Genomic DNA, 63576 nt, shown 5'->3' on the forward strand with positions numbered 1-63576 from the left:
GAGCCCAGATACTGTAGCCTATTCTGAAGGCACTAATATAGTAGATAGCTCTTATGCCGTATCACGGTTTACCTTTTCAGATGGCTACATCAGAATGGCAGACAGACCGATGAAACCTGAATTAACAGATGTAACTTAACCCTGATTTACCTTGATTCCTTTGGGATAAGTCTTCACCAGATTGGACAAAGTAATCCTGGCTTACAGGCTTGTGTCATCTAATCGCTACTTTTCCACACCCATGTAATGCCAATTATCCCAGTGTAAATGTTTTGTTGGTCTATGAATTAAATGCAAGAGAACAGCACACAGTCATGACTGCAAGATAAGAGGAATTATCAGGCTAAGTCTCCTACTCAACAGCCTGATCCAAAGCCCACAAAGGTCGAATCTTCCCAGTGACTTTATTGAGCTTCAGCTTGGGTCCTGGTCTGCTTATTAACAAGACGTGAAAAGCTTTGGTGAATGCGGAGGCAGAAAGCATCCGAATTTTACATTGCATTTTGTTAGTGACTTATTGCTTCAGTTGTGTTTTTCTCCCCACTCCCGCAGCCCACCCCTCTCCTTGCGCTCCAGCGCCCAGGCAGCGCCTGGCATTAACAAGACAGTGGATGACAGGCACAATGTGTCCACCATCCTCTCAGAGCTTCCCAGCTAAGCAATCATAAACGTTGCAAGTTTTCTACAAAGCAAGCAGCTGTCTTTCTGCCTCGGGACAAAGTTTAAGAGGAGACTGTCTCCTTGCAAATGAAGGCTCTGCAAGCTTCGCGGCTTAAGGACAATGACTTTGGTGCCTGTTTTCTTCCCTTCTTCTCTTTCTTTTTTTAATAGAAAAGATTGCAACATTGCAGGAGTACACGTCAGCTCCTTCAGCCGCCAATCAATACTGCCAAGTGCCTCGGTTTTAACTTCTTTTCTGCCTGACTCTGCTGAAATTGGCACCAGGGGATTGAATTACCTGGCCATCCTCCCATCAGAGGGGTTACTACAATCTAGCACATTTCTTATTGGTTTATTTGGGGGGGTTTCATAACATCCTATTGCCGACATAGCTGGAGAGCATCTGTCTTTCATGTGCTTTGGAGCAGTGGGTGTGAGGGTGAGGTTGGTAGAGCTCCAAGAAAAGAGATAACCTTGAGCTTCACTATTCCCTTCTAGAAAGAAGCAGCCTATAAACAGCCCTGAATGAGACACCCAACCCTAGACCAAGTGTACAGAAGGAGAGAGCAACCTTGCAATGGAAATTAAAGAGAAACTATTGCTTCATTTTGGGACCCAGCACTGTCACTAGGGCACTTGCCTGGTATATAGAAAACCTGGGTAACTCTGCTTCCTTTTCCCCCCCTCTTGTCTATTTGGATTATAAGATTTTGGGGTCCGAGAAAAGATTTTGGGGTACGCCGCCGCATGGCTCATATGCATGTTCAGTGTTCACACTGTCATGCATATTCACAACGTCCACGCTGAGCACATGTGCATGATACAAATGCAAGATCACTGTGCCAACAAGATATGCACCACATGAATATATATGATGTGCACGTGTGTAGCTTGCACACGTGACTGACAGCCCTCACCTGGGATGCATTATACCTATGAATGTGCATAGTGGTCAGAGAAACCTTGTCAGTGCTTCCCAGGAAAGGTGGCAGAGGCTGTCATCACAGAATGGTTTGGGCCTCAATCCCAGGCAGAAACACCAATGCTTTTTGGTCCTACACATTCCCAATCCTGCCCTGAGGGCATCCTGCATCCCCTCCACATCCCTGAGCCCACACAGCACTCAGGTTCCACTCCTGTCTTTCAGAAGATTTTACTCTCCCAAGTCTCTGGGGTCCCTGAAAAGTTCAGCTGCTTATTTCCCAAGGGGGCATCTTTTCTTCAACAAGTGACTCACATTCCTGGGAAATTCGGTCCAAACAGTAGCACCAAACATAATGCAGTGGCATGCTCTCAGGCCTGATGGAGCAAGAGGTTCTCATAATGCAAACCCCAGGCTGGTCCCTCTGCAGCAGGGAAGGGGAGGAGACCCCATCATGCAGCATCACCTTAGCTCTTTGAAGCAGGAGGTCTCACACAGTGGGTCTTGACACTTATTTTCTTTGTCATCCTACTGCAGAGAAGACTGCCTGAAGGGTGGTAAGTCTGGTCCTGTTGGAAAGTGCTTCCCAGCCCTACTCTTCCCAGCCCCACTGCTGTCACAGGGTGATGGCAAACAGAAAGCCACTCAGACCAGGGCAAAGTCAAATGCTGCTGCAAGGACAATGCACAGATGCACAGAAATTCTTGGAAACTACAAAGCCTTCCCCTCTGCCAGCACTTTCCATCTCAGTCTTAAAGTTGTCAGTGGATTTTGTGACCTCAGCTTTGGGAGGTGTTGCTGCCCATGCGTAGCTTTGCATAGTGGTTAAAGCACTAGCCTAGGAAGCTCAGGAAGCTTGTTTTCAAGCCCCAGCCCAGACTCTGCCACCCTCCAGCAGTGTGAAGGAGTTAGTGGATTAACAGTAGGAGGGGGCTGTTGGTTTATTTGCATGGCATTGGTGCCCTCCTGGGACGTATCTGGTGTTTATAAGAGACTGCATGTGCATCCATAGGCCTAGGAGTCCATGAGCAGGGTATTAGGCTGTCACTCCAAGCCCCTGCTTTGCTCCACGGCAAACAAGAGCAGCGTCCATCAGTCATTCTGCTTCCATTTCCACCTCTCCACAGGCCCAACAAAGCCTTCCGTGACCTAAATCTGCAGTTTAATGACAATGACATGTTTTTCGTGGGTGGCCTCCCCTCTCCCTGGCGTAGCTATGGGAACCTGCTTGTTTAAGCACTGACCTTGTCTGAGCGCCTCTTGCCTGAACAAACATCAGCCTCTGCTATTAGGCAAGCTGGCGTGGAAAGCGGGGGAAACATCTTTCCCTCTCAGGGCCCTCCAAAGGAGCTGGATAAGGATGGGAGAAGGTCTCTTGGCCCTCAGCTGGGAAGTCCAGCCCAACATCCAACTGCGCACGGACATTGGCAGCAATCACTTCTCCCATGTTACTGATGTGGTAAGCCAACTAAATCGGCCTGATCGATTATTCCTGGACTTACCCAGCTGTGCTTGACTTCCCTCCTTCAGGGCATGGCTGCCTCCCACTCCCTTTGCCCAGGGTGTCCTGATAGCACAGCATAGCAATGATCTGTCCGGTTGCTAGGCCATTGTTTTACTGTCACATGAAGGAAACAGGCCTTGGTGGGCTCTACCAATGATGCACCAAGTGTCCATTACTGCACCAAGCATGTTCTCTGCACAGTGCATTAGTCTACCCTGCTCATTCCCCCTGCCATGCAAAGAAGACAGGGGCCCGGATCTTCAGATCCTCTTGCTTATCCTCTCTGGCCTTTGCTTGCACCCCATAAGAGACATCCAAGTCAGCGGCCTGCATTCATGCTGCTCTATTACCCTTCCCACACTCTCTGCCCTTTCTCTTTATTATACCTGCTTCCTAGCTAAGCCATTCACCTGCAGTGTACCTCGCTCCATTGCACTGCAGCCATTTCTACCCTCTCCATTACTACTCTTTCTCTCTGCCAGCCCCCTTCTGTGATCAGTCTATCGGATGGCAGATGTTCAATGAAATATGTAAATTCTCTCTTGTTTATGAGTGAATATAATAAACTCTGGCTACTGCGCCTTCCAGGTGGCTGTTGGATGCACAGCGTTTAGTGCATAAATACCCAGTGATTGATCTCTGATCTTTAGAATAGGGCTGCGAGGACCGTGGTAAATCTGCATGCATCTGGAGTGTAAAGCCAAGAAGCAGCAGCTCTAAAACTCTTCTGACCCTGTTATTTATTTCCTTGTTTTAAGTTTCTTGCATTTTACTGCATGCCAGACAATGCAGGCCATATGATTTATGTATAACCAGAGCAGCCCCCAGTGGTTGATCCTGTGAACAATTCCAAGGCACCCTGATCTTAGTCTATCCAGCAGATTCCCAGTCTCAAATATTTCTGTTAATCCCCGTTCATCCCTGCATAGATATTGAGCCCCCCCACCCCACCCCACCCCCAAGTAGGAAGGAATAAGGGAAGTTTGCTCCTTACAATCCCATCTTATCACTGTCCGGGGATGCTGGGGGAATAGCTCAGCCCACAGAGCAGGTTAAAACAGACATAGTGTCTTGATTACAATAGTTCCTCTGGGCCCTGCAATATCTGAGAGCAGTTCAGACCTAAGGATGCCCTAGGCACTCCTCGTCCATCCCCGCCAGCAGCCCGTTCCCTGCAGGACAAGAGACATAAAGCATGCATGTCCCTTGGAAGCTTCCTCCCTCAAGTGATATCCTTCACAGCGTGTGGGCAGAGCCTGTCGGGCGTTTTAGGAGAAGCTGGGCTCACCCTCCCTGTGACACACCAGCTGCCCTACCAGCTGCTCCTTATCTGCTGGGGACCAGAAGGCCCACTTCATCTTTCAGCTTCAGCTAAGTCAGGGTGATGGGCTGGCAAAGGGCACGGGGATTAACTGAGAAAAAGGAAGTGCAGAAAGGCAGTGGTATTTGTGAATGAAGAGAGAATCCCCAAGCCCTGAGAGTCTGTTCTTGTAGGACAGTGGGAAAGGACCGAGACCTAAACCAGAAAAAAACACCTTTTTCTTTAATGTTTCTGTAATAGGGTTGCTGTGACACCCCTTTCATGGCCGCCTTAATACTGTCTGCCTGATCTCTCCCACCTTCATGTGGGTCGCTTTTGCATATGCCCCATGTGGGCTGGTTGGATTTTCCTCCCCCTTCCAGTCATACTTCAGCAGCCCCCACAACCTGGGTCCCAACAAGGGCATGTTCCCTAATCCTCCTCCTCCACTGTGCCTGAGGAACAAGGTCTGGGTCCCCTGTTACAGTTTCCTTTGGGGGTTATCACTTAAATTTGCTACATGTGTCTTGCCTGGTTAGCCCTGAGAAAGGCTGCTGTATTTCTGAGTTTATCTTGAAGCCTTGTGTAAAGAAGAATAAAGATTTCTGGGGAAACTGAAGCAAGATGAGCAGTGCCGGTAGAGCAGAAGGAGGCCAGCCTGGGCCAGAGGCATCCTCGGTACTGCTTTCCAGCCTTAACATCCTGGTAGATTTTGGGGCAGAGGGGACACAGACTCCCCTCATTCTCCTTGGTACTATTTAGTACTATTAAAATCTGAAACAATTTGAGAAAGCTCTTGTGATGCATCCAAGCAGGGCTCCTGAGCAAGACCTAAGTAGCACTGGACAGCTATGGAGTCCTTTCCTCTTTCCAGGAAGCATGTACGAGCATCGGCAGCAAGTCCCTCTTCATCCCTAGTGCAGCTCGTACTGACTGTGCTAAATTACATCAATCAAGCGGGAATGTAGTCCAGTGTGGCTGCGGTGTTGTGAAGACAACCTTCCAGCTGGTAGTGGATACTGGATTCTGTAGCACCCTCCTGCCTTTTCCCCCCAGCATCCATCAAAACACCAGGGAGAGGAATTTAGTATCCAAAGTGATTACTACTACTATTACTTTTTGCAGCCCAGGAGAAAATGGGGTAAGAATGGGGGTGCTGTGTCAAGCACCTGAAAGCAGCTGGATGGGGACCAGGGCCAGAAGGGGTGGGCCTTACCTGATAGCAACCGCTGCTGCTAGGGTTAGCTCCCTGCACACTGGGGCTGTTGCTGCCTGGTGGCAGCTACTGGTCCATTCTGGTGCCTCCTACAAACTGGTACCAGGGGCATCCCCTATCCCCACCCTAGTTGTGCTGCTTAGAGCTGTGGCAGGACCCATGCCTACACTAGGGTTATCTGATCCATCCTAAGCAGCACCCAGTGCTGCTGCAGCCCTTCCTGGTCCAGGGCTGCATGTGTCCCATGGAAACAGATAGGTGTGGGGTCAGCTCCATATCCTTCAGTGGTCAGCACGCAGGGCTGAACTGGGAAGGGGCACAGCAGGCACAGTGGGGAAGCACTGGAGGGGATAAGAAAATAAATAACCCACTGGGGAATAAGGGACCAAATCCTTTTCTGCTGCAGCTCAGGGATCAGTGAAGGGTATGGGGGTGGCGGGGCATGCAGATAGCTCTGTTTTCATATTTAAGTGACTTCCCTTAACTTCGTCAAGTGACAGCTTGTTGACATTTTCAGTCTCTGAGGCTGCCCAGGCATTTCAAAACGCCTGAAGATTTCATTATCCGAGAGGCAGTCGTTAGCTGTGCTGCAGACTTTTGGCTACTTTTCAAAGCGTCTCCATTATTATCACTGGTTTAAAAACATGCAGAATGAAAATCCTCCCATTTAAAATGACCAGGAAGTGCCCTGCAGGCAGCATTCAGCCAAAGCATTTATCCACCTAATTTTATTTCTGAGATTCCTTTTTCTTTGGGTTTACACTTGAGTGATGGGCAGTAGAGACATTTCTTTTTAAAACTGAACTGCATGCAACTGGAAATGTACTGCGTTGGTGGCCAAGGAGAGTGAAGGCCTCCCTTTATCCATACTAAAGAGACACCCCAGGGCAGCAAAAGTGCACGCTTCCCTTACAATGCTCAGCCAGTATTTCTCTGAGAGGTGAAGGAGCATCTCCAGGCATGAATGAGAATTTCCAACTCTACTGTGATATATGGCAGCACAGCCCTGACACAGAAAGACATGTCATTTCCATGAAACAGCTGTGAACAAACATCCTTCTACGTTGCTTGAGATCTGTCCTTGACTCCTTGGTGAGGCCGCAGCTGGAGTACTGCATCCAGTTTTGGCTCCACAATTTAAAAAGGATGTGGAAAAGCTTGAGAGAGTCCAGACGACAGCCACGCACATGATCAGAGGGCAGGAAAACAGGCCTTATGATGAGAGGCTGAGAGCCATGGGAGTCTTCAGCCTGGAAAAGTGCAGGCTCAGGGGGGACTTAGTGGCTGCCTATAGGTACATAGGGGTGTGCATCAGGATCTGGGGGAACACCTGTTCACCAGGGGACAACAAGGTCCAATGGTCACAAACTCCTGCAAGACCATTTTAGACTGGACATAAGGAAAAACTTCTTTACTGTCTGAGCCCCCAAGGCTTGGAATAGACTCCTCTGAGAGGTGGTGCAAGCACCTACTCTGGACTCTTTTAAGAAACATTTTGATGCCTATCTTGCTGGGATCTTTTGACCCCAGCTGACTTCCTGCTTCTGGGGAAGGAGGCTGGACTCGATGATCTTCTGAGGTCCCCTCCAGCCCTAATGTCTATGAAATAAAGGCTCATGTGATCCAAGGCCAGGAGGGAAGGCCATATGAGGAGAGGCTGAGGGACTTGGGACTCTTCAGTCTGGAGAAGAAAAGGCTCAGGGGGGACTTGGTGGCAGCCTACAATTACATAAGGGGGGTACATCAGGACCTGGAACAACAGCTGATCACCAGAGCTCCCCAAGGGATAACAAGGTCTAACAGCCATAAACTCCAGGAAGGCTGATTTAGACTAGACATAAGAAAAATATTCTTTATGGTGCATGTGTCCAGGGTCTGAAACAAACTCCCCCCGGAGGTGGTGCAAGCACCTACTCTGGACTCTTTCAAAAAATAGGTGGATATATTTCTTGCTGGGGTCACTCGATCCCAGCTGATTTCCTGCCTATGGTGCAGGGGCGGGCTGGACCCAATGATCTCATGAGGTCCCTTCCAGCCCCTAATGTCTATGAAATCTATAAAATCTATGAATTCAGCAGGGTCTTCAATGCATGTGGGCATCACATAGATGGGATTATATACTGCAAATCAATATTGCCACAGTATTCTGGTCTTCTATATTGAGATTACCATACTTCTAGCCCTCTTCCTGGCAGACACTTGTCTACTAGGAACAGACATGCATATACCTATAAGCTGTGTCCAGACGAGCAGGGGTATGCAGTTTGTGGTGCCACAAACCAATCTGTGGCACCACATATTACATGCGGGGAATGTTAAAACATGCAGTGCAGGGCCAAATTTGCTACTGGGAAATCCCGGTAGCAAAAAAAAAGCGCCAGAAAAAAATGTGGCATGGTGCATATGACAGGAGTGTGCACCGGCAGAGCTTGGTCCTCCAGGGAGACACTGTGGCTGCCGGCCAGACCATCTCCACTTCTTCAGTTGTGTCCTGGCTGGGAGCCGGAAGGAGCTGGGCAAGGTCAGTTTGCCCAAAGCGGGACAATTTGTCCCTCAACAAACGGCACATACTGGGGCGTGCGCTGCAGCAAAAAGTAGCAGAACAAATTTGTGCCACTACTATTTTTATCTCTCCAAGTGCACGTCCCCACACATCTGGACACAGCCATAGGGCCCCAATTGCTGCAGCATCTAAGCATTTCCCAAATATGGATGGATCTATCTTCCCAAATTAAATATTACTCTCCCTATTGTACAGATTGGAGACTGAGGCAGAGACGGACTGTGAGACATGCCCAATGTTATGCAGGAACTCAGTGTCAGAGTTAGAAACCAAACACAGCTCTCCTGAATCCAGTCCTGTGTCCCGCCCATAACCTTGCCTTGCCTCCATGAGCTGATTTCAGTAACATCCCAGAAGTCGAGCAGAGGGTTACTGTTGTCATGCATTAGAGTTGAACCCGTGCCTTAAATGATAAGAACTCTATTATCCATTAGCAACTGAGCTGGGAGAAAAAAAAAATCAAACAAATATATATATTTTTTTCCAGTTGAGGCAACTAACACTATTTATGAACATGGCAAAAGTGTCAGCCAAAAAAACCAAAAACCCAACAGGAGACAAGTTGTGATAAAGTTGAAATGTGTTATAGTCTCTCCAGTCAACAATGAAAGTAAGAGGATAGTTAACTGGCTCGGGAACCAGTCAGGCTATCAGCAGCAGGCTGTTGCAAGTACATTTCGGAGTCAGGATATTTCCATTTCAGATTGATTTGGTCACAAGTGTTAGTGATAGTGTCTGTAAGGATCCAGAAAGTCCTACCCAGACAAAAATGGCTGGGGTTTTTCCCCAAAAATATGGTTTAATTGAATCAAAACATTTCATGTCTCAAACTATCTCTTTGATCCACTTGGGCACCTTTTACCTTTTTTACACTTTAATTTCTATCACTTTTTAAACAGCAAAAAAAAAAAAAAAAAAAAATCTGTTTCCAAAGAAAAGTTTGAGAATTTCTGGTTTGAAAATGCCAGAATCAAATGTTTCAGATTCAAAATGGGACAGTGGGAGCCAGCTGAAAGGTTTTGACATTTTGTTACATTCTTCCCATTTTTTTGGAAGTGCCTATTCACTCAAGTTGATCCAAATTTGCAAATTGCTTCAGTCTCCCTGAAACTCCATTTTTGGGTGAATTAGCCCCTAGCTAGTTCTGCCAGATGAACTGAAAGGAAAAAAGCACTGAGCTGAACCGAAATGGTTGAAACTGTGCACACACAATCATTTCAATAAGCACCGCTGCCAGCCAGATGGGTGTCTTTCTTTCTGTGGCTTGTTGCACACAGGCGTGTGTGAGAGAGAGACAGCACGTCGGGGTTGGGGGGAATTTATGGGAGTGCATTTGGATCAGTGTTATTCTGGCTGTGTATGAGTATTTACATGCATGGGGAGGGGGGTGTGCATGTTTGTGTGTGGGGCTGTGTGTTGTGCCAGTCTCCCTCCTCTTCCTCTCTCCCCACCCACGCAGTGTGATCTAAACAAACCTGCCTCTGGACATGTCATCCCTTAAAATAGATGTTCATACATCAGCCTTTCCACGGCAGCAGCAGCAACAGCAGCAGCAACAGTATGAAGACATGGCCGACGGGATATGACTAGAATACTCGCCCTGAACTGAGAAATCACCGTCTGCGTAAAGGTAGGGTAATGAGGGTGGGCGTCTCCCTCCTGCGTGTCTGTCTGTCTGTCTCGGTGGGGCTGGGCAGCCTGCTTGAGTGTGATAATGTCTGTGCAGAGCCATGTGCGTAGGCAGGGCTGTCTGCCTCTCTGCTTCTCTGCTTCTCTCCTCCTCCCTCCCAGTGCAGCGTGAGACTGGCAGGGGCTGCAAAGACAGCCATGAACCTGTGAGGCATTGCAGGCTGCAGCCTGCTCCATGTTTTGCTGTGGGTGTGGGTCTCACACCACCTGGGAGGTTTCAGGAATAAGGATGTTTTGAGCGGGGATCTGCTCTGCTGTCTTGCATCTTTTGGGTAGCAACCAGTGACATTTTCCAGCTCAAGCCCCTTGTATCTGAGCATCGCGAGGGTAGGGAATTACATCCCAAACTGGATGTGGCTGGCAGCCTCTTACCCAGTCCCCGGTCTGTTTGTAGCCTTCTATTAAGAGCCGTGAGAAATATCGGACTCTTTCTCCTGAGCTCGCTCCTATGATCCACGGGACACGGACATGGGCTTGGATGTGTTGCAGTCAAGGTCAGGCAAGGCTGGCTGTGTCCTGAGCAGATGGACACTGGTGACATAGTAAGTGTGTTGCTTGTCTTGGCCTCCATGTCCTGGCCCAGGGGCTTGCCAGGTATTTGTTTATTCCTGGAACCAGCAAGTTAAATGTTCAGCACAGCACCAGAGCTGGTGCAGGGTCAAAAAAAGGATCATGGCACATGCTTGGGCGGTTCTTGTTACCTTCAGTGGCAGCTGCAGTGAGCCATGCCAGAGCTGGATTGAGCTTGCTCTTCCAGCACAGACCGGTCTGTAAACCACACAGTTATATTCAAGGCAGCATCTAACATCCTGCACCTGGAACAGGCCACTTTGGGGAGCGATAGTAGAAAGGAGCATATATATCTTAGGCGTCTCTGGACCCACTCTGAATCTACAGAATCCTTGAAATGTTTCCAACCCCTCTGTCCTGTTGGGTGGGCATCTGGGGAGTGTTTCCTCCTGGACTGCTGCCTTCTGGCCATTGCTGGAGACAGAATGTCACAGCAAGTGGATGGATGGTTTGAGCCAGCCCAGTGGTAAATCTAAGGTCACTGCATTTCCCCCTCCTAGCTCCGGTGCTGAGCTGCTGATGGGAAGAGGGGCTGGGATGTGACAGGCTGGACGTGCTCCCGAGCACTTGAAGCCGCTCCGGGTGACAGCTGAGGCAGTGCTGTTGGGGGGCAGGAGAGGGCAAAGTACATTAACGGTGGCGGTTAGTTGGCCGTGCTCAGGAGGACAACAGCAAGCAAGCAAAATGTTCCCACGGCTGAAGCTTAGCTTCTGGGTCTGGGTGAGATTATCTTGGGAGGCTCGCTGGTGGTGGGAGGAAGGAGGAGCATGGTCTGGAGCACAGCACGGCATGCTCTGGCTGGTCATCTTTAAAATAAGTCTCCTTGTGCTCAGCAGTTAAGAAGCCTCCCTCTCCCCAGTCACCTCCTGATCTTTCAGAGGGGTTAAAAGAGCTCCCAAAAGGGGTTAAAATTGCTTCTTGCTATGGGGCTGCTCTTATTGGTATGTGGCAAGACAAAGCTCAGCCAGACCCACGTAGCTCCATATGAAATCTTCCACCTGCTTTTTCTCCCAGCCCCAGCCCCTGGCAACTGGCCCAGAGCTCTCACTGCATGCCAGCTCCTCCGATCACAGGCTGGCACAGCCTGTTCCTGAACTGACCTCACTGTGCTGGCAGAAAAGCTTTGCGGTCTCTTCAGAGGGGGAAAGCAGCAGCTGAACAACTGCAACATCCCCTAAATACAAAACCACAGGTAGCCACTCCGGCCGGTGTGGCACTGCTTAGACATGGCAGAGCTGGAACATGGCAAATGGGGAGTGTGCCCAGGGGCAGAGGAGTTCTATGACCCTGCTCTCTCCTTTTCTTGCTTCTGGCATTATCAAGCTCTCCTAGGCAGGGAGGATGAAATATGATTCCCTTTCCTCATGTCAGGGACCCCTGGATGGAGAGTCCCTGCTCCCTACACCAAGCTCATGAGGTAGAGCTTGCTTGGTAGAGCCAACTGGCTGCTTTGCCATCTTGAAGGGTATTTTGATGAGGCAGCAGCTAACTCCAGTGTCAGTGGCCCCATGAATCTCAGCCTGGAGTTACTGGATCTGGCATCTCCTGGTGTTGCTGGCCCCAGGAAAAACATCTGGATCTGGGAGGGTTTCTAGGGCTGAAGCCCATGGGGGAGCATTTGATGATGTTTCCAAATGGAGCTGGTTTCCCTAATAGCTTCTGTTGCTTCCAGGACAAGACAGTGGGTGGCAACCGCAGCAAAAGCAGCACCCCGGCCACGGCCCGGCCTCGACCAGCCCACAGGGATGCATTGTGGGATACAGCCGCTCCAATGGCTTTCATGTCCAGGTTCTCCAGGAGCAGCTCCAGGTCAGCCAGCCGAGCGGCTCCAGAAGACCATGGCAGCCACCCCATCCTCAGTGTCTTCGAGTTGGAGAGGCTGCTGTACACGGGGAAGACAGCCTGTAACCATGCTGATGAGGTCTGGCCTGGACTGTACCTGGGAGATCAGTACGTACAACCCCAAGGAGACTCTTTCTTGTATCATATGGATGGATCCTGACAGGTCCTGGGGGTGTGGGAGCCCACAACTGAAATAGCAGGGGGCAGTAGGTTGGGGTCACCGGGCATTGGCTGAGTGGCATGGGGAGCCCAGCAATGGGAGAGTAGTGGGGGGCTGTGGATTAGGATTAAAAGAGTTACCTGAGGAACCCAGGCTAAAATCACATGGGGTTGCCAAGTGGAGACAGCTTAATTTACCTAATGTTAATTGTCCCCAAGGTAACTCCATCCCCTTCTGGACGCCCAGCCAAAAATATGCGGCAGGCCACTCTGACCTATACCCTCACTGCCTCTTCTAGCTGATGGTGCTTGCACAAGCCACTTCCAAACAAGCTTTGCTCCATGCCGAGTGTTGTGGAGCCTCCATGAACCCCCACCGCCAAGGACCCTGTTTTAACCCTTTGCCATCTCTTCTCTGCCTACAGGGATATAGCAGCCAATCGGCGTGAGCTGGCTCACCTGCGGATCACCCACATCCTCAATGCCTCGCACAGCAAGTGGAGGGGGGGTGCCGAGTACTATGAGGGCACCGGCATCCGCTACCTGGGCATTGAGGCCCACGACTCGCCCACCTTCGACATGAGCCCCCACTTCTACCCCGCTGCTGACTTCATCCACCAGGCATTGAGCGAGAGAGGTGAGGGGTGGAGATGAGCCAGGGAAGGACCTTGTCCAGGAGGGAGAGGAGGCAGTGTTCAAAGTCCTTATTACCTCTTTGATCCCGTTTCCTCAACCCCAGGGAGCTGGAACAGAGCAATGACTCCCCGGTTTCATATCTGGCCTCCTATAGACTCAACTCCATCAAGGTTAACTAGTGTGGTGGTGCATCCAGATCACTGTCCCCCACCTTGGGAGGGCACCCAGACCCCTGTTCTGGACTGTTATCTGACCCCTCCAAGGGGTGTGCAAGGTGGCAGGCACATATTAGCAAAAAGCCATGGTCTGCTCCAGCTGATAGTGGGACTTGACCCACTGTCAAGGTCCCGGGGTATGGAGAGTCAGGAACAGAGGTGTCTGTGGTTTCTTTCCCTGAGTAAGCAGAACTGAGTCTGGTTCACAGGAGCTGTGGAATAGGGCTAGGTGAAAAATGTTCATTAGCACTGCTTTTCAATGGAAAATTGGCTTTTCAACTAATTTTTCATTTCCCCTGGGAAATGTAGATTTTTCACTGAAAATTCAAGTGCCCTGAAAACAAAATATCCTGGCCATGTGTGTGTATGTATATATATATCACACACACACATACATATCCATGTGTGTGTGTTTGGATTGAGAAAGCTGCTGTAGGCTGCTGTGGGAACTGGGATGTCATTGTCCTAGGCCCCTTCTTCCTCTAGGGACTATGACCCCATGGTGGACTTTGAATCATAGAAACATGGAAAGTGAGGGTTGGAAGGGATCTCAGGAGGCCACATCTAGTCCAACCCCATGCTCAAAGCAGGCCCAGTCCCAACCAGATCATCCTGGTCAGGGCTTTGTCGTGCCGGGCCTTAAAAACCTCCAAGGATGGAGAATCCACCACCTTTCTGGGTAACCCACTGCAGCATGTTTTGCTTCAGAAGAGCCAGGGAAGGGATAGGAAGGAGACTTTCTCTTGCTGCACTTTGTCTCCTAACTGCTGAGTGCCTGCTCCGTGATGAAAGCCCTGCTCCTGCTACTCATGTGACAGCAGGTTTCTGCTGAGTGGAAGAGGAAAGAGACTCATGCAAGAGGAAGCAGGCTTCCTTTTCCATGATGCACTGACTCTTACCAAGTGGATGGACCCTCCTGGGTCACTGGAGATATTGTCTGAGCAGTGCATTCATCCCAAAGACGAGAAAGAAAGCACAAAGCCCCTGAACTATAGTTCCCACAAGGCATCATTTCTGAAGCAAAACATTTTGGTTGTCAATGTTGGGATGAACTTTCCCTGGATTCCCCTCCTGCTCCTCCATTTTCCACCTGGCTCTGCCACCTTGTCCCATGTCCTGTATCCTAACTAAGATTGGACTGTCTCATCAGTACTGCACTAGGGCACTTTCCTAGGTTCCCTTTAGAGACCCAAATCCTGCTATGATGTTGCCACTCTTCTCTCCGCAGGAAAGATCCTTGTGCACTGTGCCGTTGGGGTGAGCAGGTCGGCCACCTTGGTCCTCGCCTACCTCATGATCCGCCATCACATGACCCTGGTGGAAGCCATAAAGACTGTCAAGGACCACCGTGGCATCATCCCCAACCGGGGCTTCCTACGCCAGCTGGTCACCCTGGATAACTCTCTGAGGCTGAAGCGGAGGGTGTGAGGGGGTGCTGCACAGTGGATGACATTCAGCAGAAACTTGCTGTCACATGAGCAGCTGGTGCAGGACTTTCATCACAGTGCAGGCACTCAGGGGTTAAAGTGCAGCAAGGGACCCCCCCCCGCCCCCAAAGTCCATCCAGTTGCCTGGGGTCCTCCAGGAGCCTCAGCTATGGCAAGTGATCAAACAGATCTCTGCTCCCCTAGTTGCAGTTGCAATGGCCTAATATGCAGCCTCCCCCCCACAAGCCTTCTAACCTCAGAGGTGCAGCTGATGAGACTCAGTCCCATGTCTCAGGCTGCTCTCACTCCCTGATGGCTCAGGGAAGCCCTCAAGGGTTGGTCCTCCTAGCCGGCAGACCCATTCACCCAGCTGGCCTTGCCCTTTCTTTGTTCCTGGCAGACCCGAGCTGTGTGTCCATGTCTCTGTGACCTGGGTATGGCCTGGGGAACAGACCCTCTATTGTAGAGTTTGAAAGTCCTTGATGTCAAACATTTACCTGTAAGAATAAAAATACTGCAAGGGAAATGGAAAGTCTAGCTGTCCCTTCTTGGCTAGAGCATCTTGGTCCAGACTGAGAGATGGAGGTGGGTTCCCGATTGTGAGTATTTAGTGGTCACTTCTCTTAGGGCTGAAATGAGGGAACTCCGTGTCCCATGTCGCAGCAACAATGATGATGCAGGGCTCGGGAGGGTCTGGCCAGCAATTTATGATCCTCTCCCAGGCCCTTTGAGGTCAACTTAATGAAAAGGAAGCAAAATGCATCTGTATTAAAGCCACCACCCTACAGGGGTGGGTGAGAGGGGAGGAGGGCATTTGTTTCCGTTTATCTTGATGGTGGAGGCTTTGAATCATGCTACCAAATGGCCCAGCCAGCCTTTCTTCTCACTAAGGCATGGGCGCCATCATTCAGAAGCTGCTGGAGAGAAGGAGCCAGGGACTGTGGGACTAAACACAAAGCACTACAGGGCTAAACACAGACCTATACCTTGAGGAGCTAAGACATATCCATATCCATATCCATATCATTGCCTCCTTAACCCACCATAGAAACAAGCACACCCTTTACAATATATGCACCCGTGAAATGGCACCCCCATGCACCCGTCCACAAGGCATCATCTCCCTCACAAAACCCCTTGTCTCTTAGTCCTGTCCCTGAATACGGGGCTTAAAACTCAGTTCATTCACTTTTGCTTCCACTGGAAGACCTGCTGCTGCTGTTGCTGCTGCTGTCCTCATGCCTGTTTTCTGATCCTATTGTCTCGCCATCCTCTTCACTATCGCTGTCCGTTTCCCCACTGGGGGGTCTTGAAAGAGCCTGTGCCAAGTGTCCCTCTGCCAGGTGAATAAGCTTTTTTTTTTTTTTTTTTTTAACAGAAATTTTTCCTGTTCCAAGCCAAATCAGCCAAATCAAGTCCAAATCCATGAATCAGTCCAGAACCATAAGTGGCCCTACAACCAGCAAACATCCTCCACCCGCACCTGAAGCTTCAGATGTTTCCAAGGTCTTTGGCAGGCATCCTACCCGCAGGTGCAGATGCCCCCAAGTTTTGCTTGCCCTCAGCCATATGGCCACAGGAGTAAGCTAGGGAGGAGCCTCCCATTTCCATCAAATGGGCTTAAAGCCCCAAAAGCTTGGTGGGTACAAAACCACGTCAGAAGAGCAGTTATCCCCGGGCACGCTTAAGGAAAACTGCCTTCATGGGCCCTGATACGTGGTGTTTCCCCTGCCAGGATCTTGAGCTTTTTTTTTTTTTTCAATTTGTATCGAGGCCAAATCAAGCAAAACTAATTCCAAATTCACGAGTCCAGAACCATAAGTGGCCCTACTACCGGCAAACATCCTCCACCCGCACCAGGGGCTTCAGATGTTTTCAAAACCTTTGGCGGGCATCCTACTTGCAGGCTCTAGCCTCTGGGCTTGGGGTTTGGATGCCCCCGAGTTTTGCTTGCCCTTAGCCATAAGGCCCTCGGAGCCGGCAAGGGAGGAGACTCCCATTTCTACACATTGGACTTAAAGCCGCTGCACCTTGGTGTGTGCTGAACTACACCAGAAGAGCAGTTCTCCTGTGAGGTGGTTCAGGAAAACTGTCTTCTTGGACACAGATACATGGTATTTCCCTTGCCAGGGTAAGAGGCCACTACACTTGATCTGAGCTCTCAAGAGACCAGGATCTTGAGCATTTTTTTTTTTTGTAAAAATATATGTCTGTATATATATGAGGTCATATATATCTACACTCTGAGTATCACTCCACAAAAAAAACCTTAATCCATTACAAAAACCACATCCGCACAGCCCATGTACCTGTGCAAAGGCTCGCTGGCCACCTGGACCCGTTACAATATCCATGTCGTGCTCTACACGCACAAACAACTTCTGGTTTCTCAGACCAGGCCACCCTTTTTTTTCCTCCCCACCCTGCTTGCGAGGTCACATACTCAGTTCACTTGCTGTCCATGTTGCTGTCGCAAGGATCTACTGCTGCTGTCGCTGTCCTCAGTTCAACTTGTCTCTTCCTTGCTGTCACCACCCCCTTCTCTGCTAGCGAGAAGTTGGAAGATCCTATGCCACATGTCTCTGTGGGTGCCCACGCAGTGCCGATTCTCTGGTTAGCCAGTTGCCACTGGTCACTGCTTCGCAGAGCTGCTTCACCCTTTTGCATACCTCTTTGGCGCAGGTACAGAGCCAGAGGAGGTGGTCGATCGTCTTGGTGGCTCCGTGGCAGTTGAGCCATGGGCAGCTGGGTCTCCCCAGCTGACCCTCTCTGCGTCTCCGGGACCTCACTGGCAGGGCTCGGTGGGCTATGAGCCAGTTCAGGTCCTTGTGGTCTTTGCCCAAGTCCTTGTGGTTGATGGGCTCCCATATGGCCTGGCATGTGTCACCCGGGAGCAGGTCCACGAGCGATGTGGTGTCCCTCAGCCTCACCGTCTCCTGGATCTTCTTGTGGTTGCTCATGGTCATGGGACCTGCGCTCTGCAGGCTGTACAAGCTGCAGCACTGGTTCAGGATCTCATAAAACCACGGTGCACCCATGATCCACGGCCTGTGGTCGGTCAGGCCTACACTGAAATGGCCAGGGGAGGATAGGGCAGGAAGTCAATATTTATCCAAGCAGCCCTGGACCCTTCGCTAGAGTCTAGTCTCCAATTTGGGGTGAGCAAGGCAATTTGCAGGCGCCCCAGTGAGCAGTAGCAGGAAGCTCTCAAGGCAGGACTCTCATTTACACATCCCCATGGGGATCTATCAGAATCAGAAGAGTTTGGAGGAGTCCTGAGAAGAGCAGGGAGAGTCTTAGCTCCCACTCAGGCACAGACCTGTAGCAGAACATACATTGGATCATATGGAGAAGGGTAAGAAAGCAAGCTGGGAAGCCGCCAAGCTGCAGGGATTTCTCCACTTGGAACGAGTGGCTCCCAGTGCTCTCCCACGTAGGGATCCAGCCCAGCTTTGCTCCTGCCATGTTTCCAGAGGCCTTGCTACTAGCAGCATTCATTATTACAACCATTGCACAAGCAGGGCTCAGGGAGCCAGAGACACTGGCCACGAGAGGGCAGCACCGAACTGAAGAACATTCCTTGTGTTCTGCGCCAAGCACTTCATTAGGGCAGGACTTGCCATCCATGCGGGAACATGTCTGAGGGCCTCGTTACGTGGTAATTTGGGGCAGCAACTTGAGCTCTTAGCCTCTGGATTGTCTGCACTTTAATACCTTAAAGCGGTTTTAAGCACTCGTTATGTGGCTCAAAATTAAGCCACTGCAGGGCAGGATTATCTCTGATCCGCAGTACCCAGCTCCTGTTCCATTAGTATGTGGTCGCTTCCCACGGATGTGCTGCTCAAGTTGAAGTCCTCTAGTATCCCAGGACCTCTCACACCCCCACCAGTAGAGCAGGAGTAGAAGCCTGTCCTGGGTCACCAGCCCTGTAGGGGAAACTCAGAGGTACATCTCCTAGTCCTGCCACTGCTCACCAAGGTCTGGAACAGAAGTTTCATTAAACTGGTTTGACATAAATCAGGTAAGTCGGATGCTACATTCAACCAGGTTCATCTCAAACCAGTTTCAGCCATTTTGAAATGGGGTTATGTGCACTGAACTTCTGTTCTGTTACAGGTTGAAACCAGTTTCTGATCACTTAAACTGGTTTATGTGCAACTTCTGTCCCTAGCCCAGGCCTCCAGTGACAAGTCAGAGCTGTGCAGGTTGGGGACTGTCAGAGAAGGCTTTTACATCAGTGTTTCTCAACCCATGGGTCATGATTCAAAAGTGGGTCATGAGAACGCATGAAAGGGTTGTGAACAGACTTTAAATATGGATCAACAAACTTTTTTAAAAAATGGCTTTTCCTTTGAAAGGAGAAAAACATGGGAAACCGTGGGGTTTCCCTTGAAGGCTGGCAGAGCTCCGGCCTCCAAGGGGCTGCTTGGGACCCCCCCAGGCCCACACAAGGGGTCCATACACTGCTCCATACACTGGGGAGCTGGGAGCAGCAGGCCAGGATTGAGGGGCACTGGGCCAGGACTGGTCATCAATGTTTACAAATGAGTCCTGATACAAAAAAAAGTTGAATTGAGACCCGCTGTTCTAGACTAAGGGTGTGACAACTCCAAACTCTAAGCTAGCAGTAACATCAGTCAATGTTTGTGCCGCCTGCAGTGTAAGGTGCAACACGGCCCTGAGATTCATTCGGTTCCCACGAGAAATCCATGTTTGCCCCTAAGATAAAGGGCTAAGCCCGCTGTCTAAAGCGGAGCTACGTGGACGGAGAAGCCAGGGAGCAGCCAGCCCAGTACAGCCAGTACATAACATAAGTACGGTTGAAGTGAGAAAGGCTGAACCTGGTGTTATGTTTAGCATCTACCACCAGATGGAGAAGTTGCACTCTGCCAAAAGAAGTCGGGCCCCTGCCAGTGAAACCAGGGCCAGCAAAAATGAACTTCCCTGCTAGTGATGGGAAGTCCTTTCTGCACCAAGAGGCCTGCTCTAGCCCATTCGTTTCTGGTGCACACCCTCACAGCAGGCACAGAGATTCAGGAGTCTGTGAGGAGCAAAAGGCACATGCGCTGGGGGGAAAGTTTTCTGAATAAAGGGAGTCTGTGCTGCTCTTCAAAGCACCCACGCTAGGGAATCACTGGCTCTGTTGTGCTTGTCCTGCCTATGGGAAACCGATCCTTGCTCGGGCTAGGATAGCGAGTCGGCCTGTCAGAGAACCTCTTGCTTGGTTTGATGTGAAACCAGTGGCTGAGCCAGGCTACCTGAGTAAGCAAAGAGCTTACAGAGCCCTCATCTGTGAGCCTAAGATCTGGAGAAAAAGAGAAAAAACCCGACAGGCAAAAAGTAGCCCCTTCTTAGTCCTCCTCTTTTTTCCCCATAAGTTTCCCAGCCTGGTCCCTATAAGTGACCTCATCTCACTGTGTTCCTACTGACCACCAGAAGGTGCTCGAGGACCAGTTTTTAGGTGGCCAGGCAGCTTCAGTTTCCAGCTTTGTGGATCCTTTCTAACCACAGGGCACTCGGTCCAGAGATACGGGAAGCCAGAAGCTTGTTCATTCACCTCTGGGCCTCCTGAGTGCCAGGGGAAGGAGGTTACCATTTCAACTTGTAGCTAGAAATAGGATCAAGCTGCAAAATGTGGGTCTGGATTTAAGACACTGTTTAGCCCCCACCCCCACAAATCAGGATGCATGTGGATGGTTTCATGGGGTTTGCTGAGGTCTGACTCAGGCTGAGGTTGGGTTGGAAATAGCTTGTGGCTGAAAACCACTTGGTTTGCAGAGCTCCCACTGAGAGCCTGGAATATCCTTGGCCCGCTGAAGTCTAAGGGGAGCTCACATGCCGCATAACCCTGGGGGGCAGGAGGAGTAGGAAAGCTGGCAAGAAGGTCAGGAAGCAGGAAGAAGAAGGGTAGGAAGGGAGCATCCCAAGCTACAGCTTCAGTGGGCGATGTGGATGCTCTTGTAAAAGGCTGTAAGGCCCAGGACTGAAACACTGCTGGAAGAGCCTATAAATAGTGGCTACAATACCATCCCACCCACCCCAGAGTAAGTACGTGGAGAAAGTTCAGATCAAATTTAGCTGCACACAACTGGCACCACCGTGCTTCTGGGACTCATTGTCCAGCCGCTCTTAATATAACTCCATTCTTCTTCCACTTCCTGACACCAGTTGGCTGCTTGGGCAGCCCCGTATATCAAGAGCTCGCATCTAATAAACATGTGGCAATGAGGACTCACAGCGCTTTGAAGGGCGATCTGCTCTGCTTGGATGCTAGCCAGACTGTCTGGGATGCCGCGGTGCACCTGGCTTAGTGTCTCGGCAGGCCTGAGCACCAGGCAAGCAGCAGGCTGGCAAGGTGCCTATCCTGCTTCCAGGGAGACCAGGAGAAATGCTTCTGTCAGCCTTTGTCAACAAGAGACACTGTTGTGTGAGACAGTGGGAGAGTGGGCAGAAGGTCAGGATTGGGGCTAACCATTTTTAAAAGGCATTTAACAGGGAGGGAAATCTCCTGCCCCTAAGACTTATATTATAGGCACTAGACATTCAGCATAAAGGAACTGTCCAGAAAAGGACAATGGCACTGACTCCAAATAGCAAGCCCAGGGCTTCTGGGTAACAAAAAATATGGGGCTCGAGCTGGGCAGGGCACAGAGGGCTTCTCGGTAGTATTGAACGTGGCTCTGCAGCCGAACAGGGCCCTAGGAGGTCCTGGGAAACGGGAAAAGGAATGGGCTGGGCAGAGGCCCCTGCAGCCAGATCTTAGGTAACATCGTGGGCAGGCGGAAGGGATTGTCCTAAAATGTCCCCATCTGATTTTGTAGTTTTACCTCCCATGCTATGGGCCCTGCAGCTGCGCAGCTCCCATTGTGTGCCCGGGTGCTAATCAGGCCTTCAACTCAGGGCACAGCCATTGTTCGGTAAAGCCGGGATCAGGGAGGTTTGGAGCACGAGGGGAAACTTGTTTGAGTGAGGATCAGAAAATTAATCCAGAGGCTGAAATCACTGACAGAGCCCACGACTTGGCTTGCTGTGCTGTGGAAGGGCCTCGTCTGTGTGCGTAGAGCAGGGGAGACACGGTGTTGTTTGCCACAAGCCTGGCTCAGAGCAGCAACCCCGTGCCCCCCTGCACTAGGCTCTGTAACAGCATATAATGTAAAAAGAGTCTCTGCTCCAAAGAACTCCCCATCTGAGCAACTGCCATGCTAAACCAAAGCTGTAGACCATGTATTCCCACATCTTCTTTCTAATAAACCCATTGTTTGAGTGGGAAGGACGAGAAACCCCACACTAAACCATTAGTTTCCTCCTATCTACTACCACTCAGTTTCCTTTATTCTCTGAAGCACTGTAGCCCTCTCAAACTTTGTCTTCCTCACTTTTGCAACCGTGGTTATGTACACTAGATGCCCTGCAAGCGTACAGACCTATTGACCGGTCCTGACTTCAAACACTGCAAACGGCCTAGCAAGGGATGGCAAATACAAACTCTACAAAATACAAGAATCCTTTCTGGGTGTGTCTACATGTGCATTAATGCACCTTAGTTACTGTTCCTTGCTTAATAAAGCGCTAACTAAAAGTGTAGTAACTAGAGTTACTGTGTGGTAGCACCGGCACATGTTTTTTTGTGATGCTTGCTGCACGTTAGCCTAATAACACTGCACGGTAAGCTATTAGCATGGTTTTTATCCACCACGATACTGTGCCACATTATTAGGTTAATGTGCAGTAAGTGTCTCGTGTAGACACGCCCTCTGGGATGTGAGGGAGGGAATACATCATTTAGAGTTAAGCGTGCTGCTAAAACTATTCAGAGTGCATTTTTATAGACTCTGCTCAGGGGAAGGGGCCCTGGGTTCATGGGTTCTGCCTCTGGTTTGATTTACGTAGCCTTCAGTCACACCCAATGCCAGGATTTCCCATCCCTGCCTCCTGCTGGTGTCATAGGGACAGCTGGCATAGTGATCTGTTGGTCCAAAGCCCCGTATAAGAATCCACACTATTATATTGACAACCTGCACATAGACCGCTGAGAATAAGAGCCATCCAGCTTCTTCCATGATGCTATTTTAATATAGTCCCCCTGTGAAAAAATGCATGTGCAATCATTAACTCTTAGAGGCCTCCTTGGTGACCCTTACACCCATGGAAAGCAAACGGCACTGTGTTTGAGTTTGCTCCCAGGCTCTCAAAAAGTAATTTCAACTTGGGTTGTATTAGCTAAGTACATATGCAGCAAAGCAAACACTGCCTGTTGCCTGAGAAGCATAGGCTGGAGAGGCACTTCAAAACCAGCCTATCACACTCAATCTTTAAACAGAAAGCATAGTAATGAGGCAGGCAGCTCAGCCTGGGATTGGCTGTGTCTGTGGATAATAAGCCAGGAGGGGTGGGGTTTCATGGAGGAGGTTGCTTCTTGTCAGCCCCAGAGCCCTATACAATGTACTAGGGAGTAGGAAACAACCCCTGAGCAGCAGCTAGTGCCTTGCAATTGGAGCAACCAAGAGGCCCCAGTTGCCCAAGCCTTCCCCCCTCCAGCATCATCTGCTCTGGGATTTTTCTGTTGTCACCTCCAAGCCCATCCCTCCTGCTCCCTGGACGGCTGCTGGGAGGGAGCAAGCTCTTCTGGGTGCTGCTATGCTCCCCATCTCCTCGAGTGTCTGACGAGAGGAAGGATCCTCCTCCTCATTTCCCTTTTCCTAGCAAGAGGCATCCTTTGGGACTCATTGATGCACCCATTTCAGTGGTGTAACGGTTAGTATTTGGCATGGGCTGGGAGTGGAGGGGGTGTACGCGCGCGTGTCCGTGGGCATGCAGAAAGTCTCATTGTGCTGAGAGGCTGTGCCCCAGTGGATCCTGCTCCATGCTGAGATGGGCAAAGGCTCCTCTTTATACCGCCAGGCAAAGCCCAAAGATTTTTCTACAAGGTAAAACGTCTGTCATTCCCATCAAGACTGGGACTGGGGAATTCACGCTGCTGCCAAAACATGTGAAATACAAGCTGAGGCTTTGTTTCCACTTTCCTCTCTCTCCCTTTCTCTCTCCCTCTTGGAGTCAGGGAGAGAAAGAGAGCGAAACCGTTTTTCTAGTGCAGCGATGAAGTCAAAACGAAGTGAATCCACATCCGCCAGAGAATCATTTACTGGGTCTCGCTGTTACGGAGAAGAGGGTCATTGGGAGTTGATACTCAGATTTGGACTTCTGCAATCTTAAGGCAGAAACTTTTTTGCTTCTTGTTGAACGAGTTACCAAAATTAGCCAATTCAGTCGTGCTGCTTCTGTCTGAATGCTGTCTTTCTCTTGATGTGTTTCGTTTTGGTTTTGCTAATGGTGACAGAAAAATATTTTGGATCAAACCTTTTACCCCTGGTTTTGCTGCTTCTATTTTCCTTAAATATATGCTTAGCAAAACAAAGACAATTTAAAAAAAAAAGGCTATCTGATGTCTTTCAACAAATAAGTACCTCTACTACAATTCTAAATCATTGTGGAGAAATCTTTTCCAGTTTACTTTTGGGAACTTTTTATTCCTTGTCTACTGTATTCTCCTTCTCGTCCCTCCTCCCTCCCCCCCCACCACTTTTTTTTTTCCTTGCCAGACTTGTGTTTTTAATAGCTAACAGATGGTGAATGCTCCATGGCTCTGCCTACGTATCATGGTTAATTATAAGAAGAATCCCTTCTTGGATATACTCATACCAAGCTTGGATCAATTATTTCAAGAGGCTTTTGTTCGATGGCTAGTTTGCATTGCATTTCCCCCTCCCTTAACTGCACATAGTCCCATGAAATTTAACTAACCCACAGTCGATTGGCCATGTGCTGCAAAAGACAATGGAAGGGAAAAAGAAGAGGAGTGGGGAGGAGATTCAGTTTTATTTCAAGTGCAGTGAATCCTGCTCAGCTCCAATGAATAAAGCCATTTACTAAATTAATTTGCCATGCATTCATTTTGGCTGCTGCTCATATTGAAAATCCCTCTTTCATGTGTCCATGCAACTGGAATAAACCTATTAAAGAAGGACCCAAGACAAGGCCCTGCATCTCCGCTGTATCCTGTTAAACATACCAATAGTACATGAAGACGGTCACGCATGCATACATTAGTTTGTAAAATAATCAGGCATTTAGTTTGATGGTGAAGTTGTTCAGAAACCATGGTGGGAATTCTCTCATCAAAACTATTCCTGGGTAACAAGGCTGGTTTCTTTTAATTCCTGAAGGGCTGCAAAGTTTGAAGCTTATTATAATGCAACCAGTGGTTTCCTCTTCCGTAACACAGATTCAGATATGTGTTCTTGTGCAATTTCAGGGACAAGAAGCCAGTATTCTTGCCACATGTTAACAGCTAATGTGTTTAAAATGCCTGCATTGCCTTTAAAATCAGATGCATGGAAATATACCATGAGAAAATGAGTCCGGCTTGGATCCATCACGTTAGGCCCATAAAGCACAGTTGCTTTTGGTGGTTTTGAAGATTCACGGCATCTACTAGCTTCAGCAGCTGAGAACTGGGGACATCAGAAAACAAAGCCACTCTTATTCAAGAACTTACACGTGGATTTAGGAATATAAGTGTAGGCACTCAGGTTTGTAAAATCTGGCTTTAGGCCCTGTCTTGACAAGCATTCAAGCATATGAATCCATCTTCATGAAGTTAAGTACATGTGTAAGTGGTGCAGGAAAGGTGCCTTAGTGGGGGTATGCTTCCATCCCAGTTCCCAGTTACATATTTTCAGCATTCTTCCTCTTGTTGAAATATATCTCGAATACCGACCTATATATTTTGTGTAGTCCAGTGGGTACGTGCAAATCCAAGGGGCTACACATGCATAGCTTTGTTTGGAGGAGAGGATGTACTGATGCCCATTGTGGGCACAGAGGTCACTCTTTGGGGAATGTATATGCTCAGAAGACTGGTGTGGCACTGAGCAGATGTTGAGTTTAGTTTGCAAGCTCTGTCACCTTTCTGTGGAACTGGGGAACATAGCTTTTATATTTTGACCAGCTGCATTTCTTCTGTCATATTACAAAAAAAAGCTCTTGTGAGGTGACATGATTCATTTGGCTAGAGCCCAGTGAGTGTGAGCATAACCTTGCATTTCCCCTGAGTCTCTTGCTTTGATGAGGCTCAATGTTGCACCCACCAAAGTTGGCAGAGGTCCTGCCATGTAGCCCCTATTGTGGCATGAAGGCCAAGATTTTGCAAGTGGTCTGTCCATTGCTCCCCTATAGGACTGTACTGAAATCCTTCTCACTGTTGTTATGCATTGGTGAATATAGTCACTGTCCTTTCTATAGATATAGATAGATATATAGATACCTATATCTAGATATCTAGCTATCTATAGATATATTTGTATCTATATATATGGTAGCTGTGGAAATCTAGTCCTTGACTCACAACTTGGAAGAAACAAGGTCAAAGACAGGGTTTTTCCACACCCCCACCCCCCTTGTCTCCCTCTTAGACTCTAGGAAGGAAAACCTCCACCTGTGCTAACAAGTTTGTTTTCTTGAGCAAACAATATGTTTTAAATAGGATTATTTCTGGTTTCCTTTAGACATTGAAAATGCATGTCTCTCATCTCACCGCATCCTCGTTTGTGATCCAGGAATGGGCTGCACAGCTCTGGGACAATTATGTGATTGAGACTGTCTGCTAGGGGAGGAAGTATAGGGTGTTTTTTTCTGTGCTGATGGCCCTATCTTTCTCTGGGCTAACTGGAGCGGGGTCTTCTACATTACAACAGGAGTTTCCTTGTCAGAGAATAATCAGTTTTAAGTCCCAAGTACAAGCAAGGAGTAATTGAGGCTTTGGCATTGTCTATACAGCTTGGGTCTGTGTAGTTAAACTAAAGCAACCCTTACATAAATGCTCTTAATTCAGTTTAAGAGCGCTTACTTTAGCCTTTAACCTAACTCCTTCTGACAGCAGGAGCTAGGTTACTCTGGGGTGTGAAGAGGACAATTCATGACCAACCTCTTTGGCTACAAATAGATGTCACTTTTGTCCTGGGATAAACCATTTTATCCCAGGGCAAAGCATGGCTTAGGACAGAAGTTACACATAAACCAGTTTAAATGATCAGAAACTGGTTTAACTCTGTAACAGAATAGAAGTTTATTGCACATAAATAGCTGAAACTGGTTCAGCCAGTGCACATACGTGGCCGAAACTGGTTTAAGATAAACCTGGTTGAACATAGTATCAGACTTGACTGATTTAGGTCAAACCGGTTTATGAAACTTCTGTCCCAGACCCCTTCCTGGTTCAAGTTAAAACAGAGTCCCCAGCATCTCAGCATTTTGGGCTGGGCTGCTCTGTCGGCTCCAGAGAGGAGGGCTGTCCCCACCCCTCTTCTCCCTAGCTGAAGCAGTGAGGGCTGGCTCACTGCTCCTCCCCCCAACAAGCCCTGGCTGGTTTTAAAGAGGACAGCCTGGTTTTCTGCTACTCTGTCCTATTGGTGCCTACAAAACCAGGCACCTTTATTTTCCTCCACAGACTTCCACCTGTCTGACATAAAGGCATCTGGTTTCGTATCAATAGGACAGAGGACAGAATAGCAGAAAACTGGGCTTTCCTCTGTAAAACCAGATGAATGGCCACCCTAGTCTGGGACCAGGGAGGTGGGTTAAACTTCCCTTCCCCCAAGTACGGAGCTGCCCTACCCCACTTACTTAGTGCTGGTTGCAACTGTGGACTACAAATCCCAGAAGCACCTGGAAGCAGGAAGAGGGAGTGACAAGCAACCTGCAGAGTTCTGCTGCTGTGATTGTGGAATTCAAATCCCAGAAACCTCAAAGGCATCAAGAAGAGAAAGTGAACACACAGCCCATGCAGGCTACATGCCAGAGAGCCATGTCCTAGCACCCTTCTGGCTTGAGCCACTGCAGGCATATGGCTGAATTTCCTGAATGAAAAGTGAATGTCTGTTCATTTGCTTATTGGTTGAATCTCTGCAGCTTAGACTAATCTGCAAAAACTGAAGCAATTCAGCCTCGGGCTTTTTGATTGTCTGTACTTAGTCTACGGGGTGGTTTTGCTGTACAGACTACAGCTTCACCACTGTGGTTTCAACAACCTTTGCACATTGCCAACATACTAAGCTTTTATTATGCTGGGAAAATGCTTCTGATGTGGACAAAGCCATTGGTTCAGTTTAAACCAGTTAGAGAAAGGCTTATGCTGGGCCTAAGCAAGCTACTCTTGAAACTCAGCACGAGCATCTTCACATGTGCTCCTTGACTTGAACTGATGCACTCTCCATATAAAAAAGGTCTCCTAGCTACACTAGGAGTTCAAACAGTGTGATGAGAATTCAGGCAAGTCCAGACCCTTACTGGCTTCGTTTAGGGCCTGTTCAGGCCTGCGTCACCTCATTGAAACGACACTTTTAGAACATGTAAGCTTATGTTCCCTGACAACACACCCCTAAACCCCAAGCTACAGGCATCCTTGTGCTACTTGGAAAAGGGCACTCCCCAGAACCTGATCCAATCTCTGGCAATTCTAACAGGATCTCACAAGTCCCAAATGCCTATTTTTAAAGAATGATACTTGCAAAGTGGGAGTTTCTAAAATTAGTCCTGCCAGCTGTTTTATGGCTGGCGAGAGTAGGTTGATCACACTCTCCCTTCAGAAAAGGGTGCAGGTTATAGTCTTTATAAAGTTCTTTTCTAGCTTGTTTCTCCTTCAGAAAGGCCACCATTACTAGCACTGACTTAATGAAGTCTGCTGCTGCAGCAGCAGGGTTCTGCTATGGCCATATGCAAGGATGGGGCAATCTGGAGACAGAGAGATGCACTAACATGGGGGTGGACAATTATTTTGGGTGGAGGGCCACTTACTGAGTTTTAGCAACCCATCGAGGGCTGCTGACAGGCATCCAGGGGCAGATAAATATTAATTTTCTAAATTTTTTAAGGGCCCCGAGGGCTGGATAGAGTGACCTGGTGGGCCATATCCAGCCCCCGGGCCACATTTTGCCCACCCCTGCACTAACAGAAGCGCAAGTTCTTTTAAGGGGTGTTCCATCCAAAGGGAACAAAGGCAAGGTCCCATCTAGACTCCACTTTTTTTCTATGCAAGAATAATGTCCCTGGCTCAGAAGCTTGTTCTGAGACCATCAGAGATTAACAGTCTCCTATGGGCACTCTGGTCAACAAACAGCCTTCACATGAAACCAGTCAGGTTAAAGTCAGCTCTTTCCTCTCTCCTTAGGAGTACCAGATTCACAAGCACCAACTGAGGGGATTTTCCACTGCCTATAGATGAGTGGTCAGTTAAGAGCCCAAGAGGCTTGCTCTCAAGCCTAGGTCATTTTAGACAATCAGTGATCACCTGCCAAGCAGTTAGACTCCTTGCAACTACCCCCAGCTTGTAAGGAGATTTAGGTTGTCCAGGGACAAAACCCTCTTGAGAGTCCCTCCTTGCAACAATTCAGGGCAAGAGATGCCATGAATGGAGAGTTTTTGCTCTCAAACACCCAGCTAGGGTCAGGCTTTTTGGAAAAATGGCTGGATGTTGATGGCAAGAGCTGAGTGCCTTGAAAAACCAGGCCTGAGGTGCCTTGCATTGCCCAAGGTCATGCATCAAGTCAAAAACAGAGCTGGGAATTGAACCTACTACTCTCTATCCCACTGGTTTAACTGTAATACCACCCTTCCTCTCTGGTACTTACAGGCCTCAGCCTGCCCTACCACACAGATTAATGCTGCATCTGAAAGCATAACAGAACTGCACAGCAAGCCCCTAGCATGTTCCCAGAGAGCCACTTCACATTCCCTTTCTCTGTGTAATTGGGTGGCAATTTTGTACGTGTGTGTGAAAACCTTTCTGCTGAGCTCCTGCCTGGGTCTAATAGCTGGTGCTTCCCAGCAGGTTCTGAGAATCTTGCTCTGCTTCAAAATTGAACTGAGCTCAGCTGTGGACTTCTATTTTTCATCCTCTCTCTCATGTATTTATCGTCAATTATCATTATTAGTCACCACTCTTTTTTTGGCTGACTTCTAATGGGCCTTCCTGTATCCTATAACAGCTGCTTTCATGCCCGAGTTCCAAATGACATACCACTATTATGTCATTTAGGGTTGGGGTTTTTTAAGTGGCTGATTTAGTCAGGTTTTGATAATTTCTGAGTAGTTTCCATCACAACAGAGAAAAGAGCCCACTTCTCTCTATTGTCTTTTCCTGCCTCTGATGCTCTGGGGTATAGGACTGTGGGCATTTTGGCTGGTTCTTCTAAGGAAAGAGAAGGGACAAGGGTCTGCAGAGACCACAGCTCTGTTGGGCCCAAAAGAAAATAGGTGAAGATACTAGATAGACTGAAACACAAGAGGAGGCACGCACTGAATTAGATGGAGCTGCCCCATATCCTATTGTATGGGAACAGACCACCACTTTATATCAGCCTGTATTCTCTCTCTGCCACAAAAGGACAGAGCACATTGCATATAACTAAGTACCCTGTCTCCTGCCGTACCGGACAGTGCTCCATCAGGTCTGACAATTACTTAAAGCTTCAAAATAGCGCCCCCCAAAAATTGCCCTGTAAGGCACTCGGTTTGCAGTACAGTCCACAGTAGGGATGGTCTATGAAGTTTCAGTCTCAACCCCCAGATTTGCACCCTGAAGCATGAGATCTGACACTGCTTATTTTGGCTTGTAGAACTACAAATGTTAGTACTGGATGTATAATTATCCCTCCTGGTTTTAAACCCAGGTGCAGTCCTTGAGTCTGACCCTTGCGTAGTAGCAGTGTGAAAATGTAGCCTTTAGACCGCATGTTCTCTGGGACAGGAGCCATCTCTTCATGTGTTTATAAAGCTCTGGATATACCTGTAGTGCTCCAAAAATCTTAGATTTGCCTTATATAGGGAAACCTGGGGCTGCAGAATAGGAGGAGCTGAACATTGTAGACAGCATCTTTCATCTAAGGACCTTCCAAACAGTTAGAGATGCTGATTTCTTCATCCCAACAATGCCTTTCTGCCAGTACAGATGTCTCATTATCCCTGCTCAAAAACAGCTGAAACCAAAGCAAGAAGCAATGACCTCCTTAGGTTCCCACAGTGAGTCAGTGTAAAATCTTGGCACCACTGAAGTGAATTTTACCATTGGCTTCAAGGACACCAGGATCGTACACCATTCTCCTGGCTCCCAGTTCCCTTGTAGTTGCAGTCCCCTCCCTGCTTGCAGTTCCTATCTTACCCCAGGAAGATGCACTGCTGCTCTCTGCGAACAGCTATCACAGCTCCTCTGTGCCCCTCAGCTGCCCGCCTGGGATCAGAAATAAGATGCCATGGTCATTCCTAGCTCTGGCCCCAGTGGTAGAGAGGAAAAGTTGCCCTCTTGCCAGAGGTAGGAGGAAAAAAGGGACTGAACTGTCTGTAATTAAAACCTTAAGTGTTTCTCTAGGAGGGTTTTAATGAGATTCAGCAGAGCAGGGACTCCAGGCACTGGAGTGGGAAGGCAGGAGGAAGAGGCACTCCAGCACACAGATGGGGCCTCAGTTCAGAGACACAGAGATCTGGAAGGCAAGGTTCCCATTTTCATGGAGTCGGTGCTGTGTTCAGACATACAAAGACAGGGCTTTCCAATGTCAGGGTTTTGCTTTGCATCACCTTCCAGGTGAGCTTTGCCGTTTCCCTGCGTTCTCTCTTTTGTGACAGGTTTTTTCCTGTCTTTCCTTCACATCATTGGGTTTACATCCCTCCTGCACCATTACCCACCTCCCAGCATCTTCTACTCCCACTTAAGATTCCTGTGCTGTTGTCTCTGGAATAGGAGCTGTGTTGATGTTGGCCTGAGTTAGATGCATCTCTTGTGGATCCTGCAAGCATCCTCAGCAGAAGAGAATAAGCCTGTGAATATCATGTGGGTAGAGATGTAAAATTTCTATCATGTGGGATGAGCTAGAGGAGGGGAGCGGTGAGTTTACCTCTGTGCACTTGAGTGTATTAGGCCTGATCCAAAGTACCCTGCAGTCAGCTGAAAGGCTCTCATTGACTACCATGTGTTTCAAGTCAGGTACACTCAGCAGTCCAGGGCTAGAAGTGAGAATTCATCCATTCCCCAGGAGCTCTGAAGAAGCTCATCAGTCTCTGTTTCTGGTGCTGGTATGCTAGCACAGTGCTGTGATGACATACCAACTGTCCCTGTTTTTCAAGCATTACTCTGTTCTTCCATAAATCTTCCATCTCAGTATGCTACATTTCTATGGAGATAAGGAGCATGTGGCTGTTTTTGTTCCAAGTGCCTGGATTGCTGGAATGATTGGTTTAATAAAACCAGGCCCAGGGGCACTATGGTCGGCATGCCCTTGGGAGATCTGCACCTATAACCCCCCCCCAAAAAATCTGCTGTGCTGCAAGCATACCATGTAGTATCTACACTGTTGATGTGGCAGAGGTTTGCATCCATCCCAGCTATCCATGAAGCTGCATTAGTGTGAAGCCGTAGTGCAGTGGAGTGAAGAAGCTACTTACTGGGGCAGGTGTTTAGGGCATGGCTTATGGTTTTGTTCTGTGTTTAGGCAATATTAGGGCCAGGTCTGTGACTGGAGTCTCCAGGCACTGCCACAGTGCAAATCCTAGGTGCTATTTGTACTGATCGAGGTAACTCCTGCATGAATCTAGGGGAAGCTGGGCTAATACAAGTTGTGGCTCTTAGAAGTTTATCCCATCTAAAAAAGGGTTTGACATCAATGGCTGAAATGGAAGCAAATCCCCATTAAACAATTGAGCAGAATCAGGGATGCAACCTGAGGCTCAGGACAGGACACTGGGAATTTATGGCAGGTGCGAGGGATCACGCAAGGCAAGCCAGTCCGCAAGCCAACTCCCAGGACTCAGATCACTGCCCCTGAAGCTCAGAGGTGGATGTGGGAAGTGCTGACAACAGTGCTAGGCTGAGAATCCAGAAGCGGTAGGAAAAAAGGTGTCTTTCTTTGGGTAGTCCCCAACAACCCCTGCCAGGTTTCACATCCCTTATGGGATGTTCTCATTGAGATGGAGGTATCATGTCTAAGGTGCAGTAATCATCATAAAACCAGCTGTAAACAGGATACAGCAGGGCTGTGCATTTCTTTCTCGGACAACTTCAGGGCAGGACTCTTCCATTTACAGGTCGCAAGATGATGCTTGGTTTTATTTTCTGCCCACATTGCAAAGTCCTTTGGGGATCAAAATATCAATTCTGCTCCTCTGGTAAAGAGTCTGCCATGCATTGGCATAGGCAGTTCTTTAGAGGTTGCAGTGGGGCAGAACAGACACTAGTTTGCTCTCCTGTATCTGGGTTAGAGCTAGGGGGAGAAAGAGCCATGAAGAGAGCAGATGGGACTAGAGACTAACAGGATGCAGAGAGATGCCAGGGAAGCAGAGGCCAATTTTAGAGTCACTTTTCTCTGCCTAGCTACTCTTTATGATGCAGTGAAGGGAAAGTCAAGGGAATAGCTGCTCAAGGGCTAGAGGGAGAATTAGGCCTGTCCTTCCCACAAACAGTGTATTCATCTCAGTGATGAGATACCTAGTACACCAGAGAGATGTGAAGGGAGAGCTCCCAAGACTGATACATGAGTCTCAGCAGACTGAGTTGTAGCTGGGTATCAGGGTTAGGTCCTCCATGTATCAGACCCAGTGAAGGACCCAACATGTGACAAGAGGACAGCAATTGCACCTTCCATCCCATAAATTCTGTACCCCAAAATGAAGATTAAGGCTTATATATTTCCCTTGTGCATGCTGCAGTAAAGGGTAAGTTTTCTTTGCCTCCCTCGTCTCTTCCGCATCCCTTTCTTGATGGTAAAGGCTGTTTCTCTCTCTCCCCGAAAGGATGCTTCTGCAGTTTGGGGCTGATTTATACCAATAAATCGTGCACAATGCCTCCGATCACCTTCCAGGACCTGCCTCTGAACATCTACATGGTCATTTTTGGCACTGGCATCTTCGTCTTTGTGCTCAGCCTCATCTTCTGCTGCTACTTCATCAGGTGAGCTGGGGAACTGCTGAGCTCTGCAGACACTCACTGCAGGAGGGTGCAGGGAGCCCATTTATCAGCTGGTGCTTCCTGGAGAAGTATCACTCTTGCCACTGTCTTTTGGGTGGCCTGAAGACAGTAGCATCAGGTTGGTTGGTTGGAAATTCTTATTTTAAAGAAAAACTGAGTTGTGCAGCCATGCACGACTCTAGGAAGTGGTGGGGCTTCGAGCAGAACTTCTGTAAGTCGTGATCAAGCTGCAATAACTTCTGTCACTGCTGCCAGCTGACTTAGCCTTATTTTACCCTTGCTAATCTCTGACCCTAGAAAGGTCCAATTCATGGAGTCGGTTTGATATTCTCTCCTACGGAGAGGAGTGCTTCTCTCTCTCACTTTGCTTGGCTATAAAAATGCCTTTCCTGTTTCCTTACCAAACTCATCCTCCATCGCATGCACACACTCATTCATTACTGTAAGGGTCAGTAATGATTCCCAGCTGGTAGTGCTGCTATTTCTTTTTTTTTTTTACAGAGCATGACAGCTTATAGAGGGAGCTCCATTGCTCTTCCAGGCTTTTGCAAAAAGCAAAACAGAAAAAGATGGGTCAGGCACTAGGTCTGCTGCTGTCTGTGCCCTTTAAGGGGGTAGCCTTAACAAAGCACACTATTCTACCATTGTGTTTTGATGGGGTAACACCTGAAAAAATTACCTCCCCTCCTTGTGTCCCCCCACCCCTGCTGGGAGCCACTGGTTAAGAGCAATCATTCCATCTCCTTCTGTCCCCAGGGAACCAAATGATCAGCCCCATGGTTATAAGGTCACAGATCTGTGTCTGTGGGGTAGAGAGAGACAGGGTGGACAGCAAAGGAGCTGACCCTGAGGTCACCCACTCTGGAGAAATTCTGGATATAGCACTAGCTTCATCGGAGAGACCGGGGACTATTTTTAGAAGCCTCTAATAGCCTCCCAAAGGCTGCCTGTCGCCTCCAGTCATATTCTGAGATCTATTATTTCTATTAAGCAAATTAGAAGAAATTAATCTCATGTGTGTCACTAGGGCCCATCAATCTGTCTTGAGCTTCAGAGCATGACTAGTGTTACAGATCTTTTGGAGTTAACCCTGTATTCCCCCTGGCCTGGCAGGTAGAATAATACCTGGGGGAGCTCTCCCCAGCAAAGGATGGCATCTGGGAGAGGGTTTCTGGAAGAGAATCTGGCAGGCATGAGGATTTTATCCCCAGGGTGCTCTCATCTCCAGAGCTGCCTGTGACAGCAGTTTCCCTTCTCTTCTTGGAGGTTTCTTCTGTCATCTGATCCCTCCATGTGTCACCTCTGGGAATGGCAGCTGTTCCTCGGCCCTGTACAACACACTGACACGTCCCATGCCCAGGGCCGGAAAGGAGCACTTCTCCTGCCTCAAATACAAATCCCCAAGATAGACAAGCGGCAAAAACAGGTGAACGGGAGCATCCCCTCTGTTGATGGCCACCGAGACAACTCACATACTTATGTCCAAGGCTGCGTGGACACATGAACCCATGAAAGAGGGGTGGGCTAGTAGTTCCAGCCTGGATGTGAGAATCAGCACCCCTAGATTTTGTCCTGGCTGGACCTGGGGTAAATCTTTTAAAATAGACTTTTCCAGCAGCTCCAGGCAGAGGAGCACAATCGGGAGCAGGAACGTCCGTAGACCCAGGCAGTTCGAGCACCACATTGTCTAACCCTGCTTTGAGCAAACTCCTTGCCAGTGCCTCTGTTGTTTATTTCCGTAACCTGCTGGGAACCATTTGCCAGGAGCAGTCGCCCCATTCCCCCAAGGACTAAACAATCAGCTCCCTGCAGGGCTCTGAGCCAAGCCAAAATCCCAGTCTCAACAGGGCTCCATCTGAGTACAGAACGGACTGAGCAGAGCAGGAAACGGCAGGAAGGGGGTTCGTATTATTCAGGTGACCGAGCGAGATGGATGCATTGTTTATGAGGGAAGGGGGAGATGCTGTGGCATACAGTGAGAGGATGTATCTTTACATTACCCTTGCCTATTAAAAGCAGGCTATTTTTAAACACTAAGTGTAGCAGCAGCTGGGATTTCTGGAAAGGACTCAGCGGATTAGGCAATGCTGAATTCAAGACTTCACTGCTGGGCTCTACCAGCACTGCTGATGCTTCTTGCACCTGACTTGCCCCGGACCTCGAGGCCCTGGCTTTGCACCCTTGTCCGAATCAGCAGCTATTTCCATCCTGGGCTCTCCCCAGCCCTGCTGGGCCCCTCTCTGTCCTGCAGTGATAGCTTCCTTTGTGGATGAGGTCCAAAAGAGTCTTTGTTCTTTGAAAGGGGGAAACCAACCCATAGGAAACCAAGGTCTCCCCAGCAGAGAGGTGGAGTCAGTCCACTCCTCAACCTTTGTGGCCCAAGTCTCCAGCCCCTGGCAGAGCAGTAGCTGCCTTTTAAATGTGCCCTACAGCCTCTGCACTGAGATTTGGTATCACAACCTCTTCTTCCCCAAAATCTGCTCCCTAGGGTGCTGCTTAAGGGAGCACTGTGCCTTTGGCTAGTGCTCGCTCATTGTAAGAGGCCATGGCTAGGACCTGTCCCTCTGCCCCAGCTTCTGCTTCAGCCTAGCATTTTCATTCTCATTAATAAAAGCAAATAGACAAAAGGGCGCTGGGTTTGGAGGAGGTGCTGAGGGACTCCGGGCTTTTGTGGCTTGGATAATGAGCCTGGTTGTCTCATCTGGCTTGTGTGCGTGGGGGGTGCATGGGGACAGAGGTTGCCTGGGAAATTATTCTGGTTGATAGCGGGCTGTTTCTGCAGCTGTTCCTCTGCTCCCAACGGCAGCACATAAAGGACGTTCTGTCTGTGTGCGTGCGCACGTGGGGGTGGGCGAGAGTGGGGCAGGGGTTTTCAGGCCTTTGCTGCCTCACATTTACTTGGAGGCTGGGAATAAGCTAAGACCTTGGGAGACAGGCCTGCATGTAATGAGATGCAGCCAAGGCAGAAGCACACAACCTCGGGCCGGCCACCCCTACCTCTCCATAGGAATACCTGACATTTTGCTCCCCTAACTCACAATGAAAATAAAGATGACCTCCGTGCTGTTTTACGTCCCTCCTTCCTGTGGCTGGTTCACTGGAAGATAACAGCCTACTACTGACTCCTTTATCTCCAGATGTAGAGGCCTGGGCTCTGTGCAGGAGCATATATGGACTCCAGGCTCACGGCACAGGCACAGAGGACATGCATAGGTATGGACATGGGGGGTTAGATTCATGTTGTCAGCAGTGATCATCCTGCACGTGGAGGTGGTGTGAGCCAGGTAGTCCTGGCCCTTGTTTGCAGTTCGAGTTGTGGGTGGGAGATCTGTAACTCAACAGGGAAATAGTTCCCTGTTCATTGCAGGACAGCAGCTGGGGGCAAGTGAGAGTTTGATGTCCTAGACTAGAGCAAAGAGAGCAGCGAGGAGGCTGTAAAAACTGGGGGACGGGGGGACCAGGTACGGTGCCCTGTTCTACCCCAAAGGAGCTGGCTCCATGTGCATGGATCAAAGCAGGCGAGGAGTGAACAGGAAGAGAAAGCCTGCTGTCCCATGATCCAGGGGGGGTCACTCTGTCCCTGGTGAAAGTATTATCAGTTCACACTACATGTTCCCAGCCACTGGGCCTCCCCCCCACAGCCACTGGGTGTTTGCAGAGCAGCCCTCCTCTCCCTCTGGGGCTGGATCCAGTTTGCAAGAGTCTGGCAGCAGGAAGGGAAGCAATGTACAAATTACCGATACGGCTCAGTCGCTGGGGGAATGGACCTCCCAGGCTCCCGCGGTGCTCAGCCAAGATAATGGAAGGGTATCCCCCAGCCAAGAAGCTTTTCCACATCTGTGGGGCCGGTGGCAGCATTTCTCCAGGCCTGGCTGGCAGGGGAGACAAACAAGCGAGAAGTTTGCACTGGGCTGGGAGTTTCTTTTATCACCGCCATACATCGTGTCCCCCTGGAGTCCTGTGAAAGTGCTGACCACCCCCATCCTCAGTCCAAGGTCAGGGCCAGGCCAGGCTTAGCGGCTGCTGGCGGGTCAGCATTGCTCTGGAAATACAGCGCTTCCTGGAACTCTAACTACTTCCTAAGTGAAACAATTAGGGCCGTAGGCTGCATGATCTTATCGGGCCCTGTCCTCCAATTCCTGATGATATTTCAGGAGACGCTAGGCTCTGATCAGTCATAAGCTGGCTGCCTTTGGAAAACAGAAGTAAGCAGTGAATGCAAGCTCAGTGCCTTCCCCCCCCACCCTTCCCAAACCCTCTGAGCTGCTGCAATGAAAAGGGAAAAATGCAAAGAAGAAATAATGACCGAAATAACCCCCTTCCTGGCAGCACCTTTGGATCAGAGGTTTCTCTTTCAGAGCAGGGAAGAGACATGGACTCAGATTGATTTGGCCAATGGAGAGTCCTGGCTTTGTGGTCCCTGTGCTTATGTGGGGTTATCAGTTCTGCTCCTTCTGGCATTGCTCCCTACCCCTGACCTTAAACAAGTCCCCACAGCTACAGTGCCACAGGCCAGTCTTTGAGTTTAGAGGCTCCTATTGCAAAGATGCCCTTCACGAGGCACCCAATTTTCAGCAAAAACTATTCTAGCTGAAGTGAACCTGAAATGCAGGGGCTGGTATGCCAGAGCAGGCCCAAGGCATCTCTCGTCAGGCTTCCCCAAATGGCAGCACCCTACACTGGAAGTATTTTACTGTTTCCGCCTGGGGTTCAGCTTTGAGGAAGGCAGAGAGCAGGGTTGATCCTCAAAAGTGAAAAAAGTGACTTGTAAATGTTAACCATGACAATCTGATTTTGAGCCAATTTAAAGACATGTGCAGCATGGGAGCATTAATATTGACTTTAGTATTGGCAAAGGGTTCTGGACTGACAACTCTGGAGTTGCCCATTTATCCATGGGACCAGTATTGAGCAGGCAGCATCCTTCATACTCTGCCCCTGTCAATGTGCCTCAACTGTGCCCCCTTGTCCTGTATGATAAAAAATGTCCCTTATTTGTCCCTTAAATGTCCCTTATTAGGCCTGATGTCCTATGACCCATATCCAGTAAGGCCCAGCGATGATGGATTTGGTCAGAAAGAGGTCTAGTCTCAAGCCAGGACTATGAAAAGGCTCATTCACTGTGGTTGCAGTGTAGGATTTTGCTCCATGAATAAATATATTTGGGGTGCCGTCACTTAATAAACACTCATTGTCCCACAGTTTTCATACAATTATCCTTTCTTTCCTTGGGTGATCATCTTGGTGAAGCCAGAAGAAGGGAGCTCATTCTCCCTGGCCCTTGGTTTCTCTGCCAAGTCAGCAGCAAAGGGGCCTGTTGATAGCAAATGGGAAAGTTATTTTTCTGTGAGATAAGCACTCGTCCCAAGATGAGTTGGACAGAGGTTACCAGATCCTAAACAGTTTTCATGGCTAAAGTTGTGATGGGTCATGATTAATTCTAACCCTGTCCCATCCCAGAGTCCAAAGCTGAGCTTCCCGTGTGCCTCTGCTGGAGTTTGGGCATTTTTGCATCCATAGATTACTGCAGAAAGCAGGTGTGGCTGTGATTTTCTCATTATGCAGCTGAAATTCCCATGTCCAGTTAGACTCGCCTGAAGGCCAGAGCAGCAAAGGTAGCCTGAATATAACTTTGCTGACTGTGGTCGGTTGGGGCTTGAGGGGGAACGGATGATGCGATTGTGTTAGTGAGTTTGTAGGTGATAAATACGTTGTATTTCCTGATACATGCATTCCTGGTAGACGTGCTGTCTTTTCTGAGTTTTACTGGTTTCAGCTTTTATCAGTGTCCCTTAGCCTGAACCGTTGTTTTATGCACAGTGGAGTTTATAATGGAATATATTATTTTTTTCCCTCCCTAGCAAACTTCGTCATCAGGCCCAGAGCGAGAGATTTGGATACAAGGAGGTAAAGTCTGGGGTTGATTTCCATTTATTCCCATACAGTTTAGCACTGGGCCTGTGGTATTTACACGTAGGTAGATAAGTGCCAGGGAGGGGCACTGGTCCATAAGGAGCAGGACCGACAATTTTTATATTCTGCACAAGTCAAAAAGCCATCCAAGGGATAACATTAGTGCAAGACTGTTCCACACCTAGGGTTGCACTACCAGCTCCTGGGCTGCTTTCTGCTCTCCAGAGGCAGGGTCCCAGTATATGTTCCCAAGAGGATAAAAGTCACCCCTGTGCAGGGAACCCAGTGTACCTACATTCCACTTACCTCCTTAGCATACAGGCTTTGTGGCTGCAGAGGAATAGTGCTGTAGTGCAGCCATGTATCGGCCTCTGGCTTCATTTAGGGCTGAGCTATCAGCTCGGCGAATGCCACTGAGCCGGGAAAAGCGTCAAAGCTGAGCCAGTGGAAGGGGAAAACCGGCCACACTGAGAAACAAGGTCTGTAGTGGTACAGGCCAACCTATAAGAGACCTTGTTTCCCCTAGCACTCCCCAGGATAACAAGGAATAACGGCCACAAGTTGTTGGAGAGTAGGTTTAGATTAGACATCCGTAGGAACTACTTCACAGTCAGGGTGGCTAGGATCTGGAACCAACTTCCAAGGGAAGTGGTGCTGGCTCCTTCCCTGGGGGTCTTTGAGAAGCGGCTCAATGCCTACCTGGCTGGGGTCATTTGAGCCCAGTTTTCCTCCTGCCCAGGCAGGGGGCCGGACCTGAAGATCTGCAAGGTCCCTTCCGACCCTACTTCTATGATTCTACGATAATAAGCGATTACAATGTAAAGCAGGGGAGGTAAGCCAAGATGGCCAGTTGCTGCCCTCTGCAGGGAAAAGACCAGCTGTTTCAGAGGCTCTTTGCCCAAAGCCTGCTGCTCAGTCCCAAAAGCTGTGTTATTTGGGGAGAGAAACCAGGGACGGGAGCATAGCAATGCCGGCTGGAGTGGGCGTGTGGAGGGCAGGCCTCACCTGCAGCCCCACTTGCTGTTCAGGATCTGTGACCCCTGGCAGCTGTCGGTGTGCGGCCAGACCGGCTATTCTGGTTCTGCGATCCTGGCAGCATTGTTGCTTTTCCTGGTTCTTGACCTGCCGCCCAACCTGCTCTTCCAGTCCAGGCCCTGTCAAGACTCGTGAGTCCTGCCCCACTAACTCCAGTCCCAGGGCTACCCTGGGGAGCAGCTGTGCAGCTCACCCTGGTTGTAAAATATGAATTTTCTTTTCTACCTTGGAGAACTTGTACAGTCCTTGCAATCTCCTATGCCTGATGAAGGACACGCATGCCCAAAAGCTTGCAAATAAAGATTTTTTTTTTTGCAAATACCTAGTTGGCCTAAGCAAAGATATCACTTCTGCCACCCTCTTGTCTCCAAGACAGCTCCCCGACCCCAACACTCACTCTCATCACCACCCTGGCCTCTTTGCCAGTTGTTTCTGATACTAATCTGCTGCCTCCTTTCCCCTTGTGCCCTCCAGGTGGTTTTGAAGGGTGATGCCAAGAAGTTAAACTTGCAAGGGGTAAGTCTGCCCACCCTGAGCAGTGAAACTGGGGTTTCTGGCAGCATCCAGGGGGGAAGCTACAGGGGGGAGTCCCTTGCCAGCAGGCAATGCTCGGAGACTGTTTCCTGAGCTTTGTCATGATGCTTTGTCCTGCCTGTTCATCCCTCCCCTTCTGTTTCCCCACAGCAGACCTGTGCCGTCTGCCTGGAAGATTTTAAAGTGAAAGATGAGCTGGGAGTGTTGCCATGCCAACATGCCTTCCACAGAAAGTGAGTAGCTGCCAAGGACAGCCCACTGCTTGCTCTGGGCTCCCATGTCGGCAGGAGGCCTGCTGTTTGGTTACACCGCTCATGCTCACAATTAGGTAGAGGTCTGACGCCACAGATGTGCTCCAAGTGTGCAAGAGGCTCGCTCTATGCCCCATGTCACTCCTGGGTGGTAACAGACCCAGCATCTGGACCTTGCTCCCTCTCCGGCTGCTGAAGAGCAGCCTTCAGCAACTTGGATGGAAAAAATTGGTGCACCCAATATTATCCTCATCATCCGCTCCCAGTCTAGCTTTTAGCAAGCATCCAAGCTTTCCCTGGCTGCAGAGCCAGCATGGCCAACTCCCTGGGAGGGTTAAGACCCAGCCTGGTATGGTGATTCCCATCTCAGCCGCTCCAAATATCAGCATGAGAACGGACCGGGTTGGGCACTGGAAGGAGAAAGATTCCCCCGGGAGCACCGAGTCCCTGCTGTCCCCGCTGTTTCTTCCTCTCTCTGTGAAGCTCATTTCCAAACTAGTAAGAGGGCAGGGTGCTTCAGCAAGAGGCGCTCCATAGGGCTGACCCTCTCTGGTTAATATGCAGCAGCAATTTGGTAGTCAAGGGAAGGTAATGGGAGTAGAGCAGGAAGAAAGAAGGATCAGGCCCTCAGGGTGGGCGCCTGTGAGTGGCAGGAGCCCCATGGGTTCGGTGACCTGGTGCTTGGGAAAAGAGCCCAGGGACCCGAGGAAGGGAGCGGGAGCCACCCACCCACTGTCTTTTTGCTTGTGGCCCGCAGGTGTCTTGTGAAATGGCTGGAAGTGCGCTGCGTGTGCCCCATGTGCAACAAACCTATTGCAGGCCCCACAGAGCCCCACCAAGGCATCGGGACCCTCCTGGATGAGCTGGTGTGAGGGCTCCTCTTCTCCCCGCCAAAGCCAAAGCCAGCGCCAGCAGAGCATTTTCTGGTGATCTCTGCACTCGAACCCCACCACTGCATGGATGACTGAGCAGCCCGCAACAGGCCCCTCTGAGTGCTTGGGGACAGACATCTGCCATGCACACAGGAGGAAAGCAAGCCAGACTGGCCTTTCACCTCCAGTGCTGAAGTTGGATGACCCCCCTATTTACACTGAGGAGGGGTTGCCTCGGCATTGGGATTGCTGGGGCCTAAGCATCATGAACTCTGTTGCACAAAGGGCCTGGGAGTCTAAACCTTCCTGGTGCCTGTTGCTGGCACCGAGTCCTTTGCATCAGGCTTCTGAAATGGGAAGTTTCCCTGAGAAACCACCAAGCTGGAAATGTGAATTGGGCCAGGAGCCTCCCTCACCCCATCAAATTATAGCTTAGACCTAGATGCTTGGAGCCACCCATCACATTGGGGCTAAGCAGGCTAGATATAGCCCACTTGTAACACCAGAAGTGACTCTGGGGGCCCTAACCTCTTCCATAGGACCGCTTTTAAAGGGTCAAAGCTTTAGCATGGCTATAGCCAGACAGAGACCATCCCTGCCTTCTGGAACCACTGCACTGATTCTTCTCTCCAGCCCAACAGCGAGTGGTTTGGTCTTTTCCAAGAATAGCCAGTGTGTATGCATGGGCGAAAACACAAAAGCTGCAGAGGGCATTTCGTGCTAGATGGATACAAGGATGCGAGGGGCATTTAGAGGCTCACATTCAGCCCTGGGTGCTCGCTTGGGGTGAGGGGGCGAGGAACTTTCCCCTTTGGTGGCAGCAAGGGGCAATGGTTTTGGTGGGGTGGAAGGGGAGAACAGCTCACATATAGAGTGCTATTTTTTTTGTAAGAAGGGAAGGGGTTAAATCAGCTGTGGGTTTTCCTGCTCAGAGACTGCACAGATCAAGAAAAGTGCTCTGAGATCTTCTGTTTGCATATTGAAAGTGAAGCTTTGCTTGTGCAAGGTGGAAAGGGTGAAATGGGAGAGAGAGAGAAGAACTGCTGATATAGGTAAAATCTAGCCCTGATCCCCTCCAACCTCCCTTTCCTGTTTCACTGTAAATAGTATTTTTGTATGTAATACTTTCCTAATTGTCTCAGGCTTTCTACACTCCCTGGAGGGTGGGGGATGTACAGTTTTATGTAAAACAATAATTAAACTGAAGACATTTCAGTCTGTTCCGGCTGTGACTGTTTCTAACAAGGAGTGTCTGCAAAACAAGAGATCCCAACACAAAGAAGTGTTTTGTGTTCATTCCTTCTCCACCTCCCTGAAAACATTGCATTACTTGTATTGTCCAAAAAACCACCTGTGGCCTGAAGCTCAGAGATTTCAGCCTACCACGAATTTTTTAAGGGAATTAAATAAGAAAGAAAGACTGATTACAGCAGCAGGGCAGGAAGCTAGGGCTCTTGGGCTCTGTAGCTAGCTCAGCTGCTGATTCATTGAGCAATCTCTTCACCGGCCACAACTTCTTGGTGCCTCCATTTCCTCTTCTATAAAGTGGCCACAACACTTACCTCGTGCGGCCTGTGAAGTTCAATTTGTTAAATGCACTGGGAGGGACGTTACTGCCTCGCTGTATCTTACAGTTCACACTGGTACCTGGCAGGGAAGATAACATGAGCATGGTTTTGAGCCCAGGTGGTTTTACTTAGAGATCCCCTTCTTCTCAGCCTTGAATGGCATGGTGTAGTTGAGGGTGCATTGCCTTGTGAGCAGGCACCCCTGCCAGAGTCTACTAAAGCCTGCCAGTAGGAGGATCTCAGCTACACAATTTATGGTGATGGGGGGCTGCTCTCTGGCTTTCCCTCTAGCTTGCTCCTTCAGCTTTTTGGCTCAGGGCAAGTGAAACTAGGGAGCATCTAAGCTCCAAGGCTTGGGGTCTGCATGTAGGATGCCGGCCATGGATTTGGGAGCCCCAGGCTGAAGAGTCTGGGAGGCAGGATACTTGCACCACACAGGCTTGAACAACCAAGCTCAATAGCATTCAGAACTGATTTGGCCCCAGACCCCAAATTTCAACAGCAAGAGAAAAAGAAAAAAAAAACAACCCAAACTGGTTAAAAGATACCAGTCTGACAGGATATGGGACATCTGACTTTGCAAATGAAGGCGCCGTGGATGCGATGTGGACACTTACTTCCTGCCACACCAGAAGGGTCTTTTTTGAGTTTTGCAGTTTGTCAGCTGCTGTGTGTCATCACGCACAAATAGAGACTCAAACAAAGAGAATGGAAAGGCCCCGTGAGTGTGGTTTGATCGGGTACCGATAGTTACTTTGCACACAAACCTGTGTGCTAAGCCACTCGATGAAACGTGTCTTTAGGTCAGCGTGCCTCAGAGCTTCTGGGACCCTTTCGTGCAGGGTAATGAGATTAGGGGTTAGCAGCTGCTGGGACTGTTGCAGGATCCGAGTCTCTATTCTCACCCTTCCTTAAATCAAACAAACCTTAGGGTGCATAGTTTTCCCAGCTCTTCCAGTACTAGCTCTGGCTTTCATTTTTGCTGTGTGAGTGACAGATGAGAACAAGGAAGCTATGCAGGAGAGATGGGTTAGTCCTCTGAGCACAACACGTCCCCAGTGCTGTTCGCTGTATTTATGATCGCAATATTGCTGGCAAGGTTAGGAATGAAGTCATGCCTTCCTTGCTGCCATCTACTGGTTGTAACTGGGAACATTCCTATGTATTAAACATGCAATATATGGAAGAAGCCTGGTTAGCTCAGGAAATAAGTCTCTCTTGGGCTTTCTTAGTGGTTTGACACTGCTACATAAACATATCCAATAGAACCTGCAGGGGAAAACTGCAGAGACTCCCTATGCCTAAAGAAGAGTGATTGCACCCAAAAGCTTGCCAAGAAACTTTTCCCCAACTACTCAGCTGGTCTAAAAAAAGAGATCACATCTACTCAAAGCAACTTGCCTGCCTATGTCCTTAGACTAACACAGCTACAACCAACCACCCAGAGGAAAACTGCAGCATTCAACCCATGTAACTCAGGGGGGAAAAAAATCACTGAATTTAGCTACTGTCAAGAATGGTAAGTATTTTCTTTCTTTTACAGAAGTGAAAACTTGAGCGCAGAAAGGGAAAATGCCCTGCCCAATCGCCCTTTGAAGAACCTACGTGGGCCAGAAACAAAAATCTTCAAATCCAGAGTCGTGGCAAAATTTTCCAAAGTGCATACGTGGTCTAGAAGTCTGAGTCCGATTCTCTTACATGCTTAATACAACGGTGATCGTCGAATTTGGCATCTTTTAAAATGTTTCCCTTGGTCTGGCAGGGTAAACAAAGAGTTTGTAGCCAGGACTCCTAAGCTCTGCTAGTGGCCTGTATGGTTTGACCTAGTCATTTTTCCTGATCTGCAAAGAGGTCTCTGTGGAGACCCTTGAGAAGTGCTTGGAAAGGAATAAGCAGAGTCTGTGCTTATTATTCATAGATTCATAGAGAATAAGGGTGGGAAGGGACCTCAGGAGGTCACATCTAGTCCAACCCCCTGCTCAAAGCAGGACCAGCCCCAACGGGCGCGTCCACACATGCAAGCATGTGCACTTACAGCAGCTCAAATAGAAGTGGTGCAAATTTGAGCTGGGGCTTTTTGCCTCAGCGCATGTGCTCGGACATGCACTTTGTCGTGGAGCAAACTGTACCACTTGGGGTAAAATAACCCTGCCTGGCTCCTCCCGGATCTGCAGCCAGGGGGAGCTAGAGGCTGGGGCCAGCAACTGTGCTGTCTCATGCAGTATAAAACCCTGCCCTGTCCTGGCCCCATCCATACAAAAAGCTGCCCTGGCAAGCAGCTTAGGGCTACTTGCTCTCAGGGCCTTCTGGGGCCCGGCCAATTGGTACCTGGGGACACTACCCCTTGTGCCAGCTGGACTGCTGCAGCAGCATCCCAAATCCATTTTTAAAAATACCCCCAAATCCATGGTCTTCCGCAGTTAAAACAAAAAACTACTCTACACATACACATGCACACACATCTATAGAGAGACAGAGAGACAGTGATCAGCTGGGCAATGCTTTATTGGTATATTTGCAATGTTAAAGCAATGCGGAAGCCTACCAGTGTCTCTATCATCATGTAAAAACTAAATTCTAAATACCTATACGTGTTGATGTGTGCTTTTGGTTTTCTTCACACATGATGGGTGTGTGATGGGGGATGTGGTGTTTGCAGGAAGAGGGTGAGAAGGGGTGGGTGGGTGGGTGTGTGTGGAAGGATGTGGGTAGGTGTGGGGTGATAGCTGGGGGGACTGTGGGTGTGGGGGACCCTGTGGGGGTGCTGCTCAGAAGGGGCGCGTCCCTGCTGGTCCCAGACCGTGCCTTGCACCACTCCACTGCAGAGTGTTTTTTTTAGACCCCTGGAGGGGTCTAATTTTCTACCTGCACTGTAAACTTGCAGCATGGGGAACATTTTTTCGTTCCCACACGTGCCTCTTGCCCTGCCTCAAAGGGGTTTGAGGCAGGGCAAGAGATACGTGCGCGCTCGTCTGGATGCGCCCAACTAGATCATCCCAGCCAGAGCTTTGTCTAGCCAGGTCTTAATCATGTCCAAGGATGGAGATGCCACCACCTCTCTGGGTAACCTGTTCCAGTGCTTTACTACCTTCTGCAGTCTGTTACCTAGTTGCTACTTGAGAAAGAGCAGTAAGAAAATGGGTCAGAGCCTTGATCCCAATGCTACCTTTTGGTGCTAGAGCAGGTTTACCAAAAGGGGTGGGAGGAGGATAGGACCAAAAGCATTCGAACACAGCGTGGTGTCACAGACCCCTCTATTGCATCATCAGCCCCTGTATGATCCTCACGCTGCATTGAACACAGCATGACATCACAAACCCCTTTATTACGCCATAGACCCCTGTATCGTTCTCACACCACATTTGGACACAGTGTGACATCACAGACCCCTCTATTACATCATTAAGCCCTGTATCATTCTCAATTCTAAACAAGGGTTTAGATCCTCAATTCTAAATACAGGGGGTTATGATGCAACTCTATTACATCATAAACCCCTGTATCATTCCTCTAGACCAATACGGCTATAACTTGGATACCTGACACCTGGACGATATTGAATTTTAACCGATTTTTTAAATGAAATCTTCATATTTTCACAAGCAGGAAGCAACTGTGACCACCTGAAACCTGAGATCCTGCCTTTGTTTCAAGGTAATTTGCATCATGACAGATCCTCAGAGGAGGTGAGAGGCTCCAGACCAGCTACGAACGGGCTGCCCAGAGGAGTTTTCCATCTCTTGACTCCTCTGTGAAATCCTATGAAATATGAACTTTCATTTCTACCCAGGGGAACTTTTACAATCTTTTCTCCAATCCCTGCTGAAGGGTGTTTGTGTCTGAAAGCTTGCAATTAAAGAATGTTTTTTGCAAAAATCCAGTTGGTCTAATAAAAATGTCATCTCTACTACGAGTCCGGATTGCCTTTCCCTCTAGACCAATATGGCTGCAACCTGGATACTTGTATCATTCTCACACATTTGAAAACAGTGTGACATCACAGACCCTTCTATTACACCATAAACCCTGTATTGTTCTCACACCACATTTGAACAGTATGACATCACAGACCCCTCCATTACATCATAAACCCTGCATTTTTCTCACACCACATTTGCACGCAGTGTGACATCACAGATCATTCTATTACATCATAAATCCCACATTGAACACAGCATGACAGCAGAGACCCCTCCATTACATCATAACCCCCTGTATCATTCTCAGGGGTGTGCTTGGTAGCCGTGTTGGTCTGAGACAGTGTGACATCACAGACCTTTCCATTACATCATAAATTCCTGTATTCTCACACCACATTGAACTCAGCATGGCATCACAAACCCCTTTATTACCTCATAACCTCCGGTACCTTTCTAATACCACATTTGAACACAGTGTGACATCCCAGACCCCTCTATTACACTGTAAACCCCTGTATCATTTTCACTTGTGAACACAGCATGACATCAAAAACCCCTTTATTACCCCACAACCTAAAGTATACATCTCATACCACATTTGAACACAGTGTGACATCACAGAGCCCTCTATTACATCGTAAACCCCTGTATCAGTCTCACATCTGAGCACAGTGTGACATCACAAACCCCTTTATTACCTCCTAACCTACTATCCTTCTCATACCACATTTGAACGCAGTGTGACATCACCGACCCTTCTATTACATCATAAACCCCTGCATTTTTCTCACATTTGCACACAGCATGACTTCACATACCCATTTATACATCACACAGATCAGCCCCTTCTCGCTCACTTCCCAACCTCATGCTTCTAGAACCATGACGCCAAAGATAACGACAGTGACGCCAAGGACCCCAGGTTCAGGTCAGATGGGTAATGTGCCCCGTCGTAACAAGAGGACGGCACATATCACGCAGGCGCGTGCCAACCCCATTCATCACATTTATGAACCTGAAGGATCGGTAGGCTTTTCCTCCACTATAGGAGACAGTCCAGGCCTGCAATTTAAAAGTTAGGGTGACTATATGATAGTGGCATTTCCCCCATCCTCTCAATATGTCTCTTCATACTTTTCCAGCCCAGCGATAGACAGCCGCTTCTGCTCGGTTCCGACCCTAACTTTGCCTCTAATCCTCCCCCGGACCCTCTAAGCGACAGACAGAGCCGCGGGCTCATTACGCATGCTAATATTATTCATCGTCCACCCCGCCTCTCCGCGGCGCGGCGCTCGCGCTCTGCTTTACGGCAGGGTTTGCGACCGTGCGGGAAAGTCAGGGGACCACGTGCGTGCCAGCTGCTGCGGGTGGCCGGCTGGGAGCTGGTGCCACCCCGCGGTGGGGCTGAGCACCGCCCCCCGGAGGGATCGCGTGGGGTCCCAGCTCCTGTCCTGCTGCAGGGGGTTGCTTCTATGCCAGCCCCACAGGAGGGGAGCCAGGACCCTGCCCTGTAAGGGGACCAGGGGCTGACCCCAGCCCAGGGGCAGGGCTGACTTGTGGAGGCACAGGAGGGATTGGGGTCCCCTCATTGCCCTGGTGCTGCAGGCTTCCTGGGAGCTCTGGCCCCACAGCTGCGACAGGCCTGGGGCTGGGGGGCAGCCCCTCTGCCTTCAGGGTGATGGAGCTCAGCAGCCTGCTGGCATCCCTGAAGCTGGAGAGCCAGCAAGAGCCGGGAGATCCCGGGCAGCCCGGTTCCTCCGTCCCGCCAGCACCACAAGTTTTGTCCCAACTCCTGCTGCTGCTCTCAGGCGGGGGAGCCCGCAGCAGCACCAAGGCTGGGATGCTCAGGGACTTGAGCGCGCTCTTCCAGGCTGCAGACTGCCACTGGCTTTTTGGAGGCGCCCTCCCACCCCCCAGCCTCAAAGTGCTGGGGGATGTGGTGAGGGCGCTGAGCTGCTATGCAGCACTGCCGAAGCTGGAGCGGGATGCCGGGGACCTCCCTGGCCACGATGCCTGTTATGCCGCGGTGGCTGAGCGAGTGGCTGATGTTGGCTTGGTGTTGCTCAGCCTCCTTGCAAAAGTGGAAGTTGCCAAGGGCTTGGCATCACTGGGTCCCACAGTGGTGGATCCAGTCCTGTGCGACGTGGCAGGGCCCATCTACGTCTTTGCTGCAACACATTGTATGAAGAGGCCATGGACCAGCCCAAGGTCTCAGTCAGTGGCACAGGAGCTGCTGGCCTCTTTGGTTCGGGCTGCAGGTTGCGGGTCAGTGGCTGAGTTCCTCCAGGGAACGAATGAAGATGAGGCGGGGAGGTTTGCTGCGGTGATGGGGCTCCTGAAACCAGAGCTGACCAAGTGAGTAGGATCACAGGGACCGGATGGCAGTCCTGAGGGGTTGCTGGGGGCATTGCAGGGACATACAGGGTGCTGCGGGACCTTAGTCGAGTTCAAAGTCTCTCGAAGCACAGGTGCTTTCAGCAATAAGCTGTATTCCAAGGGCAGGGCAGGGAGCGGGGGTCACTGGGAGCATCCAGATTAGAGAGAATCAGTTTCGGGCAAATACCGGATTTCCCCTAGGAAATATGGATTGGCTCCGCAGTGCAAACTGCTGGCTGCCTCTCTGGCCTGGTTTGGCAGGTGTTAACCACCTGAATAGTGTGCATGTCTGGGGCTGCAGCTCCCTTTGCAATCAGTGGAATATTTGCCACTGACTAAAGCATCCGTTTGCAGGAAACTAGGCCACAGCTACCTCAGACCCTTCCCCTCACCCCCGATTAAATTCCTCAAAATCATTGGTGGCTTGTCAGAAAAAAGAAGTGTTAGTATGAGGTTTACTTGGTGTCTCCTCTCTGTTCTCTTCTTGGAGACCTTTTCATCATTTTCTTGTTGGCTGAAGTGTGAGGGGCTCTGAAAAGAGCTGGAGCTATTTGTATTAACTAGGGAAATGGTTTGATTTAACTGGCTAAGAGGCCAGTCCCGGCTTATGGGCTGAATCATGGTTGATGTGAGAGCTGCTGCAAAATACTCACGGTGATTGCTTTTCCCATGTTTCCAGAGAGACATGGAGATGCAACCCCGCCACAAAGCATGTATTCTCCCAGACGCTGCGTCAGGTCACCCGGCCGTGGCTGAGCCGTTACCTGGAAAGCGTTCTCCCCGCATCATTGCTGATCTCTGATGATTACCAGGAGGAGAATAAAATCCTAGGTGTGCTCTGCCTGCAGCACATCATCCTCAATGTGGTAAGGAAGGATCAGTGCCCAGCACAGGAGAAACCAGGCTGCTGTTGGGGAACGTGGGGAAATTGGTCAGAGCTGAAAATTGTGGGTGGGTCAGGCCTCCTGATGCCTATTCCTGGCTCTAGTATTAAGCTCTGGGATGACAGGAGAGATGGCACACCATGTCCTCGTTTCATCGTGCTGCAGTGCTCACACTGCAGTAATTATGGCAGCCAGGAACTATCCATATCCATCTGTGTATGAATCATAACAAACCTGGGTGTCCATCAAGGATATTTATAAGTTGCCAGGCAAATCTCCAGCTGGCATCAGTTGTGTTCCCCATTGCCTGTGCTAGGTTTTGTGGGGTTCTCAGATTTTATGTTGGTTAACCTGGGGCTTTTCATGTGCTGCTGTCCATTCTCATGTGTTTTAAGCAGGAGCTAGAGCTCAAGTTTACTAATGGTAGTAATCCTTTTCTTTTCACTGGCATATTTCAAAGGACTTTGCAGATATATATTTCCCCTCTTACACCCCTGCTGAGCCAGTGAATGTTTTCCCAGTTATAAAAAGATTAAAAACAAAAGGCCTCGGTAATCCAGCGACTTGAGTGAGACCACTCAGTGAGTCAGTGGAAAGCATCGTTATCATGGGCCCTAGGTCTCTCTAATCACCAGCTGTCTTGCTAACTTTGTCCCTCCAAGGTTCATTTCCATAACCCAACTTTGTAAAACCCAAATCTGCAGTTGCCATCTCCCTGTGCTCTGGAGCATGGCTGAGCAAGGAGGCTGTTCTCTTTCTGACGTGGCTGTAGGGATCAGCTTTGTGTGGATCTGCTGAAAGTGGTGCATGGGAATACATGCTTTTTTCCTCTGTTGCAGCCAGCTGCTGAATTGTGCCAGTTTAACAGAGCTCAGGTTGTGTACCATGCTCTGTACAACCACCTCTACTCCCGGGAAGCCCAGCTCATCCAGGTAAGCTGCTGGAATTGAATCTAAATCTTCATTGACTAAAACGGCAGCAGGACTGGCTGGCTCAAAGCATTGGGAATGGGCTCTGAAACTCCACTTAAGACACCCATTTCTAATCTCACTTCAGGTTATTATTAAGGGTTGCAAAGTGAAATGAGTTGGATTGTGGCTAGTTCTCAAGGGTAATGTTCCTTTCTGGTCTGCCTGCTGGCAGTTTCAGGTGAGAGCCCAGGAAGGGCAGGGCCATGAAGGGAACATCATGCCTTCCCCTAGTGCACAGACAGTGTAGAATACCAGAGCTGCAGCATACTGACTTCCTCCTCCTTGTATCAGGCGGTGCTGCTGTGCTTGCTGGACTTGCTGCCTGTACTAGAGAAATCTCCGCAGCAGCTGTCCAAGGAGACTAGGCCAGCTACACCTTCCGACGAGGTGCTGCAGCTGGTTCTGACCCATATGGAGGCGGAGCACCGGCTTGCGCTGCGGAGAGCGTATGCCCACACCTTGCCTGCCTTTGTGGAGAGGTGAGAGCCAGCACCTTGCCTCTCCAGTGACTTGTTGTGTGCCAGGGCAAGGAAGGGGTGCATGTACAGCCACCTCCTGCACAGACTCCTGTCTCCAGGGTCCATTCCCTCCAAATACCTGCTGCTTTGTCTTGGCAGACATGGCATCCTGATAGCACGTCATCTGAAGAGGCTGGAGCGGGGGATTGGGGCATGCCTGGAGATCTGTGATGGGCCAGAGGAGGAAGTGATTGTGGCATACCTGGAGATCTGTGATGGGCCAGAGGAGGAAGCCAGACTGGGGATATTGGAGACACTGAAATGCACCATACAGCATGCCTGGCCAAGGTATCTTTAAGAAACAGTAGATGGAGGCAGCAAAATGGGACTGCCTCCACCCTCCAATCAAGGGCAAACCCTGGTGCTAGTGAGGGATGGATCACCAAGCATGGTGCATAACTTGTACTTCCCCTCAGAGCTGTGAGATCACTAACAGATGTGCTCCCTAGCTGAGAAACATGTAGCCCAAGAGCTAAGCGAGGTCTTGGCCTGGTTCTTGTCTGCAGATCCTGTGATGAGTGGAGTGGCACTTCATTTGGATGCTGGTCCCTTGTATGCAGCTCTTAGCAAGGGCTACAAGCTCCCTCTGGCGGTTGTAGTCAAACAAGCAGCTTCCTGTTGCCACTCTGTTATCAGCCATAGGTTTGCCTGCTTTTGAGTAAAGTTCTCAAATCTTGTTAAATGTGTAAGAGGAAAACACTCTGCAGCTGTCCTGGAGAGCAGCTCCTGCCCAGGGCACACATGGCAGGTGCTGTTCTAAGCTCCCTTCACTGCTTTTCAGATGGGTTTTTCTCATGCCTTCTGTCCTCAATGTATTGTTTAACCCCCACTGGAGACTGATGCTTTGCCTGAAGTCAGTGGCTGTCTAGAAGAGGTATAGGTGACTGGGAGGCAGGCACTGCCCTGCCTTTGGTTGTTGCTGGCCAGCGGTTAGGCCAGGCTTGCACCAAGGCTGTGCAGAGTGAAGAAGAGCACATGCTGTTTTCCACTGCAGGATGCTGTGCAGGCTCAGCGTGCTCCTCAAAGCCCTGCTCAGAATGATGTGGGATGTACAGACTGACACAAGCCTGACACCTGAGACAGTGAAAACAGCCCTGCTCCAGGGTGCCACTGACTGCCTCATCCTGCTGGATCGTTGCTCAGAGGGGCAAGTCAAGGTGAGCAAGCGGGGACAGAGGCTCTAGCTAAGCTCCACTGACTCTTCTTGCCCCAATTTCTTACAAGGGAAAGTCAAATTGCTTGTAGCTACTAGAACAGACAGGGCCGTGGGCAGGGACTTTTTTTTTTTTTTGCTTGCCTTCCTAGGATAGTAGGTAGGTAGGTAGGGTTGATAACTAAACAGCCCGGCCATATGATTGTCAAGCTTTCTGAGAGCCGAGACATGCTGTCTGCCAGTCCCTATGCAATGCTCCTGTCCAACTCCACAGCATGGAGGACTTGGAGACCTTTGGAAGTAGAGGGAGGCTGGTTCTCATCCCTATGGTAACGCCTGAGCCACATCCTCAGCATCAGAAGGAGCCTCATGCAGTGACTGCTGCTTGTGCTTTCCTGTTTAGATCCTGCTGGATGGCATCTACCACAGCTGTGAGGACAACACCATGCGAGAGTGCATCAGGAGGGTGCAGGAAGACACCTGAAACAGCAGCTGCTCACCAGAGCCTGATATTTATACAGTAAAATATTTTGTATTTAAAATAATTGTGTGCTTTGGCAGATAAGAACCCCCCCCCCAAAAAGCAGGGTCTGTGCGTCTGACAGGAATACACTGTACAGTCCAGCCTTCGATTGGAATTGAAGAGGGAGCACTGGCCTCTTTTTAGTACACAGTAACTCTTTTAAAGATCAGGCCACTTACATCTGAACACACTTAGGCCATGTCAAGATCCTCTCCATTTGCAACTTTACTCCCTTTCCTTCCTCTTCAGTAGCCACAGTTCTTTCCTGCTGGCTTTTGTCAAGGGCTATCAACAATCTTTTGTTTGTTTAAATAATAATTTTTAAAAAATCCTTGAACTAGATGTATTAGGAAGTATTCCACCCCCAGAGGTCCTTGAAAAGTGATGGATTCCAAGTCCAATTGTCCAACCCCAAACTCCAGTCTAAACCCGGCCAGGCAGGAGTCAGGTAGCTTTTGATTTGGAGGCAGGTTCTGTCTCTCGTTCATACTCTATTTCAACATAAGCTCGTTTTCTCCTGGCGGGGCCTTTCAGTGGGGTTTTGCCCTTGGATTTGGTGTGGCGGACCTTTTCCTCTGTTTCTGTCTCTTCCTCTTCACTGGAGGATTTATCATCCTCTTCGCTGCTTGTTGCCAGTTTATCCATGTCCTGGGCAGGAGGGGAAAGAGCTTGTTAATACTCATTGCAGAGTGGACCTAAACCCGCACTCCCTACAGAACTGTACATATTACTCTGATCTGATGTTTCCTAGCTCCCTTTTCTCTAACCTTTGGTGGCTTTGGGGCACTGGTGGGGACAAAGTACAGTGTGATCATATTATTAAACATGAATCCAGCTGCTCTGTTACTAATCCCAGCCACAAACCTTTGATCTACAAGCAGGTGCTTTGAAGTGGAAAGACAAAATAGTCAGTTGTAGGACGACTGCGTGTCAAGAGGATCGGAGTCTAACTTGCACTCATTTGACATTCTTAGTTATTGTAAACTTTCAAATTTAAAGCTTCAGCTTTTACTGGTTTCTAACAAACCTTTACAAGGATGTTGCTTTTCTCACACGTGATACATAGTGGGATCTGCCCTAGCCCAGTGCTTTACATACCTCGAAGTCACTGAGGTCACTCTCATCTACTTCCACAAACTCCCTCTTGTCTGCATCCTGTAAAACAGCAGGTCAGAAACTGAGTGTACCACAAAAAGGCTCTAGGACGTCATTGCTTAAGGGCTTAGGCCCAGCAATGGATAGGCCTGGATTGATCTTTACAGAAGAGCTCATGGCACTGTGGCTCATTTCCTACATAGAGAGACTACGAACAACAAACTAACAGCCATGCACCTGTAGCAATTAGCAATATATTCACCTCAAGCCTTTGCTAGGCAGCAAGTTACATTCAGTCTTCAGCAGTGACATGCATTGTGTCACCTTCTGCAAAAGTGGCCAGTAGCTCTCGACCTGACTTGGTGGGCCTAAATCTTGCAGGTACTGATGTCCAAAATCATTTAGAAGTTTGAAAATTAGTAGGCAACCAGACCTCTATGCAACAATGGATTCTGCAGAGGGCTCTGGGTCTGCTCTACAAACCAAATTATGAATCCAACTGTGATTTACTGCATAGCCCTCTAACAAAAAAAGCAAGGAAGGCTGAAAAGGGAATGGAGACATGGAGGAATAAATAATAGATTGCAGTTGCCCACTCATGCACCCCTCTTCCGGAGAATTCACACTCCTCACATTACCATGCCAAGACGGGTTAATATTCAGATCCCACGCACAGATGTATATCGTGGATCCAACACCACACTGGGTGAATTTTAATCATCCTGCCTTGAACTATTTTTCAAAGCATTACCTCATCTTCCTCCTCCTCTTCCTTCTCCACATCTGAGTCTGTCTCACTCTCTGCATCCTGCTGCTCCAGAGCCTTGTCGAAAGCATGAATGGGGAAGTTGTAGATATCCCCATACTGGAAGAAAAAAAAAAACCACACAAATACCTGCTTTACCAGGTAAGTAGCCATGATCTATTTACAAATACCTGCTTTGCCAGGAAGGTAACCATGATCATCAGATGTCTGAGAACTGTGAACAGGTGCTATTGGTAATGCCCCTCTGAGGCTTAGGTCAAAAAGCAGGAGCTGAGCAGGAGCTGTCTATACCAGATAATGGAAAAATAAGTTGTACAACAACCTGATCTGCGCCTGGTCTGGAGGTTGGGAGTGATCTCAGGATGAGCTCTGGAGCCTGAGCTTCCTTCCTTGCTCAGAAGTAGAAAGCTGAGCAGAAGGACAGATTAAATTCAGGTTTCAGTGCCTTCCCAAAGGAACTTTTTGATCAGTTCTAGCTCAAGGGCATATTCCTTGCTCTTCTGGCACTGCTGCAGGTGTTGAGTGGACCCTCCCAAAACGATGGCTATGGGGAAGCAAAGGGTTGGACTGCAGTTGGCAGGAGAGTCTGCTCAGGTTATTCACCAAGGCAGCTCTCCTGCATGTTTCTGTACCACACCATTACCTGCGGTCTGGGATTCTTCAAAGCTCTGCTATAAATGCAGCTAGAAATGTACATGAAGCTGAGCACAGAGGTACTGAGCAGTAGTTCTGGTCTCATGAATATCACAGATTTCCTCATCCCAGCCACATTCCCAAGGTGAGCAGCATGGCTATATAAACAGCCCCTTCTTAATTCCCCCAACCTGAATGCACCTGCTACCCTAAGCAAACTCCTGCTAGCAAGGACAGCGGTGGGAGAATGGGCTGGGATCAGGGCAGCTTCGTGCACTCTTAGAAGGAGCACAAGATGGACATGGCCTCTGTGCTAGAAGACAAAGATGGCAGCAAGCCTTACTGTTTCCTGCTTCAGTCGTTCCAGTAATTCCTTCTCAATGGCATTATCCAGCTGGGCAGCAATCAGGGCTTTTTCCTAGAAACAGGGGAAAGAGAAGCTGGAGTCCATTCATTTCCAAAGACACAGCGCAGAGGGGCCAGGGAATTGGGACACTACAGGCAGGGGTCACATTACCTCTCTCCTTTTCTCTCTCCTTTCAACCTTTTTGCTTAAAGGAACAAGCTTCCGCCTGTGAGAAAAGACAAAGAAGGGTACACTTGATGAAACTGCAGCCTGCTGACCACTGGCGTACAGCAGATGAGCAAATGTTAACTCAGAGGCCGGACTTGGCTTGTTCCATGCTTCTTGCCTGGTAAAAACTGGCCTCACAGAGGCATGTTATAACTCCTGCAGGGAAAGCAGGAAGGAGAGGGCATAGACTAAAAGTGGGGAGGAAGGAAAACGATAAGCCCTCACTTACTGTCGCTTGAGTGTCAGCTTCCGGATGCGGATCAGGTATTGCGTGATCTTAGTGAAGCGCTGTTTGCATTTGTGCCGGATGAAGCGCGGCCAGTAGACGAGGTTCTCGTCTATCTCCTCCAAAGCTTTTTCATAGTTTCTGCTCAGCCGGACCTGTCGGAGAGAGGGATAGCTGTCAGTATCCTGGCTTGAGAACCAGTCCCTGGGACAGTTTAAACAGGGAGCTGTTGGGTTCTTTTGGAAGAGTGGTTTATTATTAAAAGATGTCCCATATGCTAGATGCCCACATGCTAGTTGTATTAAGTCTTGCTCTTGGTAGATTAATATAACCTTCCCTCTCACTCACCCGTTCCCAGAGCCGATTGGGGAAGGCTGCCCGCTCAATGGTCTTCATATACAGGTAACATTGACCTAAAGGAACAATAAACGTAATCTCAGCTACACTGCAACCTGTAAGCCAGGTTTAGCACATTAAAGTCACTGCTGAAGCCCTCAGCTCTGGGACAGTTGCCTCTGGAGCAAGGCATATCAGTCTGAATGCAGGAAAGAGTTTGACATCAGCCTCTCATGGAGATCAGAAGGGCATGTGCTCCAAGGAGTAACCCAATTCCAGCCACTGAGCAGACCCATCTCCCAATACCTACCCATCAGATCAAATGGCATCAGATCAACTTGACCACCTTCTTGGAGACCCCACTGGGTTCAAAGGTGGATGATCTTTTCCCCACAAGGAGCATCACAGACTGCCCCACAGAAAGGCAGCCACTGCTGGGATGGAGTACAGCAGCTATCTAACATACAGCACTTCCCACATCTGGGAATAGCTGACTGGATCCTCTAACAACACGTATGCATTCAAGCAGTGAGAAGCCTCAAAGGGACATGCCAGGTGGGGGGAAAGGGAACAATGCTGTCTGTGATTAGAGTGAACAGGACCAGGACAGGTAGTAAGGCCCATGATGGAGCATGACAGTCTTACCCTTCTCTTCTTTGATGGTAGCATACTGGCTGTTTGCTAAAGGACAGGATGACCGGTTGCACAGACCCGTCAAGTTATACTCATTGCGGCAAAAATTCTGGGTCTTTGTCCTAGAAGGAAGAGATTTTCTATGAGCCGCTAGCACTGAAGTATCTATTCACAGATCTCAGAGTTGTACAAATACAAGCACACTCGACTACACAACAGCCAAGGTGAGAATGAGGATCATCATCTCCACTTTACAGACAGGGAAACTGAGTCACAGAGGCACAAAGGGTTATACAGCAAGTCACAGGCAGACTTCTGACTTAGCCATGGCTTTTAGGATCTGTTGTAAGTAATTAATATCCATGCACTATACTGAAACAAGCTTCCTTTCACCTAAGCATTACTGGGATGAGTCAAGGACCTATTTCCTACCAGTTCTGGATTCCCTGATGTTTGTCATTCCAAACTACTGCAAAACCATACCCTCAACCCCCCATTTGTGGAAGTGCTGCCTTCCTGAAGCAGCCTGACAGCTTAAGTTATTTCTGGGCACAAAACTAAAATGCTGGGTAACAACCTATTCAGTTCAGAGAGCGCGTGTCCCCATGGCCAAGAAACTCATCCTTCCAGTAGCAACAAAGGCCTCGTGTAGCAATTCGCAGAGCTGGACGCTAAAATACTCACTTGATTTTGTACGAGCAGAACTGCTTGTTTCCAAGAGTGTCCCAGACGACCTGCGAGAGGCAAAACTTGGTTATTGCATCCTGAAACATAACACATTGTGGTTCTGTAGCCACCAGCAAGATTATTTTGGGAGGCCTAGCTAATCAAATGCCACCTGAGCACAAATGAGGCAGAGTCTGTGCTAACCATTTTGCAAATGATGCAACAAGGCCAGAACAAGGAGGAGCAGTAGTTTCACGCAAGGGAGGTTTAAGTTGGATATTAGGCAAAACTCTCTCACTAGGAGGGTGGTGAAGCACTAAAACGGGTTACCTAGAAAGGTGTTGGAGTCTCCATCCTTGGATGTTTTTCAGTCCCAGCTCCACAAAGCTTTGGCTGGGATGATGCTTGGAGCAGGAGGTTGGACTAGATGTGACCTCCTGAGGTCCCTTCCAACCCTTATTTTCAATGATACTTTGATTAAACCAAGGCACAGAAGAGATGTGCCAGGCAAGGAAATCACATCTTGGGACTGCTGCTTTGCACAGCCCCTACAGCCACTGCAGCAGGGGTCCTTTCAGAGGTGCACACAGCTTTGCAACAGCCCCCTAGCAGCAGGGCAACTTGCTGAGCTATAAGCCAACGTGGCAAGCTGCTGCCAGCTCATGGCAATTAACAGATGAGGTCAGAGCTGATGGGACAAATGCTTGCAATTAGCCCCCTGGTACCCTTTTGGACTCAAGCAGGCTCCCAGATCCAGGACAGTGGCAGCAGCATAGACTTTGCAGCTTCCTATCACCCTGTGGAGGAGGACTAGAGCAATAGGTGCTGCCCCCCCAGTTGCACAGCAGGCTCCCCTCCTCATCCAGGACCCTGCACGCCTGGGGAAGGTGGCAGCATCCCCTCCTCCAGCAGGTGCAGGCCCCCCAGCAGCAAAGCATGGGGCTGGCACAGAGGCCCTGCAAACCCCACCAGCTCCATCCATGCACAGGCTGCGCCCATGGACCTCCCATCCCAGCGCCTTGCACGTGGGAGAGGGGCAGGGACCCAGCCGGACGCAGCCAAATCCACGCGAAAAGCCCGGCGCTGATTGGCCACGACGCAGCTGCCTGGCGAGAGCGGACGGAACCGAATCAACCCCCCGCGGGCTGGACACTCACCTCGTCCGAGTGCATCGCGCCCGCGTGTGTGTGTGCAGCGAGCAGGACGGATCAGGCAGCCGCCATGCTAGAGGGAGGAGTGTGGGGCTCTCGCGAGAACAGTGGAAGGGGAGGGGCAGGGATAGGGCAAGAGATTTGTGCAAGGCGCGGGGGTGCAATGTCGCGGGGTCCGGGAGAGAAAAGTTGGGGTGGGGGAGACAGCAGGGAAAGGAGCAGGGGGAGCTGCAGTTGTGTGCGTCGCTCTCCAGCCCCTTTGCTCGCTGGTGCCCAGCTTTCTGTCTCCCTGCAAAGTTTCAGGCTCTGTCCGAAGAGGTGGAGCAGCTCTGGCCAGCAGATCGCAGCAGGGAGCTGCACGCAGAGCTGTGCCCGCTTGGCCCCGGGTTAGAGAAGGAGCTCAGATGTGCTCCCATCCCGAGTGGGGGGTACAGCCCTGGCGAGTACTTTTCTAAAGGATTTCAACCACAAGAGAGCCCACTGGCGGATGGGATTTTCCCAGAGTGGGTATGAGCTGTGCGTGGGCAAACCCCAATGCAAACAGGTCCTTAAAAGTTGCTGCAAAACCCGAGCATCCCTCAGCCCTGGGTGGTTGCAGGGGGAGTCATCCTTTGCAGTTTAAGGGCTTGGATATTCAAGAAGCAATTCAGGAGCAACTCCATGCAGGGTGGCCATCATAGAGGACAGTTTGGTTGTCCTCTATTGATATCAAACCGGACGCCTTTATGTCCTCTATTTTTGTCCTAAAGAGGACATAAAGGCATTGGGTTTCGTATCAATAGAGGACAGAGTTGCAGAAAACCAGGGCATCCTCTCTGATGGCCACCCCAACTCCCCGCATGACCACTTCTATTCGTGGATAAGAAGTAGGATTTGCTTGGCAAATGGATTTATCTTTTAAGTCCAAACAAATCACGCTGCATCCCCATGGGTATTCAGGGGAAAAAAGCTACAGGGTTTTTAATTCCCCTCAGGCTAAAATAATTTTCAAGTGCGGACAGCCCCTGGATGATTACAGCTGGGAGGGGGGTTCTTGTGACTAGGGTCCAGTTCATGCCTCCACTAAATTCAAGGAATTTAGGAAGAGCACAAGCCATCCGCAGACTGGCGAAAGGTGTTTGTGCCCAAAAACTTCCTAAGAAGAATTGTTCCAGCTATTTGAGTTGGTTTAATAAAAGATTTACCTAATAAAAGATTTGGGATTTACCCAAAGAACCTCGTCTGCCACTAAATTCAAAGGCACTCCTCCGGCTCCCACGGCACGGGATGCAGCAATCCGCAGGCAGACGGGGCTGATGCCTTCAGAGCTCTCCTGAAAGCCCGAGACCTGAAACGCTGTAGGTAAAAGAGGCTCAGACAATCATCCCATCTTTCGAACAAACAGGAGCTGGGCATCGAAGGCTGGTGACCAGGATGGAAACATGCACCAGGCCCTTCCTCTGCTTGTTCAAGCTGCACAGATCCAGGTGGGCAGGAATATTTCAGTGCTTGGCATGTGATGGAGGCACAAGTAGGACTTGGGCTGCAGCTGGTACTGTCCTCCCTGGAGACCAGCTCTCTGCAGTAGGGCTGCAGTCTGGACATGCTTGTACTTCTTGCTGGAGTCCTATTCCAGGGTTTTTTTTATTTTCCTTCAGTCCAGCTACTGCTCTGTCATTGTGTTCCTTCAGCTGCGGCTCCCCTAGAGCCCACTTTCCTCCCCGCTGCCTAATAATAACTTGCTTTATCAGATGAAAGCAGCCGCTCTGTGCATGCAGCAGGGCGCTCAGTGAAAAGCAGGAGGAAATCTGGCTTTTTCAGGTCTGATGTCCACAGGCTGTTGTGGTCTAGATTAAAGCTGAGGGCTCAGCCAGTGTTATTCAGCCACTTTCAGTGATTCATGGAGTCAATTAGAGGAGGCCAAATAAAGGGATCGTAATATCTTATCAGCTAGGGGCTTGTTATTTAAACTGGCTGCTGTAATGGGATGAAGCTGAGTAGTGGAACATTTTGCATGAATGTTAGGGCAGTGTTTCCTCATGACAAGGCAGCTTCTAGACCATAAAATGATCTCCCAAAGAGAAATAGTGGCAGCCTCATTACATTGGACTGTTGAAAGTAGGTGGGACGAAGCCCCAGGGAACAGGAACAGAGTCGTGCTGGCCCCAGGGGAGGAAGATTTAGAGGGGCACCTTGGATTTCTGTGATTTGGTGAAATCCCTCCATTATCCTCTGCTTCGTTACTGACTGTCCCAAGAATGAAGAGGAGAATTAAGCTCTCTTTATCCAGGGCTTATTGAGGTGTCCAGAAAACTTCAACCTGAGGTTATAAGCACATCACAGAGCAGTGCAATGTGGCTATGAGACATGCAGTACCTTTTTAACAGGATAGACCAGACTGGTATGAATAGGAAACGGCTAATTCCAGCTTTGAAGCAGAATTCTGAGTTAATTTGAAACTTCAAAAGGAAAGGTAAGGAGGCAGGCTCAAATCGCACCAAAATGAGGTCAGGACGCCAGACAAATGTTTTTGCAAGGAATGTCAGGATTTTAATGACCTCAAGACACAGTTTTGCACATCAGCTGAAGAGCTCTCTCATGACCTTGTAGCACTCTGAAGGGATGTACTCCTCTTCTGCGCCATTAACCCCACTCCGCAGCATCTGGGTTTTCTATGCAGGTCCCCATCTGGGTGCTGGTAAAGCCCATCCTTTCTTAGCTTGTGTGATGTGACAGGATCACAGCAAAAGCAGATCTGGCCAGAGGCCGTGGCTGTTCTTTCCATTCACGCACTCTGATTTGAGCAGAAGGAAATTGCAGCTGTCTCGGTGACAGACTGAAGAGACCGACTGATGCAATCAGCTCCTGATGCAGACTGATTCTTTTAATCTGCCTCAACAAACATACCACTGAAGCTGTGAGAAGAGTGTGCCTGCAGAGATCCTATTTGTTCCCCACCAAACCCCTCATCTCCCCTAGAGCATATTCCATCTCAGGAACAGCAGTAGAATCGGTGTCATGAACATGTATATTTGCTTTGCTTGTACTCTGTCTGTCTGTCTATCTATCTATCTAACCAGCCATGGCAACCGGGTGCTCGGTTACCCTGTCTGTATAGAACGAACGCATTCAAGATGGTTTTGCCAACCCAATGGATGCAATCAGCTGTGTGGATAAAAAACTGAGCTCAGGCTGGCTGCAATTTTGGTCTTTACTCTGTCTAGCCTGAAAATGATTTAGCAAATGGCTGGGGGGGGTTGTAAACAGGAAGGGTGTCTATCCCCTGC

General features: G+C 49.4%; 4 protein-coding genes, 1 long non-coding RNA gene and 1 other non-coding gene across 10 annotated transcripts; 3 read left to right on the forward strand and 3 right to left on the reverse strand.

Moving 5' to 3' along the window:
* The first annotated feature begins 9620 nt into the window (after positions 1 to 9620).
* On the forward strand, positions 9621 to 15229 carry DUSP26 (dual specificity phosphatase 26). Its single transcript, XM_006022974.3, has 4 exons — positions 9621 to 9795; positions 12097 to 12374; positions 12851 to 13062; positions 14505 to 15229. Exons 2-4 carry the CDS (start codon positions 12196 to 12198, stop codon positions 14702 to 14704), a joined length of 591 nt encoding a protein of 196 aa, XP_006023036.1. The 5' UTR covers positions 9621 to 9795; positions 12097 to 12195; the 3' UTR covers positions 14705 to 15229.
* Positions 15230 to 23122: 7893 nt separating this feature from the next.
* RNF122 (ring finger protein 122) lies at positions 23123 to 43705 on the forward strand. Of its 2 annotated transcripts, none has more exons than XM_006022975.3 (6): positions 23123 to 23457; positions 33538 to 33694; positions 39574 to 39619; positions 41135 to 41176; positions 41345 to 41427; positions 42203 to 43704. In XM_006022975.3, the coding sequence occupies exons 1-6, from the start codon at positions 23433 to 23435 to the stop codon at positions 42315 to 42317; spliced, it is 468 nt and encodes a 155-aa protein (XP_006023037.1). In that variant the 5' UTR covers positions 23123 to 23432; the 3' UTR covers positions 42318 to 43704. The 2 variants fall into 2 exon arrangements, with proteins under 2 accessions (XP_006023037.1, XP_006023038.1); XM_006022976.3 differs by lacking the exon at positions 23123 to 23457 and adding an exon at positions 32617 to 32632 and having other exon boundaries at positions 42203 to 43705.
* LOC112550213 lies at positions 23877 to 48700 on the reverse strand. Of its 2 annotated transcripts, none has more exons than XR_003093924.1 (4): positions 48624 to 48700; positions 43880 to 43964; positions 37450 to 37584; positions 23877 to 24027 (listed from the first exon to the last, which is right to left on the reverse strand). It is a non-coding gene; the product is annotated as an uncharacterized LOC112550213 (long non-coding RNA). The 2 variants fall into 2 exon arrangements; XR_003093923.1 differs by having other exon boundaries at positions 37450 to 39026.
* A 32-nt stretch (positions 48701 to 48732) lies between these two features.
* Positions 48733 to 48829, reverse strand: LOC112550219. Its single transcript, XR_003093930.1, has one exon. It is a non-coding gene; the product is annotated as a small nucleolar RNA U13 (small nucleolar RNA).
* Positions 48830 to 49125: 296 nt separating this feature from the next.
* TTI2 (TELO2 interacting protein 2) lies at positions 49126 to 54230 on the forward strand. Of its 2 annotated transcripts, XM_014519661.2 has the most exons (8): positions 49127 to 50160; positions 50861 to 51047; positions 51905 to 51997; positions 52328 to 52515; positions 52654 to 52697; positions 52743 to 52842; positions 53549 to 53711; positions 54111 to 54230. In XM_014519661.2, the coding sequence occupies exons 1-8, from the start codon at positions 49484 to 49486 to the stop codon at positions 54189 to 54191; spliced, it is 1533 nt and encodes a 510-aa protein (XP_014375147.1). In that variant the 5' UTR covers positions 49127 to 49483; the 3' UTR covers positions 54192 to 54230. The 2 variants fall into 2 exon arrangements, with proteins under 2 accessions (XP_006023099.1, XP_014375147.1); XM_006023037.3 differs by having other exon boundaries at positions 49126 to 50160; positions 52654 to 52842.
* A 406-nt stretch (positions 54231 to 54636) lies between these two features.
* On the reverse strand, positions 54637 to 60405 carry MAK16 (MAK16 homolog). 2 transcript variants are annotated; one of them, XM_006022978.3, is made up of 10 exons: positions 60317 to 60405; positions 59178 to 59227; positions 58506 to 58615; positions 57873 to 57937; positions 57528 to 57679; positions 57242 to 57296; positions 57068 to 57142; positions 56077 to 56190; positions 55329 to 55385; positions 54637 to 54878 (listed from the first exon to the last, which is right to left on the reverse strand). In XM_006022978.3, exons 1-10 carry the CDS (start codon positions 60329 to 60331, stop codon positions 54675 to 54677), a joined length of 897 nt encoding a protein of 298 aa, XP_006023040.1. In that variant the 5' UTR covers positions 60332 to 60405; the 3' UTR covers positions 54637 to 54674. The 2 variants fall into 2 exon arrangements, with proteins under 2 accessions (XP_006023040.1, XP_025059228.1); XM_025203443.1 differs by lacking the exons at positions 54637 to 54878; positions 55329 to 55385 and adding an exon at positions 55428 to 55868.
* Positions 60406 to 63576: the final 3171 nt, after the last annotated feature.

This window comes from Alligator sinensis, unplaced genomic scaffold (assembly GCF_000455745.1).
Source record: "Alligator sinensis unplaced genomic scaffold, ASM45574v1 scaffold98_1, whole genome shotgun sequence".
Classification (NCBI taxonomy): Eukaryota; Metazoa; Chordata; order Crocodylia; family Alligatoridae; genus Alligator; species Alligator sinensis.

What these genes read in the sequence shown, in the direction of transcription:
- DUSP26 (XM_006022974.3), top strand. Translation starts at nt 12,196, where the DNA reads ATGGCTTTCATGTCCAGGTTCTCCAGGAGCAGCTCCAGGTCAGCCAGC. An exon ending in GGACTGTACCTGGGAGATCA is followed by an intron (nt 12,375 to 12,850) that starts GTACGTACAACC and finishes CTCTGCCTACAG; the next exon opens with GGATATAGCAGCCAATCGGC. An exon ending in CCAGGCATTGAGCGAGAGAG is followed by an intron (nt 13,063 to 14,504) that starts GTGAGGGGTGGA and finishes TTCTCTCCGCAG; the next exon opens with GAAAGATCCTTGTGCACTGT.
- RNF122 (XM_006022975.3), top strand. Translation starts at nt 23,433, where the DNA reads ATGCACCCATTTCAGTGGTGTAACG. An exon ending in CCCATTTCAGTGGTGTAACG is followed by an intron (nt 23,458 to 33,537) that starts GTTAGTATTTGG and finishes TCTCCCCGAAAG; the next exon opens with GATGCTTCTGCAGTTTGGGG. An exon ending in TTCTGCTGCTACTTCATCAG is followed by an intron (nt 33,695 to 39,573) that starts GTGAGCTGGGGA and finishes TTCCCTCCCTAG; the next exon opens with CAAACTTCGTCATCAGGCCC.
- TTI2 (XM_006023037.3), top strand. Translation starts at nt 49,484, where the DNA reads ATGGAGCTCAGCAGCCTGCTGGCATCCCTGAAGCTGGAGAGCCAGCAA. An exon ending in GGGAAGCCCAGCTCATCCAG is followed by an intron (nt 51,998 to 52,327) that starts GTAAGCTGCTGG and finishes TCCTTGTATCAG; the next exon opens with GCGGTGCTGCTGTGCTTGCT. An exon ending in GCTCAGAGGGGCAAGTCAAG is followed by an intron (nt 53,712 to 54,110) that starts GTGAGCAAGCGG and finishes TTTCCTGTTTAG; the next exon opens with ATCCTGCTGGATGGCATCTA.
- MAK16 (XM_006022978.3), bottom strand. An exon ending in TTCTGCTCGTACAAAATCAA is followed by an intron (nt 58,616 to 59,177) that starts GTGAGTATTTTA and finishes TCTTCCTTCTAG; the next exon opens with GACAAAGACCCAGAATTTTT. An exon ending in GTGACCTCAGTGACTTCGAG is followed by an intron (nt 54,879 to 55,328) that starts GTATGTAAAGCA and finishes CCTCCTGCCCAG; the next exon opens with GACATGGATAAACTGGCAAC.